Raw genomic sequence first — 58,067 nt, 5'->3', positions numbered from 1 at the left:
ATCACACTATTACGTTTGAATTCCATCACAGAATAAAAAATTCAACAAAACTGAGACTCGAATGCATTTGATGGCTTATAAACAATATATTGAACTGTCATTAGAACAATTTTGACGTTGATGTCATGAGCTGTTTTACAGATACAAGTAGTGTGAAGTTGGTAACACTTCATATCGTTCACCCTAAGCAAATCGCTGAACGAACATCGTCGTCTACTTAAAAGGCTACAGCCACCAAGACTTTCAACTGCTTTGCATATGAATAATATCGTTGTCCTCTTGGATTAGTTTTTCTTAATCTTATACATGTGTATGTGGGTTCTCGTTTTATGCGTATATAAGATTTTATCAAAATTTTCTGAAATTCATGCATCTTAAAAATATTATCAGGTTAGATTTAATTTTAATTTTCCTGCTGCCGCCGGTCGACAAAATCAGCTATCAGTGAAAAATGTAAGTATATTTTATTCACCAAAGATAACTCACTTGGTGAAATGCTTTGCACAGATAAGTATAAATAATACAAAAGATCATTATTCATTTTATTTCAAAAGAGCTACATTCATATATTATTTATTTGTTCACACTACAAATTATTACAAACTGTTGGGTTTTATATAGTTTTATATCACATAATTTTCATTGTACTCTCAAGTACATTTATGTTGCTAATATAGAATAAAATTATAAATATATGCGCTTAAGGTTTTACGCGATAAACAATCAAAAGTATGGGTATATATTTTTGATGTTAACGCACCGTTGTAAAAAATTAAATGTTTCTAAAATATATAGATAAATATTTAATTACTTTACAAGTCAGTAGCCATGATTAACACTTAAAATACAGTTATCGTGCGTTTACAGAGGAAATAGTTCATCATAGGTAAAACTACTCAGGATTTTACCTGCGACGGAGCTAAATTTCTTTTCCAAAGCGCGCTCGATGGGTTGTATGACTTCATTAGTGAAGAGCTCGAAGTTCTGATTAATCGTCTCGTTAATGATGTCACCGAGCGTTTTATCATTGCCGAATAGATTCTGTAAATGAATATTTCCGCTGCCTGTACGAATTTTCACAACTAATTCCTTAACACCAATCATATCGACATCGTTGACATTGGTTACTTCGAAGACTACCTTCACATAGGCGTAAAAGTTGGCTATAAAGGCAATAGAAAAATATATATAAATTAATGTAATGATGCGTACCAGGATATTATAAATGTTGGAATTGGTATGTTGAAAATATATACGGCTGCGATTATGCAACGTCTTTTAACTTACTGAAATTTCCAGTGAAAGGGCCGTTACCCCGCAGCGTTAAGCCCAATAATTGTCCATTGATATTGTAATTGCCTTCACCATGCAAATAAGGCAAAACCAGTTCAAAATCGAAACGCTTAGCATCGTCCGAAGATCTAAAATATTTCAAAGCGTTGTTAAATTAAGAAGTAAAAACCCCGTACTCAAAGTGTCCACCTAATTTTTTTTATTTCAAAGTTGGACGATCCGTAAACGTTCAGCTTTTTCACTTTAACGTTGATTCCATTGGCGCCACCTTCCAATATATTTAAGTCGCCTATATAAAGAGGTTCCATCGAGGGCACACTCAATTCCTCAATGCCGTCAGCCAGATATGGTCGCAGAGAGTGTACTGAGTCCTTAACACATTCGGCTATCTTTGGATCACTTCGATGACAGATTTTTATATAATCAGCTGCAAAGTGAAAGTGATGGTGAATTTTTGCTTTTTATTCCTTAAAACTAAAGAAAACTGGACCGAATTACACTTACGCATTTTCGCAGCATAAATAGGGCAGGAAAGAGCTGCAATAAGCGCAAATGTCAATAGTGAGACTTTTGGTTCCATTGTTGTGATGTGTGTTCTGAAGGAAAATACAATTAGACAATTCATTAGTTGGAATAGTTGTCGTAGTTTTTATTTGAATACATAAATTTCTAGGACACTCTTCTGCTTAAAATTTTAATATATGTGGCGGACGTCGCAGTTGTTGTTGTTGGATGCAACATCGCTGTTGGTTATATACTTCTAGTAAAATGTATTAAAAATTTATATTTATGGCAACTCTCGTCTCTTTGGAGAATAGTCTAACAAAATGAATTGTCAAAGACGTTTACTGTTGTTTTCAAACCACCATTTTGGACGTTTAAAATTCCTGTAAGTGATATTGCATCATTCACCAGTGAAGAACTCCAATCAGCTACGAGCAAACTAAAATACAACAAGGCACCAGGACCGGGTGGAGTACCCGGTGAAGTTCTCAAGGAGACCGCAAAAAAGCGACCACAAGTCTTACTAGACATGTGCAACGCCTGTCTATGAGATGGAATTTTCCCAGACATCTGGAAAAGCAACAGCTTATGCTAGTAAGCAAGAGGCGAGGCGACCCGAACCTCCCATCAACATATCAGCCATTATAAATGCGCGACACAGCAGGCAAGGTCCTTGAAAGCTTGAATAAGCCTCCACTAGCCACAGGCATAGATAAAGCCGGAGGGCTATCAGCAAGACAGCACGGCTTTAGATGCGGAAAGTCTATAATAGCGGCAATTGAAACTGTCATAAACAGCGTAGCAGCAGCGCAACAGGGCAGTATTCAATGCAGAAGCATAGTCCTCCTTGCCACCTTAGATGCAAGGAACGCTTTCATTAGCGTAAGATGGACATATTTGCCGCCTTAGGGCTAAGGTTCAAAATTCTGGCATACCAACAGTGCATAATGAGGAATTTATACGAGACCGCAAACTCGTCTATCAAACCCCAAAGTAGGTAGGTAAGTGGGGTGGCTGCGCAATGACACACTTATACCTTTCATAGGCCCATTGTGTTACCATTGGAACTTATCCTTACCCTATGGGTTGCTTTTCAAACCATCCGCTATCTTTAAAAACGAGCAAAGTTTCGTTTGTTTTAGATGTGCTATATCCGCTACATCAGTTAAAAACGCCATATCAAGAGTGCGGAGCCTTCTTGTATCTAAGCTTTCACACTCACATAAAAGGTGTCCGACAGCTTCTACAGAAATCGAAGTACGGGAGTCCTAACCTTCTAGCGTGGCTGCCTATTAGACAATGACCAGTTAATACCCCTATCATTTTTCTTATAGCTTCTCTGTTAAATCTTAACAAGCTTTTTGATCCACCGCTGTTCCATTTCGGTCATGTATGTCTGCTTAGTTCGCATGTTGAGAGGTTTTGCCTACTTGTATTTACCTTATTGATGGTTTCCCTATCTATAAGTAGTTTACAAGTGGCTGTAGACATAGGTATCAGCGTGTTATCCACTTGGAGGTCAAGCGTTGTACAGGTTCGAGCAAGTTCATCTACCTTGCAGTTCCCTGCTATATTCCTGTGGCACCCAAATAAGGTGTACCTTGTAGTATTTTGTTACGTCATTTAGAAGATTAAAACATTCTATGACTGTTTTTGACGAGTTATCCCATTCCTCTTTGGAAGGAAATACTGAGCTCCTCCTTCTATTTGTGGCGTGCGTCTTGATTTTGTTTCACAAATGGAGGAATCTACACTTTCAAGCCGCTCCGAACGGCAAATGGTTTTTTTATGAGGAGCTTTTTCATGGCAGAAATACACTCGGAGATTTGCCATTGCCTACCGAGGGGCGGCCGCTATTAGAAAAAAATTCTTGTTAATTTTAGTGTTTGACGGAGATTCGAACCTACGTTCTCAAATACGTTAACCACAAAAAAGGTTCTACAGTACTTAGGCATAAAACTGGACCCAAGACTATCTTTCTGGAATTAAATAAAACACGCAGCACGGAAAGGGGCAAAGATCACATCGCTACTCATTAGATTGATGGCAAACATAGGGCAACAACCCAAAGGAAGCGTGAAATAATGATAGCTACTACGCTTTCCGTTCTCTTATACGAAGCTGAACTGTGGGCAAATGCGCTAAGGGCAAATTACCAGCGTAAGCTCCTAGTATCAGCATAACGAACGGCAGCTCTGAGAGTTGTGTCTGCCTACCGCACAGCATCAGCGCCAGCTGTTGAAGTAATAAGCGGTTCGATACCGATAGATTTACTAGCCTTTGAGAGGAAAAAGTTGTAGGCATTAAGGAACGAGAGGATGGAAGAAGGAGTTAGCAAACCTGCTGCGCGAAAAAAAACGAAACGTCAAGGCTATGGCAAATAAAGCTAGGGAAACGAAACCTGTTCAAAAATAGGGAAAAGCGAACACCCCACATGCATACCCGGCGATGCAGCCGAAGATGACGCGGAACACACCTCTTTCCAAGGCATGTGTTGGGAACAAGAACGTCAAACGTGGGAGAATTTAGTCGGTTACAATCGTTGTAACCGACAAAAAATCTAAGTAGCGAGGAAACTTGGGGAAATCATTAGTGGTTTCGCGGAAAAAGTTCTCTGGATGAAAAAGCAGGACCTGGAGGCCGGCACATAGGCATATACCTTGTAATGATGGATTTATTGCGCAGAGCTGAACATCAGGCGGCCCTGACCATTGCAGTATTTTTCATATATATACTTTGACAGTCAAGCGGCAATAACGGCAATAAACTCATATGAAAATTCATCTTAAAACATTCTTAGGACCAGGGAAGCTATAGAGAGACTAGTTGCAGACAGATGGTTACACATCTATTGGGTACCTGGGCATACATAAGTGCATTGCAGAAAACGAAATTGTAAGGGTGGTGAAATTTCAAGGGCCGATGTTGAATGTGAACCACACCTTAACGTCAACGACACCGTTGTACTTCTTTCTTTGGGGTTATTTGAAAGAAAAGGTGTACATCGATAAGCCAGCAACAATTCAAGAGCTAAAGGATGAGAAAATTCAGCACATTAACGACATAGAATCTCAATTATGCCTCAGCGTCATCAAAAATTTGGACCATCGGATGGAGGTGTGCCGCCGAGGCCGCAGGGACTATTTGGCCGTTATTTTGTTCCATACGTAATTGAGCCATGTCAGTATTATCATAATAAAGACAAATTATAATATCTTCTTAAAAAATTGTATTTTATTCAAAATCAATACCGGCCTTTGAAACTTAACCACCCTTTAGATAAGGAACTATTTGCATTTGGTGGAAGCCACCGCGGCTATTTTACCGATATTTTGTTCCACACGTAATTGAACCATACCAATATTATCATAATAAGGAGAAATGGTAATAATTTCCTAAAAAATGTATTTTATTCAAAATCAACACCGGCTCTCTTAACCACCCTTTAGATGACATTGCCGAAAGCGCTGTTTACATACAATTCGAACAAGAAAACGACATACTGAAACCTTTAAATAGGCATAATCTAGAATGGAATAATCTAGCCACTTTTAAGACCATGAAAATCATTCGATTCGAAGAGAGGGAAACTCTAGAACACCTTCTATGTTCTTACCCTGCGTTAGCTAGAACCCGAATGAAATGTTTAGGAGCTCTACAATACGAGTGGTTAGAATCTCTCGGGGTTAGAGCTTCAGAGCTTACTTAGATTCGTAAAAGACGCAGGTTTACTACAACAAGCCTACTACAAGGAAACGTAAGGTTCAAGCTCCATCTGGGACCACTAGTAACCATTAGGTCTATGTGATGGCTTTCAGCCAACCAGGTGAACCTAACCTAATCTATAAAATTAATTAATTCATTTTATTAATCTTTATTTATTATTTTAATTTAATTTAATATTTAAAATTTATATTTATTGTTGTTGTATATTTATAATTTTTAAAACTTATTAGTCTTTTTTGAAAATTACTAAATATATACAATTAATTTAGTATTAAAAGTTTATGTTTATTAATATTTTTAATTTATAATTATAATTTATTTATTATTATTATTAATTCGTTTTTCTTAACTTATTGAACTTTAAGGGGTTATATGCAGTTAGAATTTTCAAAAAATCGATTTTGTTTTTATTTTATTTTCTTAATGTATATATAATTAAGAATGCACACAGAAAATTTAATATCGAGCCGGTGAATATTTTCAAAGCAAATTTGAAAAGGCGTTTCAGAGAATTTTTACTCTACGTAGTAAAGTGTTTTTCAAACTTTTTCTCAAAACCGTGTTTTCAAAATCGGTGGACACGATTTCTCAAAAACGGCTGAAGCGATCGTCTTGAAATTTTAATACAACCTTTTCAGATATATTCTCCAAGTATTAATCAAAGGAATAAGAATTCTGATTATTTTCTCTATTTTTTGTAGGCAATTTTTCGCGAAAATTCGATTTTTTTCCTAATGTCCCCATTTTAGCAAAAATTAAAATTTTGACTATTTCTTCGATTAATACCTAGCTTTATCTATCCACAAAAAGAATCAAATTGGTTTTTCGATTTCAGATAATCCAAACCGGAGATATTTTGTCCACCGCCGAACGTTTTTTTTTGGCGGACGCTTGTGAGATCATCTGCAGGAGCCGTGCACTTCAATATTTTCACTAACTTTACTTTAATTAATTTTAAAGTAGACATTATTTGAATAATTAAAAATTGTATTTGTTTAATAAAATCGTTCTTTGTGAAAAATTCTCAAACAAAACGTGATTTTTCAGCCTTACAAGTGTATATAAACTCCTTAAATAAACCTTTCAACTTATTATTTGAATTAAATATTTTAGAATTGTATTGTATTTATTATCGTAATTTATTTATTATTTTGAAAATTTATTACTCTTCCGCACAAATCGGTAAATATAAAAAATTAATTCAACATTAAAAAATTATGCTTATTCTTATTTTTAGTTTTGTAATGCTCTGAATTAATTTATTTTAATCGCCTATTAACTTTAAATAGACATTAAATATTTTAAAACATTTTATTATTTTTTGAAAATTTAATTATTATATTTTTTGTATTTTATTTCTATTATTTATGAAATTTATAATTTATAAATTTATTTATTTTAAAAACATGCCCACTTTTTAAATTGCCCTTTAAATATATTTTATTCCTTGACATTTTTGAATTCATTTTTCTATGCCATATAATTCGTAAATGCTTCAACTTTGAATTTTCACTTCCATTATCCTTCTTGCGAAACTCACTTTTTAGAAAAAAGATGCTGTAAATTTCGCTATGTCTTATGCACTTTGCACTTTAGTTTTTATTTTTAAATTTTTTCCAGTTTGAACAAATTTGGCAGAAAACAATTTAGAAGTTTGTGCAAGGCCGAAAATGCAATAGAACTAAATGTATAGAACTCGCAACGAGCGCGAGGTTAGCTTGAGAAGAACACGCCTTAAAGAACGTCGCAACGAACTGAAACGAAACGAGTCTGCGGCTTTGCATTTTTATAGAAGTTCTAACAGCGTCAGCAATCGCGCGGCGCGGGCAACTGGATTACATGCACACTTACAAACCGCTTACACACACACTTACAAAACTGTGTTACGTGTGCGCATTGCAGCAGCAGCGCGCAAGTTGCAATGCTGCAGGAGAGGACGGCGGATAGATAAGGTAGTGAGAACGGCGGTGATAACAAACGCAGCAGTAACCGAAATTAAAGTGGCTAATATCAAATGTGTGCGCACACCCACACACACCTACACAAGAAAGCACAGTTAATTAGTTGACTACCTGCGAAATATTCTCAGCATTTAAAATTATATAACTCAATGTAATGCATGTTAAATTCAAATCGTTCTCCGCTCCATCACACTAACGTACACATACACACACGCATGCAGCTAAAACTGTCATCATAGTTGACAAATTGATTTGCGTTTGTTATTTTCGTTCGTAGCGTTTGCGCGGAAGTTGAGCTAGTCGAGCGCTAAGCGAAACGCACACCCCACCCACAGCAAATATACCCAATTACATATACAAATTTGTTAGCTTGCAGCGACATGCAAAAATAATGTTCATATACATATGTATCTAAATTTGTACGACATCGTCTCAATTTGTCTGCGGTTGTCGTTTCAACGGTTTTCGCCTTTTTTGCAAGCAACAGCAGCAATTAACAGATACTTTTGGCACACAGACTGTATGTATGTATATGTATATGTATGTGTGTGTATGTACCATATGTGTGTATATGTATGCACGTTTGTTTGTAAGTGGCGACCATTGAACTGCTTGCTGTTGAACTCAAATTGGCTGGGAGTTTAGGGCGTATGAGTAACATTTGATTATTTCTATACGTTTCCTTGCGCGAATACTTATTCACACGATTTTCATAATTATTTTTAGCCCAGATTACTAGCAGAAGCATATGGCTTAGGAAATGAGCGCAATCCTCTACCTCAAGCCAACTGCGGAGATATTCACTTCACCTAACTAAATTTAGTCTCGGAGTCGGCTTAAAACTGTAGGTCCTTCAATTTGAGGAGCAACATCAACACGCACACCACAAATAGGAGGAGGAGCTCGACCAAACACCTAACAGAAGTGCACGCACCAATTATTTATTTATTTATTTAACAATAAAATTCAGTGAGACTCTATCAGAGGACGAAGCATAAAGTGCTTTAAATATTTTACTTTGAGAAATTTAGCGGTCTGGATTATTAAATAGCAGCTATGCTCTTCTCTCTTTAACTTCTTCTTCTTAATCGGCGCCATAATCGCTTATGCGATTTTGGCCGATTTTCTTTCTTAACACTAAGCAAAAAGAAACTTACTTCTACTTGTATACATTGGCTATTAATTTGATTCCCTGAATTCTCACTTTTTCATTGCATCATTACTTACTTACACACATACATACAATCGAACGTATTAGCTAATTAAAGAGCGAGGGGGAAGTGCGGCATTCGATAACAGTTATTAGGGTCATGAGTTTGTCAACGCTTACGAGTGTGCGTGTGTTAATTTCATAACATAACAGTTGTTACGAAATGTCAACTCATTTCGCGTGCCTATACTCGTAGGTATGTGAATGTATGCATAAACATGGACGATGACTATGTCCGATGAGGGGGCCCTTAGGGTGTGCGAGAAAAAATTCTATGGAAGGTTAGTGCACCTATGCTATGAGCTTTGCAGTGGTGTTGACACAGTGCAGCGATTAAGGAGGCTACGCCTCTGGTATTGGCAAAGGAGTTAAAAGTGGAGATGGATTTTGTGGCATGCGCCTGTTAGCAGAAGGAAGGAATGACTAGCGCATTTGGTAGAATTTGCTCAAAATCGCTAAGGCGATTACTAAAACATAAGAGGGTTGCTATTTATATTTCTGGCCTTGCGCACTTCTAGTGCTGTCTGACGTCATCTGACATTTCCATTGAAAAGTTTGACATATTTTGCTACAAACACACACAGAACATTTTAATGTGCAAGACAAATTGGTGCTGCTCACAGTAGTTTACAAATACAAAATTCATTTGTGGAAAAAATGTAATTAGCATTTTTGTGCTATTATTTTTCACAATAAAGATAAAGATGCGAATAAAGATAAAGGTAAGGATAAAGATAAAGATGAGAATAAAGATAAAGATACGAATAAAGATAAAGATAAAGATATAGATAAAGACAAAGATAAAGATAAAGATGAGAATAAAGATAAAGATGAAAATAAAGATAAAGATGAGAATAAAGATAAAGATAAAGATAAGGGCAGGCCCGACGAGAGGGGGGGGGATCGGGTACTTTTTCCCCCGGGCCCGGAGTTTTCAGAGGGGCCCGGACTCGAGATTATATGTATTTATATGAATTAGACATCATTGGAAAGGGCCCGCATTTGCAATTTTCCCCCGGGGCCCGGATTTTCCCCCGGGGCCCGGATATGCTCTCTACGGCCCTGGATAAGGGAGGTAAAGCACTAAAGATAAGGAGACAAGGGATAACAGAGAGGAATAGAGCTAAAGAAAATAAGACAAAAATAGAAATAAGCTCAAATTGAATAACAAAAAACTCCTTACAATAGGAACAGTTATGGGCCGAATTTTCTAGCACAGGCGATAATAATTATCATCATAACATATAACATCTTTTTTTGAGATTGAAATCAATCAAGGTGCCGTCACACCAATGGTATATAGGGCATGCTCCCACTAACACTATGTAATTCCTCCCCGTCCATCCTGGAATCGTGTTAGCATTTCCTTAAGGTGGGGCCGCGTTTATGTCTATTGTCACAACAACTTCATGCGTCCAAGTTTCGCTCCTGTTGGTGTATGGAGGCTTCACTTACTAAATGGGTTGTTAAATTTCAAGGTCCGATGTTGAATGTGAACCACACCTAAACGTCAACGACCCCGTTGGACTTCTTTCTTTGGGGTTATTTGAAAGAAAAGGTGTACGTCGATAAGCCAGCAACAATTCAAGAGCTAAAAGATGAGATAATTCGGCACATTAACGGCATAGACCCTCAATTATGCCTCAGCGTCATCGCAAATTTGTACCATCGGATGGAGGTGTGCCGCCGAGGCTACGGCGGGTTTTGGCCAATATTTTGTCTTATGCGTAATTGAGCTATACCAATATTATCATAATAAAGAGAAATGACAATAATTTCCTACAAAAAATTGTATTTTATTCAAAATCAACACCGGCCCTTAAAACTTAACCACTATTTTTAATAATCTGCCACTTTTTTCATTGGCCAACCTTTGAGCGAACATCACAGCTTTTGCAAACAACCTTAACCTGAAGAGCCTACCCTAGCCTTAGTTGTTATACCTATGAAAATAGTATTTTCTGAAACGCCAAATTCCCTGTCATAAGTTACATTATGGGGTCACAGAAGCGATTGAGAAAATTACAATTCTTGCCTAGTCGATGTTGAGCTATGCGTGCAAAACGAGCAACGTTCGTTTGTAGTCGTTCATTCATGCTCGTACATTCAATTATTTACACACATACATACACATACACATACATACATAAATATGTAAATGGTTATTACAGTCAGGGTGGGCAGTTTAAAAGTCTAAATAACCAAGTGACATTTCAACAGTTTTCGTTATTATTTCAATGCATGCATGTGCGCGTGTGCGGATGTGTGTGAGTTTGGTGTTCGCTCAATAATTTGAGCCTGTGCATTCCCTGCCTCCTCCAAACCCGCCTACAAATTGCTGACCGCTGCAGCGTTGCTGTTCCCAAAGTCTATTGTTTACTCGCCTTTTGATTTGTGTTGGCGGTTGGTAGCAGATTACAGTTATTTTTGCTTATGCCCCACGACCACGCATAAAAAACACACACCTCCATGCTACTTACATATAGATAATTTACTCGTGGTTTACTATTTATGATTTTAGTTTTTTCATAATTTTTTTTTTACTCAATTAATTTTTAATCATTATTTTAGTTTAAATTTAAATTTATATAAAGCGATTAATGATAGTCACTTTGTCACTTTCAGGGGAATGGAAAATTCTTAGTAAAGCTTTTTTCTCGTAAAAGCGTGGGGTTCACCGTTGCGAAATACTTCTTTATTCGAACTCTGCCCAATACTTAGTACCGACTTCATTTTTTTCCTCGTAATTAAAAGTGTTTGTGGTTATTATATTAATTAAGTTTATTTGAAGAATTGTCATTACTTGTAGTCGTGCTTGTACTGAATAAAATATGTAAATCTATAGCAATTTCCCATTTAATAGAAATGGTCGCATACTAACAATTTTAGCTCTAATTGTTTATCTTTAAATAAATAGATTTTAACTAATTTCTAATTACACCTTAGATTACAGCTAAGCTAATTAACTGCTAACTGATAAATTTTAATTTCAATCGCTGGCATTTGCGCGTATGCCAGCGCAGCTCCGCTCACGCAACTATTAATTCAAATTAATCCATTGGTCTAGCGGTATTTTCGCGAAAATCCGGTCCATGAAGTTGCGTATGACCAGTGTGAGCTTCGTGCGTAGCGCGGGTTTCATTTCCTTTAACAACTCTTGAGCGTTCGAGTTAATGAAGAGATTCAATGCGGCCTCTGTAACGAGAAGTAAATGAAATTAAGTCAAATATTTTTAAGAATTTTGCCACAAACTGATTCTCAGTAAGTATCTGAAAAAAATAACAACAGTGCCTTTAAATATTGAAGGGAATCGACCATAAAAAGATAGTCAACGGAGATAGTTTACCAGGTTTGGTCAGGCGAAGCAAAATTGTGAGAGTAACTAAATCTCAGAAAAACAGACTGGTAGAAGTTTAGGAGGTCATTGCGGGACTTTGATGTGACGCCACCAAGACTTCGGAAAGAAAAGAGCATTGAGGAGGCTGTTGAGAAACTCAACATTGCTTGAACTGAATATTTTGAGTCAACCTGTCCAATTCTCCCTCTCCTTAATGGGACTCCCCTTCCTTGGTGGAATAGAGAGCTCCAAGTGTGGAGGCGTGAGTCGAGAAAACTTCTAAACCGGGCCCTCAAGACTAATTTTGCTGAGGACTGGGAGCGATACCGTCATGTTCAGAAGAAATACAAGAAGCCAATTCGGGAATCGAAAAGAGCTTCTTATAGGGAACTCTGCAGCGGTATTGAATTTTTGAGTGACATGGCCAAATTGGTAAAAATCCTGAAAAGGGATCCAACCGCAAAGCTGAGGTCAGGCACAAAATCTGATGGCTCCTTCGCGGAGAGGCAAAGCGAGACCCTCACCTTGCTAATGGAATCTCACTTTCCAGGTAATCAGATAAACATTGGGTGGCAACAGCCCTTATTGAAAGAGGAGTCAGAGCTGCTACTACTTCTTCTTGGCATGACCGGTACGTTGCCAGATTTGCGGAGAATGAGGTCGCCAGGCGATTTGCCATCAAACCCTTTGGCAGCTAAAAGTTGTCCGGACCAGATGGCATATATCCTTTTTTTTTTTGGTTTTTTTTTTGCAGAGGAGGTTAAAATCACAAATGTAAGAAACATATCAAAGGTGCCGTCACACCAGTGGTATGTAGGACATGCTTCCTTGGTTATTGCTATTGCCTTTTTATCCTTCTTCTGCCTGCGAACTTTCGTCCACTCTTGCTCCTTTTGTATTGGCCTTAACAATTGCTCTTCTTTCTCCGTTGAGGCTGCAGGTCTCCTTTTTTTGCCTGCGTAGCTTTCTCAGAGTCTTGCGAGTTTCCCTTGGGACTCTATTGAGCCATGAATCGCTTACCGCTTTGTGGAGGACTTTGTGTGGCTATGTGGCTTGTGTGGCTGTTGTTTGGACTTCCACCGTCTTGCTCATCGGAACAGTATATGAGGTATTCTGCTCCGCTTCGGCTTGCGTAACTAGCTCCGTGTGTCCGCGCATAATAATTTTGCGCCGTTTTTTGATATCGTGCTGCGGTTCACATAAACTGATGAGCTCGTCTATTTCAGAACCCAACTTGCCCACGAGATCAATGAGCTTCTTATTTTGCGTTTGTAGTACCGTTTTGTTTGCCTCAACTCTATTGGCAGAGCTCAGGAAGTTCGTCAAAAGTCTTCCTGGCTTTTGCGCAGGGCCCGGTTTAGCGACATGCTGTTTTCGTCGCAGACTGTCGCCATTAGGCTCGTTACTCTGCCTGTTGCTATATTGCTTCGGTTATCTTTAAGAGAAGGTGAATGCACCACAATCGAGCTTCTCCTAAAGATATTTGCCTGCTCATCTGGTGTTTGTTTTTGGCTTTGTGTGTTTGTGTTTCAATAGTATTATTCATGCTTTTGGGTCAAAACTTAAGACAGCTATCTCCGATCGTGTGGTAGTTTCCTAAAAAGCTCTATACTTATCTATGCAAGCAGGGAAGTCATGCAAAGGTTGGCTCTGGCTTTTATGGGGCCCAGAGTTCAGAGCCAAGCCCCAACCGGAATTAATGGGGAGTCATCTTAACTCAACCTACATAACCAGTGTTAGTGGTTACGATCATTCTACGTATATATCCTATTATGGTGAAGGAAACCATAGCAGTCTTGAAGAAAATCTTCACTGCGTGCACCACGCTCTTGGAGAATGGTGAGGGTCGCCTTAATCGCTAAGGAAGAGATGACTACACCAGCCCCAAAAGCTTTAGACCTATCAGCATGATTTCTTGCATACTGAAAAGTCCTGAATGACTAGTGGAATTGCGTATACGTCAGAAGTCGCTGAAGTTTAACCCTCTTTCCCCTTTTGAGCATGCCCATCAATGTGGAAAATCCTGCGAGTCGGCACTGTAAACATGGCTTCTGGCACCTGCTTCAAAGAGCTGGTAATGCAATTTAATAAATAAGTTAACTGAAATACTGTCATATAAGAGCCAAACGAAAGTAATATGGAATATCTCTATTTGGAGATATTTCTGTTTAGGATTGCCACCTGTTAAAAAGCTAAATTCGGTAACATGAGCATACACACTAATGAAAACTTTTTGATGGTGATCTTACTAAAAATTAGTGAGACGTGCCAACGCAGGTTAGTTAGTATTTTCATAAAAAAAATTCTAAAATTAAATAAGAAACAAATTAAATGTCCAATAAGTGCCTGTGCTGTATGTATTTAACGCTGTGTATATCTATCTTTGCTTTTCCGGACTGTTCCGCAAATCCGTAACGCGAAAAGGGTGGCAATTATCTAAATCACTTTGTTATAAAATGAAGTATAAAACAGTACTCACGTATCACCGTGTTGCCATTAGCAATATTATCCACGCCCATTTTTATTTCTTTAACATTGAAGTCCATCTTGACCTGTTCGGCTGTTAAATAAGTGCGTCCATCGTCAGCCACATTTGGATTGGCTTTGAAGTAGATTTTCGCCTTGACACCGTCTGCAGCAAATACAAATACAAATAATTGTAAATACAAATTTCAAAAATATTTAAATTTTTTAATCGAGAAAAACCCAAATTGCGTCGCTTACCATATTCGCCCCAATAATCACCAGCACCTGAGGCTTTCACTAGGATCAGTACACCCGTGGAACGATATTGTGCACGCACTTTAATGTGTGGAATTTCGCAAGTCAACTGGAATTGCAAAGTTTCCAAATCGGAACTGCAAGCAAAGAAAGGAAAATATTATAAAACTTAGTGTTAATTATAAATATAGAAAGATATGAATACTCGTATAAAATGAATTACATCATTGGAAATTAAAACGAAGTAACGCGCGGCGCTAAAGAAAAAAATCATTTCTCGGAAATTAGTGCTTCAGATTTTTAGGTAAAGAATAAAGCCCTGTGCTGTAGTAATAAGCAATAATTACTTGACAAAAAGTAAGTGATAGGAAGAAACTGCTTACAAGACGTCATGTCCGATTTTTCTGAAAAACTCATACGACTACGCCAAATCATGTTGAGCTCCACCGTCATCGCCGTTAAAATTGGGAGGAATATTTCGATCAAGAATCTACAGGATCTGTATCTTTTAAAACGCACTGTAGCCAAATGGGTTTGTGTGTGACTAAAATTAAATTGTTCCCAGCTTCGAAACCTACAGTTGGAATGAAATATCAAATTGCGGAAGAAGTTTTTTGTAAGAAATAAAATAGAAAGAGTAGAAAGTTCTTTATTGAGAATAATTAAAATTATCAGGGTTTGGTAAAAATGCAGCCTCTTTTATATCTTGTTGCAAATTTGGAAGAGGGACACACGCATCTCTTGAAGTAAATTTCTCACTAGCAAAACTATTCATCAGAGCCCCAGAACTCCTGGAGAGTTACACTCGATGGACAAAGCAGACCGCTTTCGTCCAATTGCTTGCTTCAGAGGTTCCAATTATTGACGGAACAGGTCAGTCCGAATTAAGAGTTTTGGTGTAGGGAAGTACCTAATAGTAGATGATTCAGTCACCAAACACACAGAACCTTCCTGACCCTCAATCCTGGCTTTTCTACCGTTTTCTGTTTATTTTGATATTATTATTCCCAGTATTTAAATGAAACGACCGCTGTAGCCGAATGGGTTGGTGCGTGACTACCATTCGGAATTCAGAGAGCACGTAGGTTCGGATCTCGGTGAAAGACCAAAATAAAAAAAGGTTTTTCTAATATCGGTCGCCCCTCGGCAGGCAATGGGAAATATCTGCGTGTATTTCTGCCATGAGAGAGGTCCTCGGGTTGAAACTGTAGGTGTGGAACAACATCAAGACGTACACCACAAATAGGAGGAGGAGCTCGACCAAACACCCAGTCTAAAAATTTGAGGAAAATTTTCCGAATTTTTTAAAATTTGTGCATTGCTCAAAAGTATTTATTATAGAATGAATTTCCATTTTTATACATAAAGGGTTTTCCAATTACAGGTGTTATTGGTGAATGGATTGCGCTATCGAGAGATGATTAACGAGGCGGCGCTACGTACTACACAAGCAACGAAACCATTAATCATTTTTAACGGGAAAAGTTTCCGTACCGCCTTATTTCTCGAAGAGGTGTTCACAATTGGCCACCGAGATCTTGTGATTTAACACCTTGTGACTTTTTTCTTTAGGGCCACGTGAAAGAGAAGGTCTACGCCAACAGCCCAGGGTCGATTACAGACCTCAAAGATGGAATTCGTGAGGCTATCGAGGACATAGGGCAGCCACTTTGCAACTCGGTAATGGAAATTTCATGAAAAGTATATTGTCCTGTAAGCGTGGTCATGGTGGTCATTTGCCTGATGTTATTTTAAACTATTAACGACATATTTTCCTCATTATAATGAAATAAACATGCGATCATTTATATTAAAAAATAGTATTTTTCTTTGAATACCAAAATAACACCTCTTATTGGAAAACCCTCCACATTAAAATAATTAAAATTAAAAGAAAAGTTGCCATCATAATATTGCAAGGTGGCTTCATATATATAATGCGATGTAGAGTACCTGATCTCGAAAAATTTGTGGAGCTTCCGATTGCAGTTTTGTCGCGTAGGCAAATCTTCTTGCGCTGCGCTGAATAGCTCACTTTGGCCACAATGAGAAACAAGACTGACACTCTGCACTCAACGCATTTTACTTCGTTATGAGAGGCAGAACTCTAATCGTCAACAAATACAGAATTCGCTATATAGAAGCCCTTGAATCGACACTTCACTATTTAAAGGCTTTTGCTGATAGCATTTTAACCGGCAAGGTATTTTAAAAGTCTTCTTGTTTAAAACTTCTTCGTTATGTTTATGGAGTGTTCTTGTGTGGAAAATTTCGCAATAAAGAGGACGCAGCAAAAATGTTGTTATATTGAGTTTTTTATTTTCAAGGTTCTCTATAACGAGGTCTCACTGTAAAAATTATTAAAATTGCTGGTAAAAGTCAATTATCAGTTATTATGGTGAGTTTTTGTTTACCAAGGTTCATTATATCGAGGTTTCATTGTATTTTGTTTTTTGTATAAAATTACTTGTAAAAGTAAATAATCATTTCTTATATTCAGTCCTTCATTTTACCAAGGTACGTTATATCGAGGTCTCACTGTAAAATTTATTAAAACTATTTATTTAATATAAGTAAATTATCATTTATTATATTGAGCTCTCCGTTGTGTCCAGGTTCGTTATATCGAGGTCTCACTGTAAAAAATTTTTAAAACTGCCTATATAAGTAAATTATGATTTATTATATTGAGTTTTTCGTTTTACTAAGGTTCGATATATCGAGGGTTCACTGTAAAAATTATTAAAATTACTTATAAAAGTCAATTATGACTTATTGTGTAAATTATTAACTATCCGAATGAGTTTTTTTGTTCCACAATATTCGTTATATTAAGGTTTTACTGTCAAAATTATTATAATTATCTGTAAAAGTAAATTATCATTTATTATATTGAGTTTTTCGTTTTATCAAGGTTCGCTATATCAAGGTTTCTCTGTAAAAATAATTAGAATTGAAAATTGAATTTTCCGTTTTATTAAGGTGCGTTATATCGAGGTTTCACAGTAACTATTGAAATCTATATGGTACTGTAAAAGTGAATGTCTGTACGTTGTCCGCGCATCACTACGAAACGACAACACCAAATGACGTAAAAATTTTTATACAGGGTGGGCCATATAGCGTTTGCTTTTTAAACCACCTATTTTTTGAGAATGGTAACACAAATGACATGTTCATGATTTACTTAAAGGTTGGATTCAACAGGACGGTGCAACTTGTCACAGTGCCAAAGTTACACTAGAACTTTTGGCTACCGTTTTTGAAAACCGAATAATCAGCCGAAATTCCGATATCAATTGGCCGTCTCGGAGCTGTGATTTAAGCCCGTTGGACTATTTTTTGTGTAGAGCCGTTGAGAACAAATGCTATGCGAACCATCCAGAGACGATTGATGCTTTAAATCACGAAATCGAAGTTTCCATTCATGAAATTGAATTTTACATGTCCCACCGTGTACTTTCATATTTTCACCCAATGAAGGTTAAAGGCATGTTTTTATGGTGGAACTCCCTTCGCACAGCCCCCCAGGCCGCGCCACCACTCTCATTCGACACTAATAATCGAATATCTGCTTAAACTTAATCTAAAAAATCTTTGTTTTTCCTATTGCCCACTATTTATAGCACACTCTACACTTCATAATCCGCATAAGCTGTTCAACTATGACCCAAATGCAAAGTTCAAAAACGGTTTGAAATAGAAAATTAATAAAAATAATTTTGTTTGATATTTTTCTGATTGGTTGTTTTGATTTTATTCAACGACGCATAGCAACGGATGCCGGGTATTGTAATATTATGGTTATTACAATAATAAAAAATTATTTTCTATGAAATTATTGTTTGTAATTCTTTTATATACATACATATCCTAAATCCCTCAAAACTACTCCTTCGCGAGAGGGGCCGCGGGTTAAAGCTAGTTACTTATATACATAAGTAAATTATGAAGAAATCAGAAAACATCATCGTCTGAACATTTGAAATTTAACTGCCTTGCTACAGTCTCTTTTTTGCGCTTTTATGATTACATGAAAATAAGTGGATGATATTTACTGAGACACATTTTAAAATTCCTCGATTAATTAATGAATTACTCTTTGCTTTTCTAAAAACTCCAATATTAACATGCATACATAGATAAAAAAGTGTGTAATTACAAAAATATACGATTTCGTATATATCTCCTGTTAAATTTATGTGATACCAAATTAATCTACTTAGAAGTCATTCCGAAATGCAAAATAAAAGTCAGAAAATGATAACCTCAAGTAACACTAATGAACTTGTACACAGTCATAACTCATTGCCCACCAAGCAGGTCATGGTGACAAATACAAATACTCGTATGAATGAATGTATGTATGTACGCATGGCTAGGGGTGGGCCCTGCTGCAGGCGCATTGCAAAGCAAGTTGAGGTTGGTTGATTGTGAGTTAATCTGAGCTGTGCATTCTGCCGTGACCTAAGACAAATCGACGTGGTCAACAGTCTGTTCGTAGTTCATAACTATTAGAATGACATTTCAATGTCTACACACACACAACTAACAAACACACAAACACAACTGAAGACGTGTTGGCCAAATTGGCCGACACTGCACTCTTCACCTTGATACAAATTGGCTAAGCGGCGAAGTGTGTCTGCTAGCAATACATACAAGTGCACACGCCACCTTGTTGCATGCAACATCAAGTCGCACAAAAAAGTGCTAAGCGAATGACCATTTATCAAATTTCTCAATTCATTGGACGCGGCCGGCGATGGAGCCATAAGCGTAAACGAGTTAAATGCTTCTAACCTTGAATGCAGCAGCAATTGCACTATGGTTTAGTTGTTGCTGGTTTTGCTTGTTGTCGTTGCGTTTAATAGTTGGTGTGCTTTCTGGCTTTCCTATTTTTGTTTTCTTTCGTAAGCGAGTATTTACCTGAAGCCAACACGAAATGGCAATCGGAATGTGTAACTTGCACGCAGCTTCTTTGAGCCTTGCTTACGTATGTATGTATGTGTGCTTGTTTATATTAGGAATGACAGCAAATGATATCGAAATTAGTTTAAATGAACTCCGGGATAATCAAATAATTGATTTCAAGTTGAAATGTAGGAAGAATAATAAGGAAATTTACCAGGGTCAACGTACTTAAAATGTATGCATATCCGCGAAGATTTAAAAGCTCATCATTTAAGACAAAAGGCAGCTCAGATAGCTGCGATGAACCACTATTGAATACAAATTGTCTAAAAACTGGTAATACAGAAATTGGTCGTTCTATAATTATAGGGTTAAGGTCTTTAGGGATTAAAGAGCTTCAAAGTGATAGACTTTGGAGTTATCGAAAGGTTAAGGACTTTATGGAATTATGAGGTTGAAGGCTTAAGAGGCTATAAGTTTGTTAGGCTAGAAAAATTTCTGACGGGCAGGCATAAAACTGTCACCAGATTTAATTTCAGCGACAAAAAAACCAAAAAGCCCAGAGATAATTAGTTTGATAAGAATTCAACGATTTGTTTTTTAATTCATTTGCCATATTGGAACTGCCATTTCGATTGCCAGTAGTGAGTCTACAGGTCCACAATCAGTGATTCACAAATACAAAAACAGATAAAAATTTCATAAAATTCCAACAGCTCATTTCGTCACATTGGGTCTACTATTTTGAAATTTTATAAACTGATTTAATTTATATTATACAAGGTGGCGCAGAATTAATTATTCAATTTTGTTTTCGAATAACATTTTTACTAAATAAAAAAAAAATATTTTGTGTGATATTAATCTTTCTCCATCACCTCCATCCGATGGTCCAAATTTTCGACGACGCTGAGGCATACTTGAGGTTCTATGCCGTTAATGTTTTTGTGAATTATCTCATCTTTTAGCTCTTGAATTGTTGCTGGCTTATCGATGTACACCTTTTCTTTCAAATAACCCCAAAGAAAGAAGTCCAACGGTGTCGTTGACGTTTAGGTGTAGTTCACATTCTACATCGGCCCTTGAAATTTAACCACCCTTTACATACATATATATATATCACCATCAGAAGGGAAGGACACTCAATAGTTCCAGTAATTATACGAACATATTTGGCGCGTACACTCTTTTTGGGCGCTTAGCCGAGCTCCTCCTTCTATTTGTGGTGTGCGTCTTGATTTTGTTCCACAAATGGAGGGACCTACAGTTTCAAGCCGACTTCGAAAGGCAGAGATTTTTCATGGCAGAAATACACTCGGAGGTTTGCCATTGCCTTCCGAGGGGCGACCGCTATTAGAAAAAACGTTTTCTTAATTTTAGTGTTTCATCGAGATTCGAACCAACGTTTTCTCTGAATTCCGAGGTAGTTACGCACTAACACATTCGACTACGGCGGCCGCCGAATACTGAATCCAAGAAAAATCGCCTTATTTTGGTTTCATTGATAAAATTGTTAAGTTTTCTCCAGCTCGCCTAAATCTTAAAATTGTTTTGAAAAATATTATTTTTATTTCCTTAGAAAAATAGTACCAAGATTTTTAATTTTTTTTGTATGGACAGTGACGCACCCTAATGAGTGCAAATATAAAATAAATATATATAAGCGCTCATGCGACGTGCTGACTGTACCGATTTGCGCTCACAAATCACTTTAATGTCAAATTTGTTACACGCGACAGTCGTTAGTGGCAGCAGGCGCAATATATAAATTTTGGGCAGCTAAGCTGTTGTTAGCGGTGGCGTATGATAAACACTGGAGGTACAGTACGAGTGGCCTGACATGAAGAGCTTCCCAGTGGGAAATTAGTTCGCGCATGGCAATGGCATCAAATGGCGGGAAATGGTATTTTTTCGCGGAGCAGAAATACACTCGGAGGTTTGCTATCCCCTGCCGTTATCATTATTAGAAAACAGTTTTCCTATAATTTTGCTGTTTCATGCGCATTTTCGAATAGTAGACACGCATCAACGTATTTGGCTACGGCGGTCCAAAGAATAACTAAATTTATTTATATTTAGACCAATTCGAAAATTATCTTTGGGATCAAGCTTTCTCTCCAGCTGAGGACCACAAAGAAAACTATTGGCTCTACTGTAGATTCTGTTGAGAATTAAAGTTGCATATTTGAGAAATCGCTTAGTTATCAACTTGAGCTTACACATGAATTCTGCCGAAGTTGTCTAGATGAGGAAAAGAAAGAAATGATTCTGCACCTTTTGTGCCATTGCCCTGCTCTATCCAGACGTAGATTTACCATTTTATGTAGGTAGGCAATGCTTTAATGAATCGGAAGATCTTAATTCTGTGGAAATCTTCTAAAATTTTTGAAAAGTACACTCTGGTTTTAGGAGAGATAAGGACAAGTTAACCATGCGGCATCACAATGAGCTATGAGCCTGAGTGTGTCTCACAGTGGACAATCGCTTCAACCTAACCGAAATCGAGCTACAAATCTACATGTTTACTGGGATAATGTAGGAAAATTTAGAACACATGCAAATCTGATGATCCTCCAGTGAAATCTGGAATTTGGCTAGTTTGAGAGCCTTATTTTTTCCATTTAGGCAACTAATGAAATTTTGAATGACGTTGCTCCTAAAACTGAAAACTCAATATTTTACAAAATCCCTAGTTTCACATAAAAAATTGTACTAAGATAAGCCAAGATTTCTAACTAAATAATATAAATTTTTGAGTTATGTAAATAATAACTTCAATGAAGTTTCTAAAGAAAATGTTGAAGTACAAATGATTCTTGAGGGGTTATTTACCAACTCTAAGAATCGCTTAATCACTAGTTTCACGAGCTGTAGGTTACACGTGCAACAACCGACCAGTCGACCGCAGCAAAATAATTTGTTTTTCGGATAAACAAATTACACATCTATGCATATCTCAACATTATAGCGCATATGTATGTGTGATAAGTAGCGAGAAAGAGTGCCACAAAAAAGTATTCGTACACACCCATATAGACACTAGCGCTTCCATTAGGCGGCAAGGCGTTTGTGTGGCCAGTAACGCCGGAAAATTATATGTATCTTTTACGCTTTTAATGCATTTCGGTAGGAAAAATAAACTGCTGACTGAAGTTTACACACAAATTTGAAAGTTGAATACACCGTCTCGTGCAGTTTTTCGCAACCGTAATACACTAACTGTAGGCAACTGAGGTTTGTACGTGACTGCCGTTCGGTTAGCCTTGAGTTTGATGCCCAGAATGGACATGAGACATCAAACGCTGGCAATGGCATAGCACTGAGCGCATTTCTGTGTCTGTGATGAAAAAGCTTCTTAGCTAAACAACAACATCAAAAATACTTGCTGATGTCCGAGCCGGCATGCGATCTTTGGATCCTGAATATGGATTTCACGTTGTTTACTGCGCTGCTTGGTCAGTGAGAACTTATTCTAGCTGCCAGTATAAAAAAAATATTTAATATTATTTTGTTGATATGTATTTTTCCTATTAGTCCAGATGATGATTGCTAGTTTTGATGAAATTATAATAAAATTCCCTTACTTATGACCTGGCACGTAACTCCCGCTCAGTGCCCCTAATCTCCCCGAAGCGCCTAAGCAACCAGTTTTTAATCAAAAACGCATACCAATTTTTTTTATTACTAACTACGAGGAACGTTTCGTATAGTCTAAAATTTTATTCATTAATCGGCGCATGTTATGCAATCTGATTATTATTATTTTGTTGCTATACTGGCTTTTGGTCAGTTATTACTCGTAATTCAGTAGAGAAATATAATAAAAAGTAGTAAATTTTTTATGTTTTTATCATCAGCTATGCATTTACTATTATTTCATTTTCATTCGAATAAAATATACCGCGTTGTAAAATTATACAGGGTGGGTCAAGTAAGACCTACTAATGTTAAGCACAAATAACTTTTTTATTTTTTGACATATTTATTTTTCTCTTTTTGTAGGTTATAATTGAATTGTTGGAAATTTATTATGGAACCCTACCGCAAGACCACCAACAACGACTACAAGACGCTATTCGTTTTACACAATTAGCCACACAAATTGTTTTTTTAAATAATGTTTTGATGTCGGATGAAGCGCATTTCCATTTAAATGGTTATGTCAACAAACAAAACTGTAGATTGTGGGGCTCTGAAAATCAAAGGGCAACACACCAACATCAGTTGCTCCCATCTGAATGTACTGTTTGGTGCGGTGTTATGGCTACTAGAGTTATCGGCCCATATTTCTTCGAAAATGAGGATGAGACGCCGGAATCGATTTCAGGAGCTTCTTACAGAACATTGATTGAAAACTTTTTGCGGCCAATGGCGGAGAAGTATCCTAATTTGTGGTTTCAACAAGATGCAGCAACTGCGCATACTGCTTGGCAGTAGTCTTTAGTAATTAGTAGGTCTTATTTGGCCCACCCCTTAGAAGACCACATATAGGCAAGTTTGGATTATCTATGAATTTAATTTTTAATTTGATTTAGTTTCTTATAAAAATCTAGTTCACTCACATAACAAATACCATGTTTCAAACCTGGTACAAGAATTATAAAAATTCGATAAAATTTTATCAATATTTCAAAACTTTTAATCAGATTTTTTTTTATTACTATTTGAGTATGCACTTTTATAGCCAGTTAAATTCTCGTTTAAAAAGTGCAAGTGTGAAGTAGCTCAAAATTCTGGTTGATTTTTGACAATTTTTTCCCCTAACGATGTTGGGAATTTGCGCCAAATAACGAATGCCCAACTTTTTGTATACGGAGAAAAAGCACAGAGAAAAAATGTCAGTGAAAAAATTATCAAAAATCAAAGCAAATTTTGAGCCACTTCAAATTTATATTTGCAAGAACAAGAAATGTTGGTCCATTACTCGTGTATGCCGCATTGTTGGGCAGTACTCTCTGAGAGCAGGAGAGTGGGCGTCGAGTAACGAGTCTTCTGGCTGTCTGTGGCGATTCCAGCTCTCCGATGTTGAAATTTCTTCGCGCATTTTTTTTACTACTTCATTTAACTGGCTATAAAACTATGTACCCCATTTTTTGTTTTTGATTCCGATCAAATGAAATGTTGATGTAAATTTGTCTAATTTTTCGAATTTTGGTATAAAGTTTGAAATTTGGATTTATATATAAGGTTAGGCAACGAGATATACTTACAAAAAAGAAATGAGCAAAAAATATTCTGATTGAAAAATTAATCAATGTGCCAAATTTTTATAAATATTGTGCAAAGAATTCGTTGTAAAATGAATTTATATTTTTATAAAGAAATAACTGCAATTAAAAAGTGAATAAAAAAATAGTCAAAAAATCAAGGTATACTTAAAAAAAACTGTACTTAAAAAAGGTGATTTTGTTTTTTTAAAAATACATTAAAAATTTCAATAAAAATGTACAAAATTTGTATAAATCATGTGCAAAGAATTCGTTATAGAATGAATTTATACTTTTATAAAAAATCATTTAAATTAAAAATAAATTAATAAATAGGTAATAGTCCAATATCACGGCCGCCATAGTTGTTGTTGTTTTTGTTATTGTAGCAGTAACTTCGCCCTGCCAGTGTAGTGTAGTCACCGATCGTCTTCGTCTAGCTCATCTAACGGTAGGCCCAGGAAACTAGCGGTTTCGACGGGTTGGGTCAAGAGGGAGAGGGGTGTTAGATGAGTGGGTTTGATGGGACATGTGAAAAAATAGTTAGTGTCACATTCCGGACATATGTTTAGTATGTCGGCGTCGATTCCGGATAAGTAGGAGTTTAATCTGCTACAGTATGCAGAACGTAATTAGACCAAGGTTACGCGGGACTCTTGGGGAAGTTGGAGCTCTTCGTCTACGATAGGTGGTGGTTTACTCCGATAATGGCATTCGGGGGTCGGGAGATTAAGAAGGTGGTGAGGGTTTCCCGATGAATGTCGTTTATCGCCTGTCTGTACACTGTCCGATTCAGTAGGTGTCTGTCTGTTTTGTCTTGGATCTCGTCCGCGTAGTTGAAGAAACGCCTCCTGACGTGCCTGGGAGGGGGGTTAGGCTCAAGCTGGTGTCTGCATGGGTGAGGCCTGCGGTAACACGCCAGCAAAAACTGCTTGCTAAGCAATTTGTTAAGCTCCTTCACATGCAGCATAAGGGCTTCATCATGTAGGTGTTGTATAGGTGACATCATAAGGCATCCTGTCGCGGTCCTTAATGCAGTGTTTTGGCGGGTCTGACGCTTCGTCCACTGCGAATCATTGGTTCCAGGTTTAGAACCGTCGGCCTGTTGCCTTGAAAGTCGCCAGCCACATTTCCTTGTCTTCGCTCCAAATGCTGCCGGCAAGCGACTTGAGGACCGTGTTGCGATTCTGTACCTTAGTTGCAATAGCGGTTGTATGCGCTGAGAAGGAGAGCAAGCTGTCAAAGGTAACTCCCGGTATTTTTGGGTTCTTAAACGTCGGAATTTGTGTGTCGGCGACTTTTACCTAGCGTACCGTATCCCACGGCCGTCGTAGTCGAATGGGTTGGAACGTCATTACCATTCGGATTTCAGGGAGAATCTCGTTCGAATCTCGGTGAAACACAAAAATGATGAAAACGTTTTTTCTAATAGCGGTCGCCACTCGGCAGGCAATGACAACTTTCGAGTGTATTTCTTCCATGAAAATCTCTGGCGTTCAAAGTCGGCTTGAAACTGTAGGTCCCTCAATTTGTGGAACAACATCAAGACGCACACCGCAAATAGGAGGAGGAGCTCGGCTAAATACCCAAAAAGGGAGACGCGCCCATTATATACACATATACAGGGTGGCTGATGAATTTTGCTACATTAAGAAACTCAAATAACTTTTTTTTAGTGTATGGAATTCATTTTTTTTTTTTCAAGTTGAAGGTCATTAAATTTTATAAATGTAGCTTAACTAGTTTTAAAAATAATTGAATTTAAATGCCCCCCATGCTCGTTGACACAAGTGCGGCATCTTAGTAAAAAGTTGTTCATTGCTGCTTTGAGAGTTGCTACAGGAATAGCCGCAATTGTTGCCCGAATGGATTGTTTTAGTTCATCCAAATTTGTTGGCTTTGTTTTATAAACTTCTTGTTTACATAAACCCCACAAGAAAAAGACAGGTGCAGTAAGGTCAGGCGACCTGGGGGGCCAACGAAATTCGGAGTTTCTTGAAATCAGTTTATTGGGAAATTTTCGTCGCTACTCTGTCATAACAGTCTGGGCTATGTGAGACGTTGCCCCATCTTGTTGAAACCACACAGAGTTGAAAGGAATTCTCTTTCGGCGTAGTTCTGGATAGAAAAATTCTTTCAGCATTTTCAAATAACGGTCTCCAGTAACCGTAACGGTGTGACCATTTTCTTCAAAAAAATAAGGCCCGACAATACAGCGTGAAGAAACCGCACACCACACTGTCACGCGAAGAGGATGCAATTCCGTCTTGTGGAGTATCTGTGGGTTAGAAGTACTCCATATTCGACAATTTTGTTTGTTCACATTGCCGTTTAAATCGAAATGGGCCTCATCAGACATGAAAAGGCAGTTTAACATGTTTTGGTCTTCTTCCACCATTTGCAGGATCTTCTGGCAAAATTCCAAGCGAATCGGCAAGTCTGCTGCATTCAGTTTGTTAACCATTGGAATTTTGTAGGGAAATAAGTCTATATCTTTGTGCATTATTGTTTGCAAAGACTGTCGGCTGACACCAAGTTGAGCAGATAAGCTTCTTGTTGAAACCCTTGGATTGCTTTGTATAGCTGCAGCTACAGCAGCGATCGTTTCCTCCATCCGAACTGGTGGGTTTCGATGATAAGGCCTTCTTGCGACTGTTCCTTGCTCAGCAAAATTATTCACCAGTCTCATTATGGTCCATCTGCTCGGGGGATCGCCGCCAAACATCCGCCTGTACTCTCTCTGTACCAAAACTACGGACTCCAGTGCGTGATAGCGGCGGACTATCCAAATTCTTGTTTGCGTGTCCCAGTTATCCATTTTAATAAATTTTAAAGATCAATCTGCAAATTAAAACAAAAATGGAACAGATAACTTAAAAAGAAAAAAAGTTATTCAATTTTTTTTTGGTAGCGGCTTTCATCAGCCACCCTGTATATATCCAATATGTGGTGCTTTTATAATTTTGCAACGCGATACATTGCATATTTACAGTTTATTAGCTTAACGATTGAAAGCCGTACAAAGTTAAGTAATTTGTTAACTGGTTTAAGTGCAACGATGACCCTTTTATTGATGTAGGTTCAACTGTAGTTTTGCAGTTTATTATTTTTGGCACGTGGAGAAAATTTCATTTCACGTTCGTATGTATGCATACATATACAAGGTGGCACGAAATTAATTACACTATAATTTTTGGCATATGACGTCGTACGTCAACACATTTGACGCTTGAGAACTAGACAGCTGAAATATCAAAATAAAGATTCCCATCACACAAAATAATATTTTTTTTATGTTTTAATAAAAGTATTCAAACAAAAAATCGGATAACTAATTTGGCGCCACTTTGTATCCACATATATTTATTAATTTTATAATTTTATTGCCTCATACTTGATTGCCAATACCTGACCTCTCGATTATTCTCGAATTTGCCACGTCTAACTCGTTGTAAATTTAAAATTGATAAAATTACAAAAAAAATTATATGTCTTTCCCTTTCACCTAGAACTCATCAAATGGCTTTCTTATAACTACTTGCCTAGAATTTTTAATTGATTTCGCTGCCTCTAATGCAGGGATGATGCTGATTATTATACTTTTGTGTGAAGAATACATATTAGGAGGGATCAATTTGTATGGAACGAATTTGTCTTACATCGTTTCGAGTATATTCGGAGTCTACATAAAATTCTAAGATAAAAAGTCCATTAGAGAAAAGCTCTAAACTCAATTTTGAACGTTTGAATCAATTTGTTTTCAGAAAGCTAGCTCAATTTAATAGCAAATGGAGAGTTCTTTTCCATCTCTACAACTCCTGCGGAAAACAATTGTATTCATTCTTCTGGCTAAAGTACCAGAAGTGTAGTGATCCATTATAATACCTGTGAGGACGCTGGAAGTTGATCTGTCTAATCCAAACAGACATTTTGTCCTTTAAAGATTCAGTTTTGGCCAGAGCGCTTTGGGGACCCAGTTATGGCTATGAAGACGGAAAATGGAAAAAAGACACTTCATGTTGGAAGTGAAAAGTAGTTACACCCAAAATAATTGTAAATACGTTGTTAAAAAATGAATGATTGGTAAAAACAAAAAAAAAAAAAAATAGTGTAACTGTAAATAAAGATTAATCATTTGTATTATAATTTTCAAAATACATTTTTGAAATATTGTGTGTGAAACTTAGTTGCTGTTTTTTTTTTGCAAATTTCAGTTTGATTTACATACAAAAAAATATTACATAGAATCACTTTTCCCATTAGGATATTAAACAATTATAATACGTCTTCGATTCGCCACTTCTCTGCTCGCTATCTCTTTTCTTTGCTCACTTCATGAAAATTTTGCACATGAAAGCAACAACAAAGCGATCGAGCAAGACTCGCCGCTAGTGGGTATGGCAGGTAATACCAGATAAAACTGGTATAACTCACTATTTTCAGTGCTGCCAACTCATTCTTCTAATTTTAGGCAAGTTTCATTAGACCACGTTCATACTGAGCAAATTTTGTTACTTCAACGAATTGCGAATTCTCTTTTAATGTTTCCGTTGTGTTTTCACACAGTGCAATTATTCGTTTTTAGTCTTCAGTCAACCGCAACATTGAGAAGAACGAGAACACAAAGAGTGTGGAGAGAGCTCGAGCCTCACAAGTAACGAGTTTGGGACACAAAAGTTGCCCTGTATGAATGTGGCTTTACTAATAATTAGGACTTATTAAGTGCTTCCAAAGAAATACAATTTTTGTCAGCTTTATGTTGGCAACACTGTTATTCCATCACTGTCACTTCATCAATACGACATCGCTAATGCTTGGCGTGACAAAGAGGCCTTCCATAAATTAAAAAAATGTACATGAAAAATAAATGCTTTGTACCAAAAATTCCCAAGTGCAAGATTGTATTAAAGAAAAAATAAGATCAATTATGCTCCAGGTTAGGTTAGGTTAGGTTAACTAGGTTGCTTATCTTAAGGCCATTGTGATACCTGCATTTTATTTCCATCTTCTAACTAAGTTGCTTAAACCACTTAGAACCTTTTAAGAAGGTAACTACTCCCTCCAGTAAGACATTTTGCAAATTTCCCAGGTCTTCAAAGAAATAATCGCCAAGATATGCGGCACGGCTTCTTCAAAGTGCAGGACATTCACAGAAGAGGTGTTGTACCCATTGAATATCTTCTTGATCACTACAACTCCTGCGCAAGACAATTTTAGTCATTCTACTGGCTAGAGTACCAGTAGTGCAGCGACCCATTATAATACCTGTGAGGCCGCTGGAAGTTGATATATTGAATCCAAAAAGACATTTCGTCCTTTTAAGATTCAGTTTTTGGTCAGAACGCTCTGGGGACCCTCCAAGCAGTAGTCAGAGGCCAGCTTCTATTGGTTTTCACGAATTCGCTCAAATCAATCGCAGTATACAGTTTGCTTGGAGGAATGCTTACGTCCTCTACCTTAGCCAGTAGTTCACTCTCAGAGCTTTTCCTTGCACACACATCCGCTCTTTCATTTTCTTCCACTACGGAGTGCCCGGGGACGCCAGAAAGTGCGATGTTGTGTTGTTGGGTAAACAAGAGCGACGTTCTGCGTTCTTAAAAATGTCTTCAGTTGATTCTTAAAAATGTCTTGAGTTGATACGCGCTGGGGTCAGTGCCTTGTTCGCCGTTTGACTATCAACAAAAATGGTAGGGTTTGCCGGAGCTAATTCCATTAGCCTTCTCGTTTCTGCTGATTTGTCTATGGCGTAGATCTATAGAGTTCCCTTAGCGCTGATTACACGAGCCCATTGCACTTCAGTTCGTTTTAATCTTCATATGAACTTCGTATTAACTAAAGACGGCTTCTTTTAAAATGTGGGGCTCTATATTGACACTAAAAGCCATTCTTACCATTTCATACAGAATCGGAATATTCTAAAAACAATGCCGAAAAAAAATTGTTTGGCCCTAATATATGTACATACATACATATAACAAAAAAAATATATATATATGTATAAAATATTTACGTGAGCTCCTTAAAAGCACGCAAATTCTTAAAAAACTAAATACCATGAAACAACTTTTGCGCAGCTTAAAACAAAACAAATTCAAACTGTCCGAAGTCATAAATTAAATGCTTAGTAATTCATGAATTTAAATTATAAATTGCACACTTGCACGCAAATCAACAATGTTGTACTTGTGAATGCCTCAGTTGGCGCAAACTAAATGGTACTTGTAAAATAAACCGCAATATGCCAAGGTTAAAATAACGGAGGTACCGAAGAAGAAAAAAATCAATGCATTTTTTTCATAATTTTTTCCATGTAGGTGTGTCGCTAAAAAGTCTTTTTCCAAATGAAAAAAGTAAGTATTCTATTTCGAGGAACTTCATTTTTAAGCCAAACGACAGATTAACCACTTAGATAAGGAACGTAATAATTACTGACTGCCCACATCAACCTCCCTTATGGATCATCATTCTTGTAAGGAATGTTCCACAAAGCTTTTGCACATCATATAAGTTTCTTAATTTCTAAAATTCCACACTGTATTTTATCCTTAAATCTCGATTAGAACTGTCGCATAAGAGCTTTCACCAAACAAGCGACATAATCAGCAGGTTTGTATACGAACTGTCTATCGGAAGTTTTTGCAATACTTAAAGTGGCTGACTGCATAAATGGCGAAAGAAGGCGAGTACTAAAAATCAGTGCCTGCAGTAACAGCCAAGCTGCTCTAAAGGTATTAGAAACCACCCGCACGTCTTCAAAAATATTGCAGGAATAAGAGTTTAGGTTAAACTTCGCTGAAAGGTGGAGTGGTATTAGGTGGCTAGAATTGCACGCGGTAATGGAGACTGCATTAACTGAACGCGAAAAAAGTACATAAACGACTCATTAATGATGGGAACAATGTCGTCATTAGCGGTTAATTTATTGAGGAAGTTAGGCTTAGAGAAATACTTTGAATCCATGAGGGGGCACAATGGACCTAGTGCCAAATCAGAAAAATAATATGTGGGAGCAGAGGCACATCATCCATGAGCATGCAGAGGGACCCACTTTAGAACTAAATATGCTCTAAGCTACCGTTTCTTGGGGCTCAAGTGTTCCTGCCTAAATCTCGCTAATAAAATATGAAATATGAGGATGACTGTGGATTCTAAGTCTGCCAGACATCCAAAGAAGTAAGGCGTTAATTCCATACCATATAAGCCCTATAGCTTTCAATTATTATTGTATTTGTCCCGATTCTGCCGATGATGATACAAACTACTGTGCTAATGGAAGTCACTCGAGATTGTTCTGTTTTCAAGGGTTTGCTAAATGTTCCTTGCGTCTTTCTCAGCCTTAAACCTTTCATCTTTGATTTGAGGTATTTATCTTCTACAGATCATAGTTTTTGCTATTTATTGATCGCCTTGACTGCTAACAGCTTTGGCCACGTATGCCTTTTCAATATCCAAGAATAGTATCTCCCATTGAATTTCTGGCTAAGGTGGTCTAAGTGGGTCTATGTCTGTTCACCGATGAATTTAGAATTGTTACTCATGATGCTCCAGACAGACTCTGGGTCAGAATCTGTTTAGAAATGTGAATAGTGCACAAGGCAATGATCTGGCTGATGAATTGGTGAGTTGCGGTTCCTTGGAGTTTTCAATTAGGATGGAGCCAATTTTAACGTCGAGCATGGCGGTAGCATTCGAGTGCATCAGGTCTTAATGCATTAATAAAACTAATAAGAACCGTTGGTGCAATATTGACATCTGGAAAACAGCTGAAACACCGCCAAATTTCTTCTGAGACAGAAGAGGAATGAGCTACGAGTCCTAATAGGACTAATTTCACCATAGGCATCATCGGCCATCCACTGTGTATATCCTATTTGAAAACTGAGGAGGGTATAGAGGAATTTTTCTGCTGCTTTCCGGCTTTCGCCAGAGTTAGATGGTACATTTTTGAATGGGACGTATTCAGAGTATCTTTTCCTCGCCAAACTACTAAGCTTGGCCATCTCAAATGAAATTGTGAGAGTAAATTCGGCAGCCACGTCATCAGTTATCAAACGCTTCAAGGCTGTACTGGGCAATAAAATAACTTGGGAAGGGTTGTCTATAACCTATGATACATGGATGTATCTTTCACCGAGGAATGTGCATGAACAGGTATCTGCGGACCGGAGAAAAGATACTCGAAAGTGCTAGACAAAAATGCAAGTATTTTTCAAGCGGAACTCTACGTAATAGAAAGATATGCTCCCTCTGACTTGAACGCAACTACAACAACAGAAGCATAGCTATCCTTACTTATAGCCAGCCAGCAATCAAGGCCCTCAACTTTTTCCGAGTTACATCAAAATTGGTGCTGAAGTGTCTTGATCAGCTGGATATCTTAGATCGGAACAATCAGGTATCGATCCCAAGAGCTCCAGGACACTTTAAATGAATTTTCTGGATGTCTTTGCAAAACATTGAATTATGGGATTTTTATTTATTCTGATGAGAAAGAAGTAGCAGAGTAATTAGTCTCGAAAGAGGTGGCCTCCCCATTTATAAGCGCAGAGCCTTTTTGTGGGCTAAGAGAGGTTAACATACTGGAAAAATCTATCGAATTTATCACAATCAAAATCAATGATAGGCAGCATACACCTAAACCCTTTTAAAGAGTTAAATGGAGTTAAATAAGAATAGTTTCAGAATCTTCGCAGAAATTCTAATAGGGCTTTGGAAATTGAATCATCCATGGGAATCTACTAACCTGGGGATATACTCCGATGCAATTTCTATAGAGAGCAAGATGCATCCGCCAAACATGTACAGGGGACATGCCAAGCTCTGATGCATCAGTGTCGTTAGCGCAAAGCGAAATTTTTTTTACTTTCCCTTTTAGAAATTAGACGCAAACTCACAACGTTGAAAAACTTGTGCTACAGACTTCTTAACAATTTTCGACCATTTTTTTGGTTCTTTATTAAATTTTAATAACTTTTTAATGAAAATATAGTTCATTCTGCTGCAAAACCATATAAAAACCAAGTGTTAAACTTTGTGAAAATGACAAAAAAATCAACAAATTTTTATAAAAATGCAATACTTTTGAAGCATATTTTTTAGAAAAATTTCTAGTACTCAGTTTTATAGCCAATTGAATTTCGGTGCAACAAAGTGCAAGTTTCAAGTGCCTCAAACATCGCTTTGATTTTTGCCATTTTTTTTTTGCTACCAGTGTTGGCTGTTTTCTTCCATATAGAAAATACCGAGAATTCGAAAAGTAGAGAAAATACACGAAACCGCCAGCGCAAAAATGTTTTTAAAATATCTGTCACCATTTAAATGTTTTTAAAACATCTAAAATGTAATAAACTACAAAACCCGAAATTTTTTCTGAAATTTTGATAAAAAATCGCTTTAAATTTGCGCAACGCCTGAAATTTGGATTTATATGGTTTTTGTAGGAGAATGAACTATATTTTGGTAAAACAGAAATTATGAAAATTAAATAAGAGCAAATAAATCGTCAAAACTTGTCAAGAAGTCCCAGTGCTGTAGCTTCTTGACGCAGCGTTAATTTCTAAACCAAACGTGGGCGGCCTTGGGCTACTTTTCTTAAAAAACTTTAGAAACCGAAGCAGCAAAGGTAGTACAGGTAAGTTTCCTTAGAGCTGTGAACTTCTTTGAGAAAATTTTTGCACAAGCCGTTTTCTGGAGCATTTTAGCGCTTTTTTCCATGGAGCTTTCCTGCTTTTTAAAGATATTTTCACTTTAAACTCTCGGAAGAACGTCTTTTACGATGACTTAAGAATAAGTTGATATTTTTCGGGTTTACTCACCGCACATTCGTTACAGTTATGTTGCTAACACCATACGCTTGTATATTACGGAATAGGGCTCGGTAACCGTCCGGTCCACTGCCCAGCACAATGCCAATCTCATCGATGACGACCGGCTCGATCTGTAAGAAAACGTTGTGTGAGTTAATCAAATGAGTGTGAGAATGTGTGTGTGTATATGTGTATGTGTGCGTGTCAATTGAGGGGTTGAAATTTAACATTTGCTTGAATAACGGGCGCAATAACCCGCAGCTCACCTCGTAAATATCCAACTCAGGTATGCCTTGCCGCAGATAATGCACCAATTTATTGCCGCTGTCACGCAGGCATTCGTTGACATATTCCTCATCGCGCGGACACTGTTGCAAGTAGTAGGCTGAAAGCGTTAAAAATAAATGAAAATCCAACGACAAACGCAATAAGTAATAATAGAGCGCTTCGCCATTTAATTGACGTTTTGGCTACACAAAATAACGGTTATGTATAATAAAGCACAAATGCGGTAAGGCATGGCAATAGTCACGAAACATATTCAAATTCCAAAGTCTAGTTGTGAAAAAAAAAAACAATGTCAATAAGTGAGTATTTTGCTACTCGGATTTTAAAACTTTTCTCGATTGAAGAAAAATTCAAATCATGTCTCGATTAAAATATTTCAGCAAATAACAATCAATAATAAATGTTAAACATTTCCAATAATGCAATAAATTTTTCTTAAATGGCTTCGTTCAAATAAGTAATTTGCATGCATTGACTACGCTTTTGTTTTCAGTGTAAATAATATATTTTTTTAAAGATGCGTCGATTTCTCGGAATTTGTGTGAAATTTTTTTATTTTCTACTTGCATTTGAAGAAAACTACGGCTCGAATGCTCGTAAATACAGGCAGAGACACAGCCGTGTCGCGAGTGGTTAGATTAGATTTGAGGGGGGTTGGACAAGTTCAAGCACCCAGTCAGGAGACCATTGTACTACACCTGGATAGATTTCAGTAGAAATAATAGGGAGATAGGAGAGATAAAATGTGGGTGGTAGGTTATGGTGGTAGTTGGTAAGACGGAAGAATTAGTTTGAGGTCACTCTTCCACAAATCTCTTGCATTCGTTGACGAATCTTAAGAGACACGGAAGAGGAAGAGTATGAACTTTATCCATACTCAGTATTTCGCAACCCAATATCCTAAGTCTGATTCTGGAAGACGCCAGATAGCTACAGAGAATATGCTCTGCAGTGTCGTCGTTCTCAAGACAGGATAGGCATATCGGGCTGTCGAAGACCCCCATGGCCATATGCTGATCACAGGCACCGTGCCCACCCACCAGTACTCTCAGGTTCTTTCTGCTAAGTTTTAGGGGAAAGGTCGCTATTTTCCTGTTTGGTCGCAAGTGGTACGAACACTTCAAGAGTAATGATTTTGAGGTCGAAGATTCTTAATATTAGGCACTACTTCTTAAAGACTTGTGGAAAGGTGCAAAAGGAATTGGAGGAATAAATGGGAGAACGAGTTGAAGCCGAGATATGTTGAAGGGTGACGCTTTACTTGTGAACTGTGAGTTCGTAGGCAAACACGGAAAAGGTTCCTTCGTCATATTGTAAATGGCGATACAAAATTAGTCCAATTCGATAGTACGAAGTGCAGAAAATCATGGGAAAATTCGGACACATTTCCACATCGTCGACCAAACCGAATGTTCATGACGCCGAAGTTATGATCTGTATTCGACGAGGTCGATTCAGTAAGATACATACATACATTCACATGATTTGGAGCACGCTTGTAAATGTGTCAAAACAATAGAACACGACAATCAGCACCAAAATTTAAAGTTGGCTCACTGTACAAGATTTCATCATAAACCATTCAACAGCGAACAACTTAGAACACATCAAAATCAACACCACCAACATCCTCAGAACCATCAAAGATATCAACCACAAGAATAATTTACAACAGTCCCCAAAACAACCGCCAGTTGGCGCTAAACGTCAACTAATTTGGGTTCTGTTTTTTTATTAGGTGGCCAAATCTGTGATTAACATTCCGACCAAAAATGTATCGGATGCTGTGTGCTTTTATTGTGTTGAGTGGGGCGCCTCTGCTATGTCTAGTGTCGAACCTTCTCTTGCTAGCTCATCCGCTACCTCATTAAACTGTATGTTCCTATGATCGGGAACCCATATCAGAGTAATTTCAAGCCAATGACTAAGCAATTTTATTTCCTTTCTAAGCTGTAAGACTAGTTTGGATGAAATGGAGTTGGAGTCTAAGGCTTTGATAGCTGCTTGACTGTCTGAAAAGATAGCTACTCTTGCACTAACTGCCTTATGGAGTTTAGTGATTTGCATGCTTCTCTCGCTAACAGTTCTGCCTGGAACACGCTGGCATAGTCAGGAAGACGAATTGACTGAGATAGGTTGAGCGGCTCCGAATGGAAGTTAGCTCCCACACCACAGTTCACCTTAGCACCGTCAGTGTGGATTTCAATATCGTATCTTCCAATCAACTTCCCTTTGCCTCATTCGGATCTCGGTGGAAAACGTACCGTAAAGTCTTTCTTGAAGTTAAGGTCGGGGACTGTGTAGACTGATTTATTTTTGAGCAGCGAGGGTCTCTGTAGGAATATCTAAGAATCTTGCTGTGATCGTACGATGTTATTGTCCAGCTTCCTATGTCTCTGAGTCTCACCGCGTTGCAACGTCAACTCGGTACTCGGCAGAAGAATTCTAACAGTTCTTATGCTCTTCCAATAAGTTGTTGTTCAGACGGCAACGAACTATGGTGCGGGGTGGCTGTGTTGATTTTTTTTTATATATCCTCGTCGTACATCTCCGAATACGTCAGCCAATCAGCTGATTTATTCAAAGGCGCCGAGGGATGGTTAACACTCTGATGTTGCCCACACCTAAAGAGACGATGGAATTCATGCGGTACCCTAAATTTGGGGTAATAGTGGCATGTACTTTGAAACAGAAATATTTATTTATATTTTTTGTTCATTTCATATATATTTTTTCATTATTTTAATTTGTGAATATGAAAATAAATTTCTAGAAAGTTGTTGAAATAACTTTTTATTATTTAATATTAGTAATTATTATTAATAAGTATGTAAATGTAATGACAAAGTATCAACAAGTCCGATTACATTTCAGGCGCATAAATTTGTATTAAATTTATAAATGCAAATATATTTACGTATACTTGTATGCATATGACATCTGTCTATTATCATTTATGTGCCTACAAATGTGCTAATTAATGTTACGGATATACATACACATATACATATACAAGTGCATGAGTACATGTGTTAGTGTCAGTCAGCAGTGTTGAAATATATAATAATCGTGACTCTCTAAAAGCTTAACTTTTTTTCTGGTAATTAATTTTCATAATTTCAATTAATTTTTAAATGGAAAATCACGGGGTTAAAGCCCTTTATGGTGTATAGAGCGCTGGCATCGATACACTGCTTTACACCTGGAAATTAATGAAATGGGCAAATGTGTGGTTATGCAAGAAAAGTGTTGATGGTTGGGGAACGGTATCATTTGTTGTAGGGGATTCCTACGAAACAACAAAACTGATATAAGCAATTACAGTTATTCATACTATGTGCCCATAATTATGAAAGTGGTCTAAGTCAAAATTTCAAAAAAAAAAAGAGTTTATCACTTATTTCATATCCACATTATCTTAATATATATATATATATATAATTGGCGCGTACACCGGTATTGGGTGTTTGGCCGAGCTCCTCCTCATATTTGTGTTGTGCGTCTTGATGTTGTTCCACAAATGGAGAGACCTACAGTTTCAAGCCGACTCCGGACGGCAGATATTTTCTTTTTTATTAGGAGATTTTTCATGGCAGAAATACACTCGGAGGTTTGCCATTGCCTGCCGAGGGGCGACCGCTATTAGAAACATGTTTTTCTTAATTTTGGTGTTTCATCGAGATTCGAACCAATGTTCACTCTGTGAATTCCGAATGGTAATCACTCATTCGGCTACGGCGGCCGTTTATCATAAATGTATGTATTTATGTAGAGAGGAGCTGGAAATGCTTAGTCATTGGTTTGAAATCACTCTGATATGGGTTCCCGGTCACAGGAACATACGGGGTAATAAGATAGCGGATGAGCGAGCAGGAAAAGGCTCGACACTAGAAATAGCAGAGGCGGTGACAGTCTCCACCCCACTCAACACATTAAAAGCATCCATTGCTTCACTCAATCATGCTTTAGCCGAAAGAATATGGAAGCAATTAACTACATGTATTACAACAAAAAACACATGGCAGTCATACAAAATCCAGAGGACGAATGATCTGTTAGGATGCTCTCGGCCAAACATCTCACGTATTACTGCAACCCTTACAGGCCGTTGGAAAGTAGGGGATCATGCAGCTAGACTCAATCTACCCTTCAATCCTATCTGCAGGAGCTGTCAAGCGGAAGGAGCGAAGGAAAGTCTTTTCCACTACTTATGTGAATGTCCAGGGCCAGCTAGGGCACGACTCCGCTGCTTTGGTAAGCCTTTCCTGCAGCAAATTAATGAAATCTCAGACATCGAGATAAATAATTTGCTGCTATACTTGGAACTCACTAAATGGATCTGACTTAGAACAACAACAAAAAAAACAAAAAAACATCATTATACGAGGACGGTGGTAGTAAAACGGTGCTGGTCAATAATTAGAATTATTTCAGTGGAAACACTCAACCGCTTCAACAACAAGAACAACATATGTATTTATTGTAATTTTCACGATATCGTCAAAAATGAACCTTGAGAAGATGGATGTAATTTCAACTTTATACAGAGTTCATTTCAACCCAATTTTTAAGCACATTTTCGATTGTTTCGGCTCCAATTTCATGAATTGCAACTTCGATTTCGTGTTTTAAAGCATCAATCGTCTCTGGATGGTTCGCATAGCATTTGTCCTTAACGGCTCCCCACAAAAAATAGTCCAACGGGCTTAAATCACAGCTCCGAGGCGGCCAATTGACATCGGAATTCAAAAACGGTAGCCAAAAGTTCGAGTGTAACTTTGGCAGTGTGACAAGTTGCACCGTCCTGTTGAAACCAAATGTCGTCCATGTCATCCTCTTCAATTTTTGGAAACAAAAACTCGTTGAGCATGTCACGGTAACGCTTGCCATTTACTGTAACCGCGGAAGAAGAAGAAGACTCACCACTTTGGAAATAGGTTTTCAATATTTCCCAATTTTGTTCAAGCGTATAGCGTCCCATTTCGTAAATGTCAAACTTTTAAGTAAAATATGAATACATTTGAATTGTCATTTGTGTTACCATTCTCAAAAAAATAGGTGGTTCAAAAAGCAAACGCTATATGGCCCACCCTGATATAAACATAATTGGAATAGCGCGTGCCCCTCTTCGATGTGTTTCTGAACTACAGGTAGACTGGTAAAATAAATGATAATGAAAACGAGAACATACTTTAAGTTTTCCAGGATATGAGAGCCACTGCACCAGAGCTCGAGAATATTTGAGTGCTGACCTAGCATTCGTAAATAGCCTATACGTAGAGAAATGTGAGGAGAAGAACCAATCCTTTATTAGGGAATGGATCTACAGGAAAATATTTAGTATTGAATTTAACTTAAATTTCCACGCTCCTCGAAAAGACAAATACTCCAAATATACGATCTTCTGAATAGAAAAATCCAAGAGAAGGCATGAAGTATCATACAGAAAAAAGCAAAAAAAAAAAATTCCAGCGAATACTATCTCTACGAAACTCGTTTGATTTACATAAAAGCACTTCCTTGCCCCAAACTGTCTGTTTCGTTAGCCTATTATAAGCGAAATATGAACTTCAACACAGTTTGATCAGTTTAGGTTTCTGGACATGAGTGATAAGAGGGAAGTAGAATAGCTGATCATCCAGCTAAAAAATGGAAAAACATGCCTCTAATTGATCCTGAGCCTTTCCGTGGTTGTATAAAAGGTCACGTTAACGCATTTCTTAGAAAGTGGGAGAAGAAGAAATGAGTTGAGTACTGGCGCAATACTATCGGTGAGCGGCAAGCGAAATAACTCCTTAATCCAGACAGAGGAACTTTGATAAGCTATTTTCACTAAGCAAAGCAGGCTGGTTACCTTAGACGCCACTGTAGGCTGAGCTACCACTTAAGGGGGGCCTCTTATCAGTCGGCTTCAAAAAATCGATTTTAATACTGCAATCGATAGATGTATTATAGGAGAATATGCCCTCAAAATTTTATAGCGGAATTCAAAGTGATTTCGGAGTTACAGGCCTGTGCACCGTCCCTCGTGTGAGTATACTGTCTACCTTCTGAAAACTTTGAAACACGTTTTCTCAAAGCCATGTTTTTGAAAATGGCGTGTAAGATTAAAAAAAAACTACGAAAGTTATCGTTTCAAGCCGATAATCTAAATATAAAGATAATTAAAATGCGCAACTAATTAACTAACAAAATACAAAAAAAATTCATTTTTTAATGTTATTTAAAAAAATTATTTGAAAAAAATAGTGAAAAAAGCACTTTTTTCCAATAATTATTTGTGTGTTCATTTTTTCATATTTTTATACAAAAGTAGTCTCTTAATATGCGGGAAAGCCTTCTGAATAAGACAATTTTTTTCGTTTGAGTTTCAGGTGGAAACTACGACCGCAATCTTACACGCCGTTTTACTAGCTCGCAATGAGAAGCTGTGCGAGATCCCTCATATGTCCGCCATTTTGTTCTTTTATTTATGTTAAAAAATTGTCTATTACTCTTCAATTATGCCTTCAAATAAATGCAAAAGATTATTCCTGTGTCTCGCTTTTTTCGCCTCGAAAAAAAATTGAGAAAAAACACCCTTTTTTGAAGCCACTGATAAACAAAATTGATACCATCTCTGAGACCATTAGCTGTCGATTTTGTGAAATGTACACTGAAAATTCAGAATACATCCGTAGTGAACGTTCTGCACTATAAAAAAAGATACACGAGGAAAAAAAGGATCCGCCACTGTGTTGGTATTGCCGTTCCACGTATAATTTATGGTACAATAAACTCCAGAATGTGGTAAAATTTTTAAAAAGCCTTGAAATATCGGTCACAGTGCGCAGTAGCTTAATAATAATAATACATACATACATATATGTATTAGATTTAAACAGCAAAACACCAACTTAAAATCTGCTTTAAAAAATTTTAAGTCATGATCACCTTAAAACGAGTAGATGACATTTTTTTATTTAGAGAAAATGCGCAACATCGTCAGAAAAAAATTGTCAAAAATCAATGAGAATTTTGAGCCAACTTAAACCTTCGCTTTATTATGTTGAAACTAAATGGGCTATAAAACTGCGTACTTAAAATTTTTCAAAGTCGAAATTTTTAATTTTGTAATTGTGATGATAATTTGTCGATTTTTTATATACCACTTTCCAACTTTGTACAAGAAACTTTGATTTATATGATATTCTTTGTAGAATGAATTACATTTTCCTGGAATTAATAAAAATTAAAAAAAATAAAACAAAAAACTATACAAAAATTATCAAAACTGGTCAAAATATTCCGTTTTTCTTATTTCGTTAGGCGCTGACACCTCTGTTCGGTGTTTGGCCGATTTCCTCATCCAATTTGTGGTGAAGACCGTGATGTGCTTCCAAAACAAATAGAGCGACCTGCTGTTTTATGCCTCCTCCGAATGCCAGATGACTTTTTATATGAGAAGCTTTTTCATGGCAGAAATGCACTCGGAGGTTAGCCATTGCCACCTCACTCTATTGTTTCTTGCGCTTAATTCTAACCAATAGTTGTTGTTTTGGCTACTTCCTAAAATAAATAAATAGATAAATAAATACTCACGTTGCACATCATCCTGCGCCTTCACCGAAATCCAGCTGATTAGTGTCAAAAACGCAATCAAACCGAGCTTCAACATTTTCATATTTTTCTTTATTAGTATTTTCACTTTTCGGAAAGCAAAAGTTGCAGATCTTTTCACAAATAATTAGCACTCCCTAAATATTGAAGGTAGATGCGGGTAGCACTGAAACGCACTGAAGTGATGCTTTCGATATTTGAGTTAAGCGATCGTTGCCAGCGAAAGTGCAATAAAACGAAATCGGCGCTTAACAAAATTCGAGTAGCAAACAATTTCACTTTGAGCCACGAGCAAATTGGCGCCGTTTCTTCGAATACCAACGGTAGTCACAAAAAATGTCACTGGAACGTCAGTTAAACGAAAATTAGGTCAAGACTTGAAGAAAATAGCCGTAAAACACATAAACACACGCACACAGACTGAACGCTCAATGTTACTCGGTGGCAAACAAAGAATACTATGCATGTATTGTACACACGTATGTATGTGTGTATGTAGATTTATAACGAAATTTACGCGTGAGTGGCCTATAAATAATGAATGCCAATTCTAATGTTAACTCTTTCACTTTGATATTTGTTTTCTTTTTTTAGTTCTTTATATTCTTTGCTATGCCACGAGACGAGCGGGAGCGTCTGCCTGATGGACGTACAACTTTCACGCGGTTTGGGCCACAAATGAGCTGAAACTCTGTTGGCCAAGGTGTTTTAACCAAGTTGTGTTGCCAGAAATGCAGAAGCTTAAGCAGCCAACGTCCATTTCTTATGGCGGACGAGTGCAGTAAAAGAAATGAAGAAAGCCGAAATGGAACAGAAACGAAATGCGCGAGAAGAGAAAGCAAATACGACGCAATGAAATACATGGCTCCATGTATGGTATATGCGTGTGTGTTTACAAGCAGAATCAAAAATTAAAGCAGAAAGAGGCGAATATGTAGAACGCGAAAATGCTGAAAGAAAGAAAGGATACCCATAGGTGTATGCATGTATGTGTGTATGTGTGAACTCACATAAGTGCGTGTATGTATGTGTGTGTGCTGTGTAGTAGCTGCGTGACTACTTTTATTTTAATAAAAAATAAATAAAATAAATAAAAAAAGAATTCCCCGCACAGCATAACTGCGCGCCACATCTGAACTTAAACAACAATGGCAAGAGCAGCTGTTACCATAATAATATTCTGCAACGGCTGCAACGACCTGGTATCAACATACATATGTATGTATGTACATCCACTCAAGCTTCTGGCCTCTACTCCGGCAATAAGTCAGGTATGTATGTATGTGTGCGCAAGTGCAAGTTCGCACGCTAGATGATACGTAAAAGTGTGCATACCTACTAGTGATGCGATTTTTTTCGAGTTTAAAATCCCGAAATTTTCGGCTTGAGCGGATTACAATCTCGGGATCCCAATTTGTATTTTTCAAACACTTATTCCGCAAAAAATTGCAAAAATATTGTTGCAAAAGCAACATCTTCTTCTTGATTGGTGCGATAACCGCTTAAGCCGAGCTTAATAAAGCGCGCCAGTCGTTTCTTTCATTGTGCTAACTAACGGCAGGTGGATACACGCCACATGATTTTTCTAGCACAGAGAAGACTTTCCTCTTCCTCTGCTGCCTACAGCTGGTCCCGCATCGAATACTTTCAGAGCCAAAACGTTTGTATCCATTGAGACGGCATGACCCGGCCAAAACGTAGCCACTGGATCTTGATTCGCTGCGTAATGTCTATGTCGTCGTAAAGCTCATCAGTTCATTGTTGCATTGCCGTCGCGAACGTGCAAAGGCCCACGCTTCTGCGCCATACAAGAAAACGAGCATGATGAGACCCTTGCAGAATGTTAGTTTTGTTCGTCGAGAGAGGGCTTTAGTACTCAATTGCCTACTTAGCCCAAAGGAGCCCTTGTTGGCAAGCGAGATTCTTAGTTGGTTTTCACTTTATATGCCTCGTAAACATGCAAATCCCGAAAATTGTATATGCCACCAATTTCAGGATAGGACTTTAAAAGCTTTGAGATCCCGGGGCCAACATCCCCAACATATACATATGGGCGCGTGAATATTATAGAAACAATTTAACTTGATTCGAGACAAAGACCTAACCGTGGAATGGGAGTTCCCTCATGTCTTCATGCAATAATTATTACGCGTAGTTTATGTAGCTAAAATATATTTATGCATATTCATGTATGCATACAGTGGGGTAAACCCACCATTAAAGACTGCAAATAATAACTTGCAATGCCGTCAGTGGCAGTTTTTTAATAAATACATTTTTTACTAGACTTCAAAAAGGAAACTATCTGGGTTGGAAGACGATGCTGACGACTTCGTGGGGTCAAGAGGAGGGTTTTCTATTAACAGTTTAATTCGAACCACATTCGTCTGCTCTCAAAAAGTTGAGGAGGTTCGGTTTTTTGTTCCACTTTTACTAGCACTTTTCACTCGGACTACAGATTGACTTAGCATCGGTTTACAAATCGAGACATTGATATTTCGATTTTGCGCTACATCTTATCTTAGCTCAAATGCGGCTCGTGTAATTACCCCTACAGCAGATTTGTTGAAACTTTAGAGTTACTATCTGTTTTCATATCCGGAAAATGCCTGGTCATCTAAGTTCATATTTTATGTTCTTCATTACCATTTTATCGATTTTGTTGAATCACATATAATCCCCCCTATGCCAGAAATAGGTTTGAAAGTTTATTGAGAGTTTATTGCTCTATGAAAATCAGAAAGTTTGGTTTCTGATTTTAAAAGATATTTTCGATTTCCTTGGGTGCATGACATTCTGGGTTTTGGTACAATATAATATAGAACATCCAAAGGTTAATAAACTCAACCCAATAACTGAAAATTGGAAAAAATTACATATTAATGCTTCTGGCATAAAAGGGGACTATATCATATAATACCTCTGAAGAGCTTTAGTAACATTGATTGCCCGAATCGTGGAGTATTGCAAAAGCCAAGATTCCATTTGGAATGCCTTTCTGACTCTGGCTAATCTGCAGATACCCTTTGTGGTTATAACTTAAATTTCACTATCCATCTTCAAAACATCGGTACAAATGGTGCACAATGACATTGTTTTCGTTGTGTGAGTACTTCTTGGTCCAGTTTGTGCTATTACTAAAAATGTAAAGTTTTGTATTTGAGCAATTGAGAGTGTTGGCATGGAAATTACATATCTCCTATTTTATATACCATATCGGCCGCCGTAGCCGAATGGGTTGGTGCGTGACTACCATTCGGAATTCACAGAGAGAACGTTGGTTCGAATCTCGGTAAAACACCAAAATTTTTCTAATAGCGGTCGCCCCTCGGCAGGCAATGGCAAACCTTCGTGTGTATTTGAAAAAGCTCCTCATAAAAATACCTGCCGTTCGGAGTCGGCTTGACACTGTAGGTCCCTCAATTTGTGGAACAACATCAAGACGCACACCACAAACAGGAGGAGGAGCTCGGCTTAACACCCAAAAGAGTGTATATATATGTGTATATATATATATATATGTATATGTACATATATATCAACCTTTTCATTAAGTATTCGTGTAACAGACATTTCAATTTATACATCTTTATAGCAATTTTCGCGGAAGCCACCAGCTGATAAATCTATTTTTTTGATATGACAGTCAACTAAAATAAGCACCTCGAGATGAGAATCCTAACTAAACTACTAGCCGTAGATACACACAAGATGCGTTTCTAAGTAAGCAGAGAAAATCTCGATTAATGCCATCACTATTTGACACGTAGCCGTACGGCGGCCCCCGTAGCCGAGTTGCTTGGTGCGGGACAACAATTCCGGAGTGCGTACTTTTGATTCACCGTGCATGAACATTGACTAATAGAAGGAGTTTTTTTTTAATAGCGGCCGCCTCTCGGCAGGCAATGGCAAACCTCCGAGTGTATTTCTACAATGAAAAAGCTCCTCATAAAAACAATTTGGCGTGAGGAGTCGGCTTGAAACTGGAGGTTCCTTGTGGAAAAACATTAAGACGCACACCACAAATAGGAGGAGGAGTTGGACCTAGGTGTTCGGTTCAGAGCAAACATTTCTTTCGACTTGCAATAAAAATTCCAGGTTAGGAAGTGGATTTGTGGCTTCTAAAGTAAGAGAAACACGTGCATCGAACATAGATCCAGTAATGAGTTTTGCTTGGAGTTTGATAAAACTTTCATGGAAACGTTCCAATTGATGGCTCAAGTTTATGACATGTCAGAGTTCATCAGTGGTATACGCAATTGAAAAATGATCAAAAGAACTGTTGACCTACTGAAATTCGTGATTATCGATAATTTCCTCTAGGGTAACCATCGGGTTTATTAATAATTTTTTGCATCAAGCTCCTGGTGAGCTATTCACCTGTTCTGTGCTTAGTAGTCAAGTCTGTTTGAGGATCCTGCTAGTATGTTTCCTCAAACAGACCTGGCTGTTAGAAAAAAATGTTGTCTTCCAGAGTTTCTTATTTCTTCTTCTTCTTGATTGGTGCGATAACCGCTTATGCGATTTTGGTCGAGTTTAACAAAGCGCGCCAGTCGTTTTTTTCTCGTTCTAACCGGCGCCAATTGGGCACACCAAGTGAAGCCAAGTCCTTATCCACCTGCTCGTTCTAAAACAGAGGAGGCCTTCCTCTTCCTCTGATGCCACCAGCTGGTACCGCATCGAATTTTTTCAGAGCCGAAAAGATTGTTTCCATTCGGACGATATGACCCAGTCTATGTAAGCACTGGATCTTTATGCGCTGCGTAATATCTATGTAGCCGTATAGCTCATACTTGGGCTTCGTCACCAACGTGCAAAGGTCTAAAATTCGTATGCAGAGTCTTTTTCTCAAACACTCAAAGGAATTGTTCCAGGTAGATTATCACCGTCAGAGCTTTTGCGCCAGACAATAGAACGGGTCTTATCATGCCTTATAAAGTGTTAGTTTTGTTCGTGGAGAGAGGATTTTACTACTCAGTTGCCTACTTAGCCCAAAATAGCGAGATTCTCCGTTGGATTTCCAGGCTGACATTATTATTGGTTTTAATCCTGGTTCCTAGAGAAATTATGTCTTTTACAACCTCGAAATCAACAATGATGTGGGAGCCGATACGTGAGTGCGCCGACTGTTTGCTTGATGACAGAAGGTACTTCGTTTGGTCCTCGTTCACCACCAGCCCCATTCGCTTTGCATCTTTATCCAGTTTGGAAAGGACACAACGAACAGCGTGAAAACTAAGCTTAGTAAAAACAAGCGTCTGCTGTTTTCGCGAGCTGGACGACGAAACGCTGCAGTAGAGCACATCGTCTGCGAATGCGTAGGCTCTCGCACGAGACGAAGACTCGTACACTTAGGTGGTGTGCCTATGAATCGAGTAGTGAAATAGAAAAAAGGCCCTGAGGAAGTGGTCGCATTGCACTACTCGGGGTTGCACAATGATTTATGAGCACTTAATTTCTTAATACAGATTGCCTCACTTTTTTTTTGAAGAAAAATGCTCTACTGTGCTGTTGATGATGGTCTTCACGATGTATGTTTTTTCACATGATTTTCAATGTCATTCGCCGTTGCAGGGCACTTACCTTTTGTCGCTTTCTTCCGCGACTCTTACGCTACCTCTGTCCGTATAAGTACAATTGTCATAATTGCGCACACAAACATGCAATTACTCATACGTACATACATACATCCATACAGATGTACATCTGTTCTTAAGGTGCATTTGTTGTAAACTAAATGACCTTTAAGCAAATGAGTCGCGCTATTCACATGAAATGCGTTTGCATTCTCACCTCATAAATTGCATGTCATGAAAGCTTTAATAATAAAAGTGCAAGTCTTTTATATCGATTTTTTGTTCAAATAAATATTATGTAGGCATTTTATAGACTCATAGGATAAAAATTTGTTTTAAGATCCATACATACTTACACACACACAAACATGCGTGAAAAGCGGTGTCCTTTGTTCTTTTGAGCTTCGAGAAATCGAAATTTCCTTTACAATGATCTGGGCATTATTGTTGTATTATTTGCATAAATATGCGATAAATAACCAAATGGTCATGGATGTCATACAAATTCGCGTACAAATATAATAATTTGTGTATCAATAACAATAATGCATATCGATCTGGTGCATTTGATATGTCAATGCACTGTTAATCATAACTTTTTGAATGGAGTCTTTATACAAAAATTCCAAAGTTTTTGATGTTGCATGTGTTGCATATTAATTTACTAGAGTGAATAAAAAAAAGTAGCAACAATTCTATAGCTGCCACTGTAACTTCAGGTTCTGTGTGAAAAACTGTTGCCTAGTTTTGGGCTGCAATGACAGTTCCTACAGTGGGAACTAAAATGAAGTAACGACATAAAAGAAAAAATGCCTACAGTGCAATAGTAAGATGCGGCAAAGAAGGAATGGGAACCTGCACACCAGGTTTGGTACTTAGTAATCGGAAATAAGTAAATCTTAGCTAATTATTTTGTGTTTGCAAAATTATCTGATTGTTGGATTTTTTATTATATTATATTATTATTTGCTAGCGCGCCGGCTGGGGGTTGCTGCCAAGTCCGCGAGTTCTCAGCTGTCGTGAATTCATCGTACAGGCTTCCTCTCCAAGACCCATTGGGACGACCTCTACGGCGTGAGCCTTGTGGATTCCAGTCTAAGGGCATTCTGTTGATGTCATTTTAGCAAATTATGACGAATCCATCTCTATTTACGTTCGCGCATATCAGTTTCAACTGGCCTTTGCCTACCTCGGGTAAGGAGCTCATCATGTGACACCCAGGTATCGGGCCACCAAATGCGCAGGATGGCAGTCATTTTTGTAGGTCTGAAGGCAGTAATTTTTGAAGCTCTGAAGCTTTTTTAAAGTCAAAGATTATGTTTCATAGGAGTGCTGATTTTACGCTGACGCTAAAAATCCTTAGCTTTGTTTTCGTGGTTAGCCATACACTTTTGAGTGAGGCAAAGGATGCTCCGGCTTTAATTATTGTACATTCAATAACAGCTGCGATGCCACCGTCAGGAGTTATTTGGCTACCTGAGTAGGTAAATTTGTTAAAATATTCAATGGTAGCTTGACAACTTTAGTGGTTCAAATTACTCCTAGTCAGCTCTTGGATGTTCATTGCATTTCAAATTTTTCCAATAAAAAATTTTTCAATGAGAAAAAAGCATCATTTGTCAGATGAGCTAAAAAAAAAAGCACGCAGTTAAATATTTTACTTAGTGAGCGATGCCAAGTCAAGAGATGGAACATTTTTAAGCATAATAAAATGTAAAATTTTGAAAGAAAATAATTATTTTCAGGTTTATTTAAATTTAAAATTTGGAAAAAATTAATAATTTTCAGATTTATTCAAATTTAAAATTTTGAAAAAATTAGTAATTTTCAGATTCTTTCAATATTGAAAATTTTTCTATTCTGCTAATAATAAAAGGCAATCCGACCTAGCAAGTCTCTTAGTGACAAACGCAAAAATTGAATTGGGTATTAACACTTTTGGTCCTTATAAAGGGTGGTTAAATTTCAAGGGCCGATGTTGAATGTAAACCACACCTAAACATCAAGTTTTTTCTGCATTTCATTTGACATTTTTCAATTTCAGACTAACTCAATTTGAACCATGGAAAGATACACAATCGAGCAACGCGTTAAAATGGTGTCAGGAAATGGCAACAGTGAATGAGCAATTTTCGAAGAAAATCATCTTCAGTGATGAGGCACATTTTCATCTCAGTGGATTCGTCAATAACCAAGAGTGATTGCCGAAAAACCAATGCACCCACGAAGAGTGACTGTTTGGTGCGGTTTATGGGCTGGCGGCATCATTGGGCCGTATTTTTTCCAAAATGAGGCCGGTCAGGCAGTTACTGTGAATAGTGTTCGCTATCGTGAGATGATAACTAACTTTTTATGGCCCGAATTGGAAGATATGGAAGTGGACGATATGTGGTTTAAACAGGACGGTGCCACTTGTCACACAGCTAACGAAACAATGGCTCTTTTGCGCGAAAAATTTGATGGCCGAATAATCTCAAGTCACGGCGATGTCAATTGTCCGCCAAGATCATGTGATTTGGCACCGTTGGACTTCTTTCTTTTAGGTTATTTGAAAGAAAAAGTGTCGATATCTAAATACGCATGCCGTATCAAAGACGACTGACTATAAATATGTTCTCCGGACATCGGACTACGCCGAGCAGCGCTAAACGATATTAGCGCCGTATTCGAGGTCAGCCTCACTTGGGTTCCGGGGCACAGAGATGTTGAGGGAAATTGTAAATCCTATGAGCTAGCCAGAAAAGGTACTACTCTTCAACTGTTCAGTGATAAAAGTACCATTGGGATACCTATGACCACGAGCAAACTAATAATTAAGAACAATATTATCCAAGAGGCCAATAAGTCATGGAGAGATAAAGACACATGTGCAACAGCTAGACTACTTTGGCCGCAAATAAACAAGAAAAAGACAAAGTAATTACATAGCCTCTCAAGAGATGATATCTTGCGTGTCGTGGCTAGTATAACCGGCCACTGGCTATTTGGCAGGCATTCCTCGAGACTAGGAGTTTTCTTCCATGAATATTGCAGAAGTTGTAGAGATGAGGAAGAGGAAGAAGCAGTTGAACTCTTCCTTTGCAATTGACCATCCTTAGCTAAAATCAGAGCAGGTTTTCTAGGTAAATATTTTCTCAATTCTCTTACAGACAGTCTGGCGTGGGGTTGGAATCAATTCTACGTTTCATAAGAGCCACGAAGGAGAGTAAATGAGGTTCCCGCACTGTACAGTGGTATCACAACAGACCTGTAAGGTCTAAGTAAGTTGGTCGTACAGACCGAGTACCACCATAACCTAACCTAACTCTTCCATCTATTTTTAAATGGACGTAATACACGAGAATACACGTCCACTAGCTCTTCGCTAAAGCAGCAGTTTGCTCTGATTCTCTGTACTCATTTGAATATAACTCGAAATGCTATGGGCTTAGTCTCAGCTATTTTTGCAAAAATAAGAAGAGGGGGTTGCTTTCAAAAATTACAAAAAAAAAATTTTCCCGAAAAAAAAAAGTTAAAAGGTATACTTGTGCTTCATTCTAAAATATGAAAAAATTGTAAAAAATAATTGCACGAAAATCGTCCCTGTTCAATTCCATTTTTTTTGCCAAGTGAATTTTTAAAGTCACTGTAAGCAGCAATCATATAGCTCATACTTCGAAATTTGCTGAGTGCGTTTATGGTAAAATATGCCAAACTTTCCACTGGAAATGTCAGGTGGTGCGTGACAGCACTAGAGACGCCCAAAGCCAAAAATATAAATAGCAACCCTCGTAAAAAAGCCACTAAAAATAGAGGGACATCCAGGATTGAAGCTTAGCTTTATTCTTATTATTTTATATGCCTGCCCCTCTTACGCAAATAAACATACATATATTGTCCTGCCTTTTATAATTCTCGTTAACAAGGCACCATTTTTGAAAATAAAAGCAAATATCTACTTAAAATCAATTTTCGCCCCATAGACCCTGATAGCTAGCGTCCATTGTAAGTTAATTTAATATTTTATAAATCTCCTACTTATAATAAAAATAAAATTAACTTAACTTTAATGGAACAACAAATAATATTATGTCAGTGCACTTCTTGCCAGGACCATCTCGGCATCTGATATTAAATCAGTTGAAGTGTGGTAACGTGGCTGCCTCCCAGAGTTCGTTGCTGTTGCCAAATAACTACACAACTTTTTGCCTTTGCAAGGTCAATGCTGTAATATTGCGAAGAGAAAACCACAAAAAAAATGTTTTTGTCCGGTTTCAGACGAATTGCAATTATCTGTTTTGTTTTTACTGTTCGCGCCATTCACAGTCGCATTATACTCGTAAATATTACGTGGCGATTGGCTGGCGCCGATTTCACTTTGTAATCATCTTCTGGCGTTTATTTATTCACTCCTTTTGGGGTCCACTTCACTTTTTTCTTAACTTAAACCATATAATCAAAAAAGGATGAAAAAGACAGAGTACGAAATAAAGTTGATTACTTAATTGTAATTGTTCGAAATGGAAAAATACAATGAACTGATATCCTAGGCGCGATTGCCTGACGCCATTAAGCTTTCAGAAGTAAAATCCAGAAAGAGTTAGTATTTTATTTAATTTTCCACTTCAATGATTACACTGTGCAACAGCATTATTGTAAGAGAAAAAAATACAAGGTGTTCCATCTAGCCAAATAAAATTAAATGTAACTCCCTGACACCAGGCCGCCTCAGGTTGTACCGGTGGCCTTAACACGGAATGGAGCGCTTCCATGAGTGACCGATTAATTCCCCGATATCCTCTTTGGTCACCACACAACAAAGAAAAAACTAAAAAATCGGATAGCATCCACAAACGGACAAACAAACAGACAGACAAACGGACGAACACCAAACCGAAACGGACGGACAAGAGGAAGTTGGAATCTTCCTCAGAGGACGAACTCTTAGCCTCCAGTCAAGAGACAGTTGATGACAAAGCTGTGGGCCACAGCACGTCATAAACTTTAAATCGGCCATCCATATCTGCTGATGCCAAGGAGCAAAATCGTCAAACGTAAAAAAAGGCCCGTCCATTTATAAGCTTTACCAGGGGTCTCTGGATATTCTCGGCAGAATAAGGAAAAATGAGGTCGAAGAGAAAACTCATCCAAAGGACGCGGCCGATAAGGCAAGGTGCCAAAAGGTAGTCAATGAGTGCCTGGCATTCCTGGCCACCCAGGAGGCAAGAGCCGCACGCACATTTAATAAGGTGGCACGGGATCACCTGCAAACTGCGTTGGTAGACGAAATAAAGAGCTGCGGTAAACCTGCATTGGAGAAGTGGTCCGCAATTGAGGCACGGCTATCACGCATTGCGGTTGATCACATCATGCCAATCCTGGAGGGTCAAGTGACAGGATTTGACTTAATGGAGCTCTACCTTGATTTCCTGCAAACAGTTGTTGGCAAGATCCAGAACTACTGGGAAGGTTTGAGGCTTAAACAGATCCCGGCTGGCGAGATTCCTCGACTGCCGTGAGCTCACATCTGGATAACGAACATGGAGTTCGAAGCCAAACAGCTGATTCCATACCTACAAGCTCATAACCGCAATGTTCCGATAGATGACTGGAGCATCATAAAAGCGGAGACTCCGCAAAAGAACAACTGAAGATATTCCGCTCTGCAAAACGTGGGTTTATGAGTACAATCCATTGCGTATCCAGACATCAGACGAGTGAGTGGAGAGCTTCGAATGGACCAAGACAAAAAACTACGTAAAAAAAAAGAAATCAGTGAAAAAAGTAAGCGACTTTTGCGTTAAGGTCTACCATTACAAAGATGATATCGTAACGTAGAAGAGTGTCGTAAACCGAATTCAGCTGTTTGTAGAAGTCGTCTTTTTGTTCATCAGTTGCACCGCCTACTGGAGCATAGCACTGAATAATGGAGATGCTTCTCACATTGGACTTAAGACGCACCCACATCAACCTGTGCGACACAGGGTTCCATGTAATTTTTCCAGAACAAAACGAAAAGACATCTACTGGACTAGGCAGTATTTAGACAAACAATAAACAACATTTCTCGGGAGACCATCACCACCTTCTTAAGCTCCCGACCACCGAATGCCGTAATCGGAGTCCAACCGCCACCTACAGCAGATGAAGAGCTCCAGCTTCCCCGTGAGACCCGCGTAACACTGGCACAATTACGTTCTGGATGAGTTAGGCGAAGGCGACCGGAGATATAAGCTACACTGACAGGGCTTGTATTATTGCTATAATAACAACAACAACAACACAGGGTTCTATGATATTAAGCAACGTTTTGCATCTTGGGTTAAAAGCATGCCGACTCCCGACACTCTTCCCAGAATACAAAAAGACGGTGTGTCCATTTGGGGAGCGGAAATCGTCTTACTTCACTAGACAGAGAATAGTGATACCGTAACACCGTTCAACCTGTTGAAGTATCGAGTTCATGTTGGTAGCAGTGTCAGCGTCTCTTAAGATTTTCATATTCCAGAATACTATCTTAGTCCTAATAAGATAGCCATGGTCGTCAACGGTGTGTTTGATTTTGTTATCCAAGGCAGTGAATTTGATGATTCTTTAGCTTGAGAATTTCAGACATGTAGGCTACTAGCCTGCCTGCCCTAGCTTAATGATAGAAATACTACCTACACCTCTAAGCTTGTTTTTGGTCCGTGAGTGGTATTTTATTTCCCACCTTCACTGTATATCTATCGAGCTTTTCCCTACCCGCCACCTGGGTGCACCTCCGATGGGAGGGAGACAAATAACATCCACATATATAGTTTAAAAAATGTGTCTGTAACTTTGATAAAATTTCAAAAGTTTTCATCGGATATAAGAAAAACATGTGGATAGTTTGTAGCCCATTAAATTTTAATGCAAGCTTGAAGTGGTTCAAAGTTCTCCTTGAATTTTTATAATTTTTTTCTCTGACGGAGTTGGGCATTACCTCATGTAATGCGTTAATATACATACAAATAAAAGGCGGTTAAGTTTCAAGGCCGGTATTGATTTTGAATAAAATACAATGTTTTTAGGAAATTATTATAATTTCTCTTTATTATGATAATATTGGTACAGCTTAATTACGTATGGAACAAAATATCGGCCACATGGCCGCCGCGGCACACCTCCATTCGATGGTCTAAATTTTCGATGACGCTGAGGCATAATTGAGGTTCTATGCAGTTAATGTGCCGAATTATCTCATCCTTTCGCTCTTGAATTGTTGCTGGCTTATCGACGTACACCTTTTCTTTCAAATAACCTCAAAGAAAGAAGTTCAACGGGGTCAAATAACATGATCTTGGCGGCCAATTGACATCGCCGCGACGTGAGATTATTCGGCCATCAAATTTTTCGCGCAAAAGAGCCATTGTTTCGTTAGCTGTGTGACTTGTGGCACCGTCCTGTTGAAACCACATATCGTCCACATCCATATCTTCCAATTCGGGCCATAAAAAGTTCGTTATCATCTCATGAAAGCGAACACTATTCACAGTATTCGGCAATCATTCACCCAAATGCTTATTGACGAATCCACTGAGGTGAAAATGTGCCTCATCACTGAATCACGAAGTGCGCGATAAGCATTTTCATTTGAACATCCGTTTTCATAATAAGCCTGAATAACTTTAACGTGTTGCTTGATTGTGTATCTTTCCATCGTTCAAATTGAATTAGTCTGAAATTGAAAAATTCCAAATGAAATGCAGAAAACAACTTGATGTTTACGTGTGGTTCACATTCAACATCGACCTTTGAAATTTAACCACCCTTTATATAATTGAAGCTTTGAATGTTAACATTCAGCAATTTTTGCAAGAAAGAGAAACAGTTGTGTTTAAATTTCACGATAGGTAGTTATTCATAAATTTTAGACCCTCTACTACTCCCTCCCCCGAAGTTCCATTCCAAATCTATGCTTAATTTGAGTTCAAAAAAGAAACTTGAACTTAGAGGGCCCTGTAGTTGCGAATATAATGCCTGATTGTGTGCTTAAGAACTTTTACGAGTATGCCAAAGACAAAGCCAAACAAAGCTCGTGGGTACGATGGCTTTCGAATGTTGTGCATTTCAAGCACACGGCAAAGTAAACAGGTCTACATAAATGCATATGTATGTGTGCGTAAACCGCAATAACTATAAAATGTCCCAAATTCGCTATCAAGCATAAATATTGAATTTCCTGTTTTGCAAGTGCACGCAAATTTGGAAAAATAAATCAACTCATGAACTCTTTTTTTCCCCCTTTTTTCTTTGCTTTGTTTTCTTTTGCATAATTTTTAAAATGTCGGTATCTTTAGTCTGTTATTATCTCGCATGTGTTTTGGTACTTATTCGCATTTATTTATTTACTTATTTTTTCAATTTTTAACAGCTTAAACAAGAAAAAAATAATAATTGTTGTACTGCAACCTTGATTTGCTGTAAAGAACCAAACGTGAATGGCATGAAAATGCGAATGAGCCTGCAATTAAGACTGAGTTCGAGAATAGGAAGGGGTAAAATACTTCGTATAATAGAAATTTGCTTGAGTTGTTTGTCAAATATGTTTTTGCAGCGCTATTCAATCTCTTCGCTTTATTCCAAGGCGTTGACAAAATACTAAAGCATCCAATCCATGTCAGCCTGATTTACAATGGCACTCAGCGGCGAAGATGGATCAGCTACGGACGTGTCTTCATTGTATATTGAATATGATGAATTATGTTGAGTTTGTTTTGTGTTCTAAGCACAGATGCTTAACAATGCGAAAATGTTCTTACAAAGCTCCAATTACCATATCGATTACTCGGAGCTAATTGTAATTCTCCAAATGCCTCCATTGGCGGCTCTATTGAATTTTACGGGGCAATATTAATTTTTTATAACTCGCCGTTCAGTGATTGTTTATCAGGGTGATTCATTGCGTGTATAGGAAAAATATCTTTAAACGACAACAACAACAACTACGTAATTAAGTATAATTTGTAGTTTATGTGCAAGCGCGTGTAATAAAGTAGAGTAATCCGCGCAGTATTCGTAATGAAAGCCCCGGTGAACTCAGTAGGCGCACACAGACGGGCAATAGTCCATTTAGTATATTAATCTTTAATCCCATAAGTGGACATTTTGGGGAAGCAAAGATTTTATTAAGAGACTTAGATAACGATTTTTATGTTCGCGAAGTAGCGTTATTTGTTTGATGATGAAAGATCTCATTGAAGAGGCGAGAAAATACGAGAACTTCTTTACAACATTGTAACGTGATGTTTCCAAAATAAACCTGAAACTAAGCGTCAAAGTGCCCAATGGAAGGCCCCAGATGAGTCACCACCCAAAAAATCGCGTTTGGGGAAGTCAAAAATCAAGTCGATGCTCATTTGTTTTTACGATTCCAAGAGAATTGTCCACAAGGAGTTCGTGCCAATGGGCCAAACTGTCAATGCAATTTTCTATCTTGGCGTTTTGAAGCGTTTGTTGCATGGCATTCGTCGAATTCGTCGAACTCGCCTGAATACCGGGAAGGGGGAAGCTGGCGCTTATTTGCATGATTATGCACCATCTTATCGATCCACTTTTGTGACTGATTTTTTGACTAGAAATCGCATTTTAACCATCAATCACTCACCGCATTCGCCTGATATGGCTTCTTGTGACTTCTACCTATTGGTAAACCTGCATTTGGCCATGAAAGGAAAACTTTTTGTGTCAGTAAAGGCCATCCAAAAGGCTTGTACCAACATTCTGAAGGACATTTCGGTCATTGACCTGAAATACTCTTTCGAAAAGCTTTTAGATCGTTCATAACAGTATATCGAGGTCAGAGGGGACTATCTTGAATAAATAAGCTCAAAGCTATCAGTTATATTTTGGAATTCACCTTATATTTCTGCTCGAAACGCAACTCTGTTCTGTATCAAATTTTGAAATTGAAATTAGAAAA

At 37.8% G+C, this 58,067-nt stretch overlaps 2 protein-coding genes across 3 annotated transcripts; both read right to left on the bottom strand.

The window, feature by feature from the left end:
• Nucleotides 1-541: 541 nt before the first annotated feature.
• LOC128868127 (protein takeout) lies at nt 542-7,286 on the bottom strand. The gene is made up of 5 exons (XM_054109891.1): nt 7,064-7,286; nt 1,798-1,889; nt 1,483-1,720; nt 1,288-1,421; nt 542-1,163 (listed from the first exon to the last, which is right to left on the bottom strand). Exons 2-5 carry the CDS (start codon nt 1,871-1,873, stop codon nt 862-864), a joined length of 750 nt encoding a protein of 249 aa, XP_053965866.1. The 5' UTR covers nt 1,874-1,889; nt 7,064-7,286; the 3' UTR covers nt 542-861.
• Nucleotides 7,287-11,462: 4,176 nt separating this feature from the next.
• On the bottom strand, nt 11,463-43,289 carry LOC128857131 (protein takeout). 2 transcript variants are annotated; one of them, XM_054092724.1, is made up of 7 exons: nt 43,220-43,289; nt 42,549-42,908; nt 34,946-35,064; nt 34,689-34,810; nt 14,756-14,889; nt 14,511-14,663; nt 11,463-11,889 (listed from the first exon to the last, which is right to left on the bottom strand). In XM_054092724.1, exons 2-7 carry the CDS (start codon nt 42,628-42,630, stop codon nt 11,735-11,737), a joined length of 765 nt encoding a protein of 254 aa, XP_053948699.1. In that variant the 5' UTR covers nt 42,631-42,908; nt 43,220-43,289; the 3' UTR covers nt 11,463-11,734. The 2 variants fall into 2 exon arrangements, with proteins under 2 accessions (XP_053948699.1, XP_053948690.1); XM_054092715.1 differs by having other exon boundaries at nt 42,549-43,248.
• Nucleotides 43,290-58,067: the final 14,778 nt, after the last annotated feature.

Source organism: Anastrepha ludens, chromosome 2 (genome assembly GCF_028408465.1).
Source record: "Anastrepha ludens isolate Willacy chromosome 2, idAnaLude1.1, whole genome shotgun sequence".
NCBI classification, from domain to species: domain Eukaryota; kingdom Metazoa; phylum Arthropoda; class Insecta; order Diptera; family Tephritidae; genus Anastrepha; species Anastrepha ludens.
The sequence above is the reverse complement of the archived record's forward strand: the minus strand, read 5'-3'. Positions and strand labels throughout refer to the sequence as shown.

Excerpts from the sequence above, each read along its gene's own strand:
- LOC128868127 (XM_054109891.1), bottom strand. The coding sequence starts at position 1,873 with ATGGAACCAAAAGTCTCACTATTGACATTTGCGCTTATTGCAGCTCTT. Across the intron at positions 1,422-1,482 it reads TTTGAAATAAAAAAAATTAG|ATCTTCGGACGATGCTAAGC; the intron begins GTGGACACTTTG and ends GAAATATTTTAG. Across the intron at positions 1,164-1,287 it reads CCCTTTCACTGGAAATTTCA|CCAACTTTTACGCCTATGTG; the intron begins GTAAGTTAAAAG and ends TTGCCTTTATAG.
- LOC128857131 (XM_054092724.1), bottom strand. The coding sequence starts at position 42,630 with ATGAAAATGTTGAAGCTCGGTTTGATTGCGTTTTTGACACTAATCAGC. Across the intron at positions 34,811-34,945 it reads CTGAGTTGGATATTTACGAG|ATCGAGCCGGTCGTCATCGA; the intron begins GTGAGCTGCGGG and ends GTTTTCTTACAG. Across the intron at positions 14,664-14,755 it reads TGATTATTGGGGCGAATATG|ACGGTGTCAAGGCGAAAATC; the intron begins GTAAGCGACGCA and ends TATTTGCTGCAG.